We start from the raw sequence: 70,539 nt of genomic DNA on the forward strand, positions 1-70,539 counted from the left end.
GTGCCGGGAAATTCTAATATTGGCCGAAGATGTAAGATGGAATTCAGTCGTTGTCTTATTACCCATCACAATAAGTTAAAAGGAGTATTTGTGCTCTGGATCATATGGATTTGATGAGAGCTATTAATGCCTCTCTCTCTTTTATTGAATTTTTTGATCTGATCTATATTGGTTCAATCCGTATCTGATCCAATCTGATTCAATTATCGTTTCAAATCTATGACCATTTTTAAATATTTTGAAAGAGTTTTCTCTTTTAAATTTTTTTAGATGTATCCATATTAGTGTTATATAAGAACTCTTATCTTATTAAAAAAATAAATTTATAATTTATTTTAATAGTATATTGATTTGATGGATGATGAGATATGGGGATGCCATCGGTTGAATTTTTTTAATATTTTATTTTTAAATATATTCATATTAAATCATATGAATATTTATTTTAGTAAAAAAAAATTCATGATCCACTCTTAAAGTATTTTGATTTGACGGATGATGAAACGTGAGGATGAAACCAGCTGGAGCCAGCTGAAGGTGGGATCATCGGTTAATTTTCTGAGGTCTATAAATTTTTTCCGGGACAAGCCAAAACGATAACATGTCATCCTGTCCATCAATCAAAGTTTATATCTGATTTGACGCCAACTTAACTGTAATTTTCATTAATTTAAAATTTTATATCTATAAATATATTATTTTAAATAAATATATAATTAAAAATAATATTTTAGAGATTATATATTTTTAAATAAAAAATAATAATTTAGATGTACGTTTGTATATCAACGATTCTTTTTAATGATGAAGGAGATAAATAAAGATAAATAATATAAAATTTGATATATTATCTAAAAATAAGTATTATAATAGATTGGATAGTGGTATATACTGTAGTGTATTTTGATAATTAAATTTGAAGATGGGGCGAGGGTCGTTCGTTGGTCCCGTAGAATATTTTTATATTTTTATATTTCTTCCGCATCAGATTGATTAATGTTTGTAAAATTAAAAAAATAAAAAAACGCCCTTGAGAGCCGTCATGTAGGATCCAAGGACAAGACAGCGGGCAGGCCCGGGCAGCGGCACTATTTTACCTTCTAGACGAATTAAAAAGCGGAATACGAACGAATTAAAAAGCTGCACATGGCGCGTGGTTCGTCAGAATTGTCTCCATCGTCCCATTCGCCTTCATTCCTGCCCTAAAGTTCGGACAAAGAAATTTCATTGACTCGGCTGATTCGACAATTAGAAAATCACGTTTGGATTCACCATTTTTCTGTTGCTACCGAACCGCATGATATTTTTTTTCTCTGCTTTTATTAAATGTATTCACACGAGCACTCACAAAAAAAAGGTTTTACTACCTTTCGACCGTGTCGCAGTCGACTTGTCACGATATGGGTTCTGTCCCTCTAAAGTTTTGCATATGTAGTGTGTATAAACTAATTATAGTTAGATCTTTAAAATTACATGTTCAAAAGACCGTATTCAATTGTAGATCCTGATTAAAAGTAAACATTATAATATATATATATATATTATATATATAGAATCTTTTGAGAGTGACAAATACATATTTTAGTTTATGCATATATATATATAGAGAGAGAAACTGAGATTTGATTAAATCTAAGTAATGACCTAAATTATTGGATGTAATTTATTATCTTTCAAATATTTATATATAAAAAATTATATAATTTAAAGATTTTTTAATCTATATATTAAATGATTAAAAATATATATAAAATTCAATATCTGCTTGAGCTTTGCAATAAATTTTCTTTTTTCATAAGAAAAGATGAAATTATGGGACATGCATGATTATTTTCTCTCTCATCTTATTGGGCCTCCCATCTTAAAGTGTGTAATGTCATATGTCTATGCCAATTAAAGCAACTTTAAAACTTCAAAATGATGACATTCAAAGATTGACTGTTTAATTTTCTATATCGGGTTCATCATGTTTGCAGTATCAATACACAGTCTCTTCTTATTCTTCTTGTTTTAGTTAATTCCAAGTAGACAATTAAAGATAATATTTGTTATGACCTGATTCCAATGCTTTAGAATCAATTTCATGGTGCCCTAAAATCTGAAAGCTTTGGTTCAACACTTGTACTCCATTGTATTAATGGTTAATAATTCCACTAATAAGTCCGATAATTATGTTATATGAAGCTGTAGGTATAGTAACTTTCAAATTGTTCATCTTACTAAATTTATTGTCCTCGACAAGCAGGTATGGGAGGTTTGTTTGTGGAAGTTAGATCCGGTTACCTCTGAGAAGAAAATTCTACTATCCTCATCTAGAGTCACTCTTTTGACAAATTTACCTGTACCGGAGAACGCCAAAGACGCTGGAGATGCTCTAAAGAAATATGCAAAGTTATAAGCTGTACGCCATGAGCACACATACAAATGAGTATTCTCTAAGTTCAAACTAGTTATCTCTTGTTCATCTGGAGTTAATTAAAATTGTAGGTGGTTATTAGATCAAAGAAATTAAATGCTTTCCAAGCTAGTTAGAATCTGGAGGTGCATTTATTCCGTATGTAATAACTGAGCAGCGTTGCTACAATTTTTTTTTTTTTCCCCTCGAAAAAACAAAATTTGAATGCACCAGAACTTCAAAAGGAATTTTATCAGAAAAATGCTATTTTTTTATTTTTGCAAAATGGGCCGCAATGAACTAGTTTGCAAAAGTAATGCATCTCGGATTTATTGGAGTATTATAATACCACCTTTGTCACTGTTACAAAAGCATTTCCATACGGCAATACGTCTTATATGTGTGCACTTATTGGATATTCGTGATTAATGTGTGTATTTAAAATGGTGGACAAAGTCAAAACAAATAGACCATTTACAACCAAAAAAAAAAGAAAAAAATCCTGGTTTTGCAAACACTGAAATAGAATGGATACTTTTCAATAAAATCCCCAACTTCGAAGTGTTCAATATCAAGAAAACTGCTTGATAATAGATAAATTTTTAAATTTAAAAAAGTACAGAGTCGGATCACTGTTGGTACCAATGTTGCTGGCAACTAAAATATCGAACCGGTTTATATCGCACCAGGATCGCTGTATGTGGTGGACCATGGACGGTTGATTGGGGGCATTATATTTCCTCCAATGCCCCTTAAGTATCGGACTCTTCCACGGTATGGTTGGATAAAGTGTGACACATGTGGGTCGCTCCTCGAGATGTGGCACACCCTATCCAACATCCATTTAGAGCTTATCATAGACCAAGCCTTGGGCCAAAAAAAAATTATATTTATTTTTAATTGGACTTCCATCCAATCTATTTAAAATTTGATATTTTTTACTCTCAAACTTGACCTATAATCAGCTCTAATTGCATTTGACATGTACAATGATACCAATTATTTTCTAAAAACACGAACATAAATATTTTCCAATGACAGTCCTCAGGTAAGGCTTAAACGAGCTCTCCAATCATCATGCTTGCCCTCTTTACCAAAAAAAAAAAAAAAATCATCATCCTTGCCTTTGTCTATTTCCAAAATCCTGCCTTTTGAACCACCTACTCATGTTACTAAGCAAGTGCAAGAAGAATTTTTTTGAAAAATAAAGTTAAGGTGTGGAATTTCTTTGTGAGAAAATAATATTTTCTGTAGTCTATTAAATTTGCAAACTTTGTGGCTTCCACGTGGATAAGTTATACCCTCAAACACCAAGTTGTCTAGATTAGTTTTTACCTAAAAGGATGTTTAATGATCTCAATAGAATCATCATGATAATCTAAGATCATCAGTAATCCTCATCCAAAGATAATCTAATCCCTAATGATGTAAGATCACTATATTTGATAATATTATTATCTAATGATTAAAAATCTTTAGATATTTACAAATAACATGTTTGGTATACCATGAGAATCCAAAATCTCTAGCAACATAATACCAAAAATATCCTTGATATATATCAAAGAGTATTTTTTATGTCTTCTCAATTCTCATGACTTAAAAATTTAAGCAAATATATTGATTCTTATAATAATCCTATTATTTTATCATAGACTCTAATTTTAATGACCACTATTTTAAAAAATTAGACTTTTCTTTTTTCTTTTTTTTTTTAAATTCTAGATATGATGTATCTTAGATATAAAGTGCAGATGACAACATCCTCCTTTGAATTAAGGCGTCATTGCTTTTATTTTTCTTTGAAGTTATTTTCTATCCTATTATGCTCCATGACAACATCGGACACAACGGACACAATGGAAAGAGATTTGTGCTCAAAGAATTCCTACCAAACATCTTAGGAAGTAGACATATTTATAAGACAAAAAAAACCCTATACATCTTAGATCCTTCAAAAAAGAATATATCTTAGATATACAGACAGTTCATCATGATGAAAAGTTTGATTTTTTGCATAGATGTCAATATTCAAGAAAATAAGACAGACTCGATTAAATATAAAAAAAATAAAAGTTTAAAATATCTAAAAATCAAGAAATAAAGAAATCAATATCTCATCAAAGCAAAAAATTATTGCGGCCCAAAAAAAAGTGAAGAGGAAGAAAATAAGTTAAAAATCCAAATCCTTCACAGACTTTTTCCCGAATGGTATTTTCTTGAAGTCTTTCGCATCTAGCATGACAGGATTTAGCCAATGCTTAACCGCTAGATCAAGAGGTAAGATTGTCCTAAAATTTAATCTCAAGATTATCATATTGGGATGATTTTGGATATTGATCCTTAAGGATGAATTTTCCATCAATAGATTGGACAGTGATTTGAAAAATGAAGATCATCTTGGATGACCATCATATAGAATCACCCAAATACAATTAAATATGATGATCTTGCCATCTTCATTCACATCATCTTTTTTTTCTTGGTAAAACATCCATATCATCTTTGATCCTGTATGGATCACCCCATACCAAAAATCCCCTAAAAAGTGATCTAAGAATCCATGCTTGCTTGCCTAGGTGAGAACTAGTAAAATAACCCCATGAGATGAAAAAAAATAATACTAAATCATAAAATGATATATTTATCAAAAAAATAAAATGATAAAATAATATAAAACATAAAGATTGAAATAGAAATATATAAAATTATTAAACAATAATAAAAAAAATATATCATAAAAAGCACTAACTATTCTAGTACCTAAAAATATAATTCGATCAGTTTTCAAAGTTACAAGAAAAACTAAAAACATAATATGAAAGGTAATTGAAGGATTAGAATAAACAAACCTATGTCATATTTCTAAATTAATAAGATAGAAATAAAAAAATCTCTAATAAACATACGTTTCTAACTTTATTTACGTAAAGAAATTAGGGTGGGCTCTCAAACTCTGAAAACCGTCCCCCTTTTAATCAAAAATAATAAATATATAGTTTAATAACCATCAAAACTCCATTTGCTAATTGAGTGGGAACCAAAAGTGTTTTTTTTTTTTTTTTTTTTTTGATAAGAAAGGAAGCTGCAGCCTCATTAACATAAATCTTAAAAGGTTCTACAAAGTCTTTGAAGATACAAAAATGAGCAGTTACACCCTGTTCCAAAAACAAAGACAAACCAAGTAATTACAGCAACGCAGGTGAAGACCAAAATATAGCAAAATGCCAAATAGAGAGGGAAAAGCAGCCCACTTTGTAGCAATATGAAGCTTACATATTTGAGATCGGACAGAGCAGACACTAAACAAAAACAACCTTGAAAACTATCTACGTGCAAAGCAATCAACAAACCTTGAATAAACTCATTTCCCATCAGTAGGTGAAACATCATATGGGATATTAATTGATAAAAGGGAGGAAAGACGTTGTGAAATGGTACTTAAAATGAAGAACCAGTTACCATAATTCCCATCAGAAACCATGATTTTTGAAACATCATTCGGGAATGAGAATGACTGGGGCCAAGGAAATATAAGATCCTTCCCAGCAACTTCCACTGTAAAAGCCGCTTCAGAAACCTGGATTCCATCAGTACCTTCCAACTTTAGAATATCATACAAGATTAACAAGTGGCAACCATCTTGAGAAAAGAACTGTTTGTGATTCACACCCGTTGAAATTAGGCAAGCATCAATGTCCAATGACAATAAAATATCATGCTGAAACTCCCTGGTTGTAATAATCTGAAAAAAGAACATATGATCATATCCATCCTGCATTATAAATGGGAGACTGAACATGTGCCACATATAACAGTGAGTAGGACAGAAAACCAAAGAGTCCTTGATATGACTGTATATCATGACTTCGAGAAATCCATATAGCAGAGAGTTAAGAAGAATCAGCTTCGATTTCAAATTATTACCACATAATACTCATTAAGTAGGGAAAAGTATGTGTCACAGTTTTTGCAAGCAAGAAGACCAAAGAAGATTCAAAAAGAAAAATACTCCCTCTGGTAGAGCCCCATATTGCATTGACAAAGACAAAATAATTTATCACCCATTTGGTTTGTAATGTTCCAGGCTCTGAGTGGTTAAATTCATTCCCATCAGCAAGTATAACATCATATGGGATCAGCGTGACAAATAAAGAGCAGTAGCCTTGTAAGAAGTTGCAGAAAATAGAAGACAGAGCTACAAAATTCCCATTAGAATCAACCATTTTTAAAACATCATGTGGGAGACTGATTGAACGGGCACAAGGACCAATAAAGTCCTTCCCACCAGCGTCCAGATTAAAGGATTCCTCGGCAACAACCTGCAGGATTAAGAGTTGGCAACCATAATAACATGTGGAGTGGATTTCATTCTTACCCTTCCCGTCTGTAGCCATCGGGTCAAAAACATTATTCAAAAACTTAGACAGGCCAGCAGATAAACATTTGGTGTCGATCACATCAGGATTCATACTTCTTGTGCCAGTATTTAAGTGTAAGAGCCCGCCTTTATAAGACCTTGTACCATAGATCTCATCAGAACCTGTGAATTGTGAAGCATAATTTGGGAAAGTGCCCAGGCTTGGAAGAAAAAGATGGATGACTTTGCAAACACTAATGAAACACGGTAGATCAGATTGCCTAGAAAAACAAGTTAAAACTTGGAGCAGAGAACCGGGATAAGACAAAAGCAGAAACAGATAGGGAAAAGTTGAAGCAGTGATGCCAGATTCGAAGCATTGATGTCCAGTAGTGTCTCTGCTGTTTGACCAACACCGTTTTGACTCCATAGGACAAGTACTTGAAGAAGAATATATAGATAACCTGGGTCCTAGAAGATAAACACAACCAGCAGGTGCAATATAATAGACAAATGCAAGAACTGAAATCAGGGCTGAAGCAACTTAAAAGCCTCCACCACATCATTGTGCCAACAAAATTTGGCCACTGATCAAAGGAACCGTACTTAATTTTTAAGAGCTGATAGCTCATTAAGTATAAAATCAGCGACATCATCGTTCAAATAAGATGCCATAAAAGTCAGCCCACAGTATATCAGATAAGAAAGGGGGTATAGGATCTTGAGATTGTATATCAAAGGACCCTTGCCTCACCATAGATGCTAGAAAATCCGCAGCTCAATTGGCCTCTCGAAATATATGTGTAAAGCATATTGAATGAAAATTAGGCCTCCATGAGAGAATATCCTGTAAAAAAGGAGGCACCAATGATGAGTTGTTTGATTTCATATTCAACCACTTAATGACTGTTGAAGAGTCCCCTTCTACCAGTAAGTCCATGATTTTCATATCAACTAAGGCCACTTTCACCCCAGTCCAGGCAGCAATCAATTCAGCATAAGGAACAACAGTATGAGATATTCTTTTACCTCCTGCTCGGATTAGGAATCCGTGGCAATCTCGAATGATATAAGCAACTGATACATTTGTAGAAGTAACAGAGGCATCAAAATTTAATTTAAGAACACTCATGGGTGGGGGAAGCCAACAAACAAGCTTAGGTTGGTAAGTATGATGTTGAATAGGATTAGAGACCTCCCAGTTCCATGATCGGTTTTCAAATGCCTTTTCATTTGATGCCTGTCTGTTCAATGAATAATTGACAAACGCACATCTAACTAGATTTATAGGAGTCATGAATGTATGCTGAAATAACCTTTCATTTTGGGCCTTCCAAAGGAACCATGCTGTATAAACAAGGATTTGTTTGATACAGCCCTCAACAAGTGCATTAGACAATAATAACTGTAGCTCGGATAGAGAACAAAAGTGAATATTTTCAGGAAATTTGGACTGCATAAGTTGCCAACAATCCTTGGCGAAAGGACAATTAATTATAATATAGGCACAATCTTCAATTTGAGTATCACAGAGGTCACAAAACATTTGATCCGGTTGAAGCACTCGTCTGTTACAAAGAAGCTGTTTACTCGGCAGTCTACACCTCACAAGTTTCCACCAGAAAGTTTTTATTCTCATAGGAACTTGCATTTTCCAAAGCCAATTAAAAGAGCAATTTTGCAGTTGCAAGGGCTGCCTAATTCGGTACAGATCCTTCATAACAACTTTGTTATGTTTAGAAGAAGCCCAGCATAATTGATCAGACCAAGAGCCTATTGGCAAGGGAATGGGCAGAATAATGGCTTATCATTTCATTGGGGAACAGATCCTCTAATACATTAACATCCCAAGTTCTCTCTGCAGTAATTAAATTTTGAACTTTCCATTCATCTATATTAATGTTCATATTAATAAAAGTGGGCCAGGCAAGGAGAGGAAACTAAGAGAACCGAGGATCATTCAATACAGTGATCTTCTCACCAACCCCTATCGTCCACATAAATTGGAATTTCAGCATTTTACCTTGTGCCACAATTTTTGACCAAATATTTGAGCACTTAATAGGTTTTTTGTATTGAAATCAAGTACCAGTAAATCTATCCTTTGCATATATTATTTTTGCCCAAAGAGAATTAGGATTCAAAACTAGTTGAGCCGCCAATTTACCACATAATGCTTCTTTTCGGTCAAATAAGGAAATAATGCCAAGTCCCCCAATGTGCGTAGGAGTACAAATGTCCTTCCAAGAGACTAAATGCATGCCCCTTCTTTCCACAGGATGACCCCATAAGAAGGCTTTGTATTCTCTTTCTAGTTTTTCCAGAATGAAGTTGGGCAAACTAATAACAGACATACAATAATTAGGCACAGCTACCAAAACCAAATGAAGAGTCAATCGCCCAGCAAAAAACAATGCTTTCCATTTCCAACCATCTAGTTTAGCTGTCAATGCCTCCAGAAGATATGTAAAGTCATTCCTTTCCAACTTATTGCCAGACAAAGGTACCCCCAAATATTTCCAAGTTTCCCTTTTTTCCTGCAGATGAAGCACAGAACATATAGCTCGACGAATGGACTGTGGGATGGACGGGCTAAAGGTAACATAGGATTTTGAAGAGTTTATAGCCTGACCGGACAGATTACAAAAAGCATCAAGAATGGCTTGAAGACAAACCCCATCTCTAATTGTTACTCTAGCTATTAAAAGCAGATCATCTGCATAGAGAATATGTGAAACTTGAGGCCCATTCCTATCTGGCTGATATACTCTTAAGAGATGCTGCTGCACAGCAAAATTTATAAATTTAGAAAGGATATTAGAGCATAAAATAAATAGATAAGGGACAATGGACATCCTTGTCTAAGTCCTCTAGCAGGAGAGATCCAATCAGTTAGAGTACCATTGATTAGCAGAGCATATTGAAAATTAGATATACATAATGTCACCCAATCAATGAATTTCTGATGAAAACCAAGATGCTGTAAAACTCGCAATAGAAAATTCCAATGCCTTTTCCATATCAATCTTAATTGTCATTAAGCTTCTCTTCATCGGTGCAGACATAAGAGAATGCATAGCCTCTTGCCCAACTAAGATATTTTCTGCCATGCTTCTCCCTTGAACAAAAGCCCCTTGTTCGAATGAGACCAAATTAGGCAGCAACGGCTGTAATCAATTAGCTAAAATTTCTGCCACCACTTTATAACTAGTGTTACACAAACTGATAGATCAAAAATCAGTAACATTGGATGGATTAATTTTCCTAGGAATTAGAGCAATAAAGGTCCTCTTCCAACCAACCGGCATAGATCCTTGATTTAATACATACATAACAGCCTCCACCACCTCCTTGAGTACTATATACCAAAAATTCTGAAAGAATAAGGCTTGAAATCCATCGGGTCCCGGGGATTTATCTGAACTCATCTCTCTTACAACTGCTGTCACCTCTTCCTTAGTCATAGGTTTAATTAGATTATTATTTTGAGCTTCAGATACCATTAACATAGATCTAAGCAACAAATTTATCTCCTCAACCTCCTGACTTTGCCATCTTTGCTGAAAATGATTGAAAAGAATCTGCCTTATTTCATCCTCTTTGCAAACATCATTCCCAGCATGATCAGTAATATGATGAATTCTATTTTGTCTCCTTCGTAATATAGAAGAGCGGTGGAAAAACTTTGCATTTGCATCCCCGTCCTTAAGCCAAGTAATCCTGGATTTCTGCCTCCAAAATATTTCTTGAGAATGCAGATTTTTGTGATATTGCCTAAGCAAACTTAATAATTGATTATGTTCCTGTTCTGATAGCCCATCCGAGCTTCCCTCTTTCTTTTGAAGCTGGTAAATATCATCATTTAACTGCTGGCCTTTCAGAAAAATATTCCCAAGTGACTTTTTCCATTGCTTAATTGCTAATTTGGTTTTGAATAACAGTTGAGATAATTTATTAGGAGGTAAACTAGATACACTACTTTGCCAAGCCTTGAGAATGGTTAGCCGTATACCATCACGGCACAACCACATTTTTTCAAATCTGAAAGGGATTGGACCCTTCCTATGATAAGTAGATATAGTCAATAACAAAAGGCAATGATCAGAGGCAAACCTAGTCAGATGCTGAATTTTTGAATTTGGAAATAAATCAATCCAGCTTTGATTGGCAAATTTCCGATCCAAGCTTTCCCATACTCTTGCTCTCCAAGCCTATTATTGCACCAGGTAAAAGAAGCCCCATTGTACCCCAAATCCACAAGCCCAGACAATCGAATATAATTACGGAATTCTCTGATGTCTCGATTAACCTGAAAGTGCATACCCCCTTTTTTATCCTCCTTATTTAAGATACAGTTGAAATCCCCTATCACAATTAGAGGTAAACCTATTGAAAGTGCTGACATCAATTGATCCCAAAGAGTTTGTCTCTCTATGCCGCATGTACTAGCATAGACCACAGCTATCATCCAAGCTTGACCAGTGCCAGATGAAATAATTCCAAAGGCTACTTGCCTATTTGTGTGCAGAAAATCAACTTGCCCCAAGACAAGTTTCCATGCAATAACAATGTCTCCTGAGAGTCCATTAGAAGGAATCATATAAATCCCCCATAAAGGACCCATCATCCTCCTGACATGGTCAATAGCTTCTATAGACAAATGAGTTTCCAAAAAACAGCAAATGTCGGGTTGATACTGTCTCATCATATTTTTAAGATAATTAACAAAAGGTGGCTTCGCAGGCCCCCGACAATTCCATACAAGAACTTTCATTGGGGATTAGGTGGAGGAAAAGACCCTCCTGTATCATCCAGAGAAGGTCCTAAAGGCCCAATAGATTGACTAATTGGTAGTTCAACTAGAGATGCATGCTGTGGCTCTAGAGTAGAACTCCCTCCATGCATAGAATGCGTTAATACGTGTTTTAAATGAGATACATAAAGGTAATGTGTACCTGAATCCCCAACTTGATGCATCCCTCCTTTTGAAGAAGATGATTGAGAAACATCCAAATCCATTACCCCTTCTCGTTTTGCATCTGAACCCCCTACTGGTCTCCATACCTCCCATACATTCGGCACATTTTTTGCTTGCTTAAGATTATGGATAACAACTTGCAAGCCTGAATCCTTAATTTGAGGCCCTTCCTCATGAATTAGCACCTTTGATTGTGGAGGAGAGTCGATCCAGGAAAGCTTCCCTTGGAAGATGTTTTTGTTGGAGACCGTTTTCTCTTTTCCTTCATAGGACCAAAAACTACAGAATCAGCTTTTGCAGAAGATGAGCTATACTCCATTGGTGATGTTGATTCTTCTTCATGCTGCATAAGAGGGGTGAAACAAGATCCCGTTTCTTGTTTACCATTCCCAGTTGATTTTCCTTTAGGGGTGACTCTGAGTTTGATTGTTTCTTTTGTTGCCCCTGTTGCCGTTGACGTTGCCCTCCATGATTCATAGGAGTCAGTGATCTTCTAGAGTTGCCCTGTTGCTGGTTTTGAATAGGCACTCTAGTTGCTCTAATCCAGGGACTGTAAATTGGTTTTAATCAGAGATGTTCAGGAACTTTCAGACAACTACAGATCTCAGAGTCATGGATTATTCTGCCACAGATATAGCAGATCTCAGGTAATTCCTCGCAAATGAACTCCTGCCATAAAACATCTTCATCGACCATGATTTAGTCCCTGGACAGATAACTTGGGAGGCATCGATGAGCACATAGACCCGAGCAAATCCCATATGGGTGGTCTTTTCCATCCACTCATCAAGGAACAAAGGCTTGCCCGCGGTTGCTGCTATCTTGAGGATTTTACCTTTTTCCCAAAGTTCCACCGGCAGATCAAGCACGCACATCCCTATCCTAACCTGTCGAACACCATCCCGAACAGGCTTAAAATTCGGTGTCCACTCTTCTAGAGCCTGCAATTGACCAGCAAGTGACCATGGTCCATTGATTAAAACCCTCTCCTTCTCTTCCTCAAATTGCAAGCGGAACAACAAAATCCTCTCAGATAGGGAAGAGATTTGCAAATCCCCTTTTAAATTCCACCTAAGCTTAAGCTCTCTTTGGATAAACTCTAGGGAAAATCCCCTCCCCAAAAACCTGCCTAACAAAGCAGATTTAAGTTCAGATTGGGCATGACTAACCTCATCAGAGGAGAAAGCGATCACCCGGGAAAATCGCCCCTCCAAAGCAGCGATATCCACCTCTGTAGCTCTTGCCGTCTCCCAGCGAAAACGCCGAGCACCCTGCACCACCTGTGCCCAGGTTCGCCCAGAATCCACCATCAGTCCTCCTCCCACCGGACCTCCAATATCAGCTCACGTCGGCTCCTTCTCTGGTCCATGGGGTTGCCCAGATGAGTCGCCGTGAAGCCGAGGCCGCCCGGAAGCTTTCGCTTTTTCCCCAGGCCCCCCTTCTCCCCCACACGAGGGATCTGAGGAAACCCTAATAATATTTTTCCCCTTCTAACTCATCACTGATAGTTTCTCTCTCTAAACAAACGATTCCTAATTCACCAAACCAAAAGTGTTAAAGATGCCATGCCATCTCTATCCAGGATCCTAGGACGACACACCAGCATGGTAGCTCATGACAGCCAATCATGCACTTCCCTATGAACGCATCCTGTTGCACAGGAGTATCAACTCGTCTCCAAATAAAACATAAGCAGCTCCAAATCCTTGCTGGATGAAATTATTGCGATCACCCATTTCACAGTTGGAGCTAAACAAGTAACTTATTCATCTAACAAGTACTTTACCAGCTTGCTTGAGTTTTGGTAATTCACGTGCGCTCACATGGGGTTGTCAATTGATGAATAATAACCGACAATTAGTTTTTATATGCATCATGTTCAACAGGAAAAATTCAACTGATTACACATATCATGTAAAGGCACGTTTCTGATTTCCCATAAAATTCCTCAGAATTTATACACTTAATTTTACGAAAGCCTGCTCGAGGTCAAGGGTATCCTGTCACCACATCCTACCACCCCTTTCTAAGCTAAACATTCTAGTATCACCTCAAGATGCTGGCAGTGTGATAGCAACTTAATAATAATCCAAGACTCCTGATACAGTCAACGGGGGTATGATGTCTATCCTTGTTGCTTTACCTTCAGAAAAAAGATATAGCAATGTGTTGGCTTCCTTTGGTGGTCGTATGCCTGGTGCAGTCCAAAGAGTAGTATGGGCCACTCATTTTCAGAGTTTTTGTCTTTTCACCATTAACTGACCCTAGATGTGCTTCTGGAGCAGCCAACTTGTCAGAGAAAAGTAATGCAGTGAATTCTACAGGGACATTTTGTTGGAGAGAAACACCAATATTAGCAACAGCTGTGATGCCATGACTTCTTTTGTGAGCTAGGGTTACATGAACCTTCCTGAGGTTGTTCACCATGTTCTTGTCTTCAAGGAAAGCCCTTGCTTTGGGATTTTTCTTGGCAGACCGTTTTGATTAAAGCAACGTATTACAGATTTCATACAGATTGATGACCAAACTACATATTAACAAAAAGTATAAGCAGGGTTTAAGTATCATGTGCTGGTGGCATATCAGCTTACCACAAGCATGATATTTATTGTGCCATGCTAAAGCCGTGACAATGCTTCGCATGCACTAGCATGCTGGCGGTATCATCCCAGTGCTTTTTGCCGGTAAGCACCGGCACAGTAAATATCATGAAAGCTGTGCCACGCCATCTCGCACTTAAATCTGTGGGTAGAGGTACTAATGCACATATACGAGAATACTTGATGCTATTAACAGGAGACACAACTCAAATTCATCCAAGTGAAACTCAAAAACCAACTCCAGCAATTAGTTTGAGGGGACTCAAAGAGCTAAGAACAATATGAATAAGAGTATAAAATGTAGCATCACCTTATCTAACATGCTTGCAATCTCCACCACTGGCAAAGTAACAGCAGCTAAAAACTGTCATATATGAAATTAAGATTCAAAGATTTTTTTTTGACCGTTTCATATATCTAGTGTATACTAAATATTTTAATTGTCGTGATTTCTTGTTTAAGAATTTGACTCTCTTTTTTTTTGACCATGGAGAAAAGCAATTGGGCTGATTTTATTTGGGTGATAATGGATTTTAATGCACTTGTGTGGGGGTTACGCCTTTGAATGCTTATAAAAGGAGCCCCCCACTAGCCTATTGGAAATCACCCTCATCTTCTCCCATCTTAAGTAGCTCGAGAATAAGGAGCTACGTCATCCTCTAAATCTCTTTTCTGTATCTTCCTCTTTTCCTTCTTATCTAGAGGACTTCTGACCAACTATGAGCTCACTGAAGATCTGCCATAGTTACAGTACCTTTGGTAGATCGGATCCATTGTATATTATAGAGAAATCAAGCCTGAAGTCCGTGCTAAAAAGAAGATGGCCGGAATTTCTCTAAAGAATGTTAGAATCTTAAGGATAAAACAAAATGGCAAAATCTTGTTATTAGATCACTGCTAAACAATCCAATCACTGGCTTGATAGAATTTGAGATGTGCTAGACACTAATTTTTAGAAAAATTCCAGCTATCCTCTTTTTAGCATGGACTTCAGACTCGATTTCTCTTTGAGATACAACGGACATGATCTACTAGAGGTGCTATGACTTTGGCAAATCCTTAATAAACTCACAGTTGGTTAGAAGTCACCCAGATAAGAAGAAAAAAAGGAAGATACAGAAGAGAGATCTAGAGGATGAAGTAGATCCTTATGCTCGAGCTACTTAAGATGGGAAAAGGTGAGGATGATTTCCAATGGGTTAGTGAGGGTCTCCTTTTATAGACATCCAAAGATGTAACTCCCACAAAAGTACATTAAAACCCATTACCACCCAAAAAAATCAGCCCAATAACTCTCCTCCAACAGTCAAAAAATGATTAAATTTTTAAAAAAAATCATGACAATTAAAATATTTAATATATACTAAATATTTGAAATGATCAAAAATAGGGATGGTAATTCATCTTTAATGCTACTAGAGGATAGAGTAGATAAGTCTCTAGGTACTTGATTAATTTTATTTTTCAAAAGATAGATATTTTCAAAGAAAGTGACTTCTCTGGATTCAATTATAGTATTATTATCAAATTCACTTATTTCAGATTTTATTATTAAAAATCTATAAGCTATACTATATTATGCATAGCCTCTAAACATACAAGCAAGCGTTTTAGATCCTAACTTTCTTTTTTTAGTTGGTAGTACTATAGTTGTCAAATCGAGATTCGACTCGTGAATCACCCATGCCTTGACTTGAATCGCGACGTGAATCGTGACTCAAATCATAAGATTCAGCAACAAATTCAATTTTTTTATAAAATGATAGGAATCAGCATAAAATCAAATTTGTATAACAAAATAATTCAAGAAATATTAAAATAAAAGCACAATCAAAATATTTACCCATCTATTAATCAATGAACACTCAAAAAGCATATATAAGTTTCAATTTTAAAATACTAAGTCTAAAACATATGCAAATATCAAATATCCATATGAAGTGTGTAGGTTGTTGCTTAGTCAACTGGCCCAATCCCTATTAAAAAAATAAGAATTAAGATCTATTTAAAAATTAAAGAAATCCAAATAGAAGAAATAGGAAACGAGAGATCTGAACATTATTCAAATACCGACTATGGCTTTTGAGTTTGATTCAGCCTTAAGACTTCACAGACCACGGACCATGGTCCACTCGGACCACTCATCTCTCTTAGTTGAAGAGAGAGAAGTCCATAAAATAGGGCTTCAAGGCTTCTTAAAAGGGGTAAAAGAGAGAGAGTCCGATAGGCCGATGGCAAAGGAACGGGAAGAGAGATAGAGAGCAACGGGTGACTTGTGCGAAGAGGAAGATGTCTTCCTTTTATCGTCGAAGCCTTCAAAGCTCGAAAAAACAATCGCATGCACCGGCAAAGAGAGAAATTGAAGAACACAGGAGAGAGGAGAAATCAAAGTTGAAAAGGTTCGTATTTGGCTTCGATTTCCTTCTGCGAACCACTTTGAAAGCCTAATACCAAGAAATTTGGACTCTTCGACTTCTAAATATAACGAACAACATTTGGAAACTTACCTTTTTTGAGTTGAAGGTATCATCCAATCCATCGATTCTCATGATTCAGCCAACGATTCATTGATTTAGGTACGATTCTTCAACATTTCCGATTCACCGTCTCAGTTCGACTCGGCAAAGCCTTGAATCATCTTGAATCGCAAGACTCGACTTGCAACTCGTACGATTCTAACAACAGAAGGTAGTACCCTTACTTTGGCAAGACACCCCCACACTCTAAGAAAGTTAAGGTTACACTTTCGACCTTTCCACATCTCATAAGGAGATTTATCAAAATTCTTATAGAAAATTTGATTCAAAATTTTACAAACTATTAACAATGCTTCCCCCCACAAATTATTGAAAAGGCCAAAACTAGCCAACATAGCATTTTTCATGTCAAGAAAGATTCGGTTCTTCCTCTCTGCAATCTCATTAGATTGGAGAGCATAAGTAGTAGTTTCACGGATTATATCCATGTTTTCATAGAAGACATTGAACTCAATAGAGGTGTATTCTCCACCTCTATCAAACCTCAAGATTTTAATTTTCTTTTCTATTTGATTTTCTACCTCAGATTTATAATGTTTAAATTTATCCAAGGCTTCATCTTTTGTTTTAATCAAATAGACATGACAATATTTGGAAAAATCATCTATAAAAGTAATAAAATATCTTTTTCCACCTCTTGTCAAAATATTGTTCATATCACATATATCACTATGGATTAATTCTCATATTGATGTATTTCTTAGAACACGTTAAAAGATTTATGAGTTTGTTTAGCTTGCACACATACTTCACATTTATTTGAAAAATCAATATTAATTTTTGGAATCAAATCTAAATTCATCATGCGTTTTATGATATTTTTATTCACATGACCTAATCTATCATGCCAAATATTATCATGCATAACATTATCAGCAAAAAAAGAACTGTTTTTATTTAATGCATGAAAATCAGAAATTACATTAAATTTAAAGAGTTCACCTAATACATAACTCTTTCCAATAAATTCTTGTCCCTTTAGGAGCACAACTTTATTTGATTCAAAGACCAACTTATAACTTAACTGAACCAATAATGACCCACTAACAAGGTTCTTCCGCACATCCGGCACGTGTTGTACATTGTGCAGAGAAATTATTTTTTCCAAAGTAAATTTGAGGTCCACTCTTCCTTCTCTCAGCACTTTTGCGACTGTACCATTGCCCATAGTTACACTCCCAAATTATGTCCTGATAGGCCACAAAAAGAGAGCATTCAGAACTTATGTGCATATTTGCATCTGTATCAATCCATCAATTGGTGGAAGAAATATCCACATTAATTTTAGGGTACAAAGTTATGAACCCATCATCGATCTGGCTCGGACTAGATGTCATAACATTGGCTTGAGCTTGTTAAGCGATAGGTGCTTGGGTATAACCCTTCACCTTATCCTTCCTGTGACGGCACTGTTTTGCAAAGTATCATGGTTTGTCACAAACATAACATACCCTTTTTTCTTTATGGATCTTAGGTTTAGACGGATTTTGGTTCTTCTTTTTATTTTTATATTTATTTTGTTTCTCAATGATATTGGCATCAGCAACCATGTCGTCCTTAAAAAATTTTATATCTAGAGACCGATGTTTTTTCTCTATTTGAATAGAGACCATTAGATCATTTAGACTCAGACTTTCTCTCTTATGTTTGAGAGAGTTGAAAATTCTTTCATTAAGGGGGAAGCTTATCTTCTATATGAGCCATAGAATAAAAAGAAATCTTAAAAAATTTCTCTAAAGAATGTTGGGATCTTGAGGGTAAAAAAAAATGGCAAAATCTTGTTACCAGATCACTGCTAAATAGTTTGGGCACTGACTTAATAGGATCCGAGGCGTACTAGGCACTGATTTTTAGAGAAATTCTGGCCATCCTCTTTTTAGCATGGATTTCAGGCTCGATTTCTCCAATAGTAGACTCTTTAACCATTTGGCATCTTTAGTAGCTTTCTCAAGGACTACTAGCTTCGCTTCCATACTTGAGTTATCAATGTCTGCTTGGATGATCTCCAAGTGACTGCAGCTCCATCCAATGTAAAGATATAACCATTCGTTGCTTTAGTTTGATCATTGTCAGAAATCAAATTTGCATCACTGTATCCTTCTAGGACAGCAGGATACCCAATATAATGGAGACCATAGTCAATGGTTTCTTTCAGATATCTAAGTACTGTGATAAGTGCACTCCAATGAGTTTGGTTAGGACAATTGGTATATCTACCAAGTCTTCTTATGGCATATGCTATCAAATCTAGAATTATCTGCTAGATGTCTTAAATAGCCAATTATTTGAGCATATTTTAATTATGAGATTCTATTTTTTTTATTTTTTTCTCAAATTTATACTAGGATTATAGTGAGTACTAACAGGTTTGCAATCAAGATGACCAAACCTTTCCAAAACTTTCTTAATATAATGTGATTGAGATCTCAAGATTATTAGAGGATTTATTAATTTTGATCCCTAGTATAACATTTGTAACACCTAAGTCTTTTATGTCAAAATGCTTAAATAAAAATTGTTTGGTTTTAATTGTAATTTCAATGTTAGAGCCAATTATTAGGATATCATCTATATAAAAGCAAAGAATTATTGTTTGTTATTATGGATTTCACAATACATACATTTATCTGTTTCACTAACACTGCAATCAAAGATTGTTATAGTTTTATCAAATTTCCCATGCCATTGTTTAGGGACTTGTTTAAGGCCATAGAGTAATTTAACTAGTTTACACACCTTTTTCTCTTGCCCAGGAACCACAAATCCAACCCTCTAGAGCCCAGGAGAAGTAAAAGAGGTAAAATTGAAAAGAACTTTGGTGATGATTTCATTACTTTTCTTGTGAAAGATGGTCTATTAACCTATAGAGATGCTCTATCCTCTATCGATGCTAAACTTTGGCTCAAAGCCATAGAGAGTGAAATGGACTCAATAATTAAGAATAAAACTTGGATTCTAATAGAATTACCTCCTAGAAATAATCCTATAGGATGCAAATGGATTTTTAAAAATAAAATAAATTTAGATGACACAGTAGATAAGTATAAGGCTAGATTTGTAGCTAAAGAATATACACAAAATGAAGGATTGACTATTTTGACACATATGCCTCTGTTGCTAGAATTACCACTATCTGAGTGCTACTAGCACTAGCATCCATATATAATCTTGATATAATACATCAGATGGATGTTAAAACCGTCTTCTTAAATGACGAGTTAGAAGAAGAAATATATATAGATCGGCCTGAAGGATATGTGGTTCCTAGGCAAGAGAAAAAGATGTATAAATTAGTTAAATTACTCTATGGCTTTAAACAAGCCTTTAAGCAATGGCATGAGAAATTTGATAAAACTATAACAACCTTTAATTTTAGTGTTAGTGAAACAGATAAATATATATTGTAAAACCCATGATAACCAAACAATAATTCTTTGCTTGTATGTAGATGATGTCCTAATATTTGGCTCTAACACTGAGATTATAATTCAAACCAAACAATTTTTATCTAAGCACTTTGACAAAAAGACTTAGGTGTTATAAATGTTATATTAGGGATCAAGATTAATAAATCCTCTAATAATCTTAAGATCTCTCAATCACACTATATTAAGAAAGTTCTAGAAAGATTTGGTCACCTTGATTGCAAATCTATTAGTACTCCCTATAATCCTAGTATAAATTTGAAAAAAAATGAAAAAGATGGAATTTTATAATTAAAATATGCTTAAATAATTGGCTATTTGAGATATTTAACAAATAATTCTAGACTTGACATAGTATATGCTGTAAGAAGATTTGGTAGATATACCAGTTGTCTTGACCAAACTCATTGGAGTGCATTTGTTAGAGTACTTAAATATTTAAAAGGAATCATTGACTATGGTCTCCATTATACTGGGTATTCTGCTGTCCTAGAAAGATATAGTAATGCAAATTGGATTTCTGACAGTGATCAAACTAAAGCAGTGAGTGGTTATATCTTTACCTTCGATGGAGCTATAGTCACTTGAAGATCATCTAAGCAGACATTGATAAGTTGTTCAACAATGGAAGTGGAGCTCGCAGCCCTCAAGGAAGCTACACAGTAAGAAGCACAATGCTAAAACATAAGGTTCATACAAATCACGATTAAAATGATCAAAGATCATGAAAAGAATAGCGTTGTGTCACTCAACTTTATTAAGTCTACGAAAAACCATGTTGACCCATTCATTAAAAGCCTCTTTAGAGCTTTAGTGATAAACACATCGAGGGGGATGGGGTTTAAGCCTATAGATTAGATGATCTTCAATGACAATCCAATCTATATGAGTGGAGATCCCATGAAATAGATTCAATAGGTAAAAATAAGCTGATTGAGTAATCAGGAGGAGCAGTTGAGAAGATATCTCTCTATGTCTATCTCTATTGATATTAGTGCTCGTTAAAATTGTTGAGATTGAGTATAATTCTTAATGAGATCAAAGTCATAAATATGGTAGGATATGTTGTTGTAGATACCCTTGGAGACTCACCTGCATGAGTGTGACTATGAGATCGTAGTCTATAAAAATTAAGACTTATTCTCTAGAGCACTCATAAAACCAAAATATAAGTGCATGGCCATAATGCGCATCCCTGATTGAACTCTCACAATGTCTGTGCAATGTGTGCTTCAAGTTAAGCTTATGACATAAAAATCTTGAGTTCAAAGCTTCGACTATTCTAGAATTATTATAAGCAAAATTTGATGTCACTAAGTGAAGGTTTAAGTCCAAAAAGTACCTTTGCCTATTACATTGAACAAGTTGCGTAGATAAAAATTTATCTCTATATTTTTTATTTTTAAAAATCTTTGAATCTTGTGGGAGATTGTTATATATAAAATTAAAATTCAAAGATTTTTGACCATTTCAAATATTTAGTGTATATTAAATATTTTAATTGTCATGATTCCTTGTTTAAAAATTTTGACCCTTTTTTTGACCGTTGGAAGAGAGTTATTCAGTTGATTTTATTTGGATGGTAATAGGTTTTAATGGACTTGTATAGGAGTTACACCTTTGGATGCCTACAAAAGGAGGCCCCCACTAGCCCATTGAAAATCATCCTCACCTTCTTCTATCTTAAGTAGCTCGAGAATAAAGAGCTACTTCATCCTCTAAATCTCTCTTCTATATCTTCCTCTTTTTCCTCTTATCTGGACGACTTCTGATCAACTATGAGTTCATCGAGGATCTGCTAGAGTCACAGCACCTTTAGTAGATCAGGTCTATTGTATCTCGAAGAGACCGAATCTGAAGCCCATGCTGAAAAGAGGATAGCCAGAATTTCTTTAAAGGCCAGTGCCTAGCATGCCTCGAATCCTATCAAGCCAGTGATCGGACTGTTTAGTAGTGATCTAGTAATAAGATTTTACCATTTTCTTTTAACCTTAAAATTCCAACAAAAACATGCTGCCCAACTTTTCCTTTTCCATATCTGGCATTCTAAACTGACCCTTCGCAACATCTTTCAATCGCCCAAGGACTTTTTTCACTACAAAGTCAAAAAGAACATATAATATACAGAATGTGTTAAACACAAAAAAATGGCTCATCTGGGTGCACGTTAAACTAACAATATACTTATTGAGCTTAGGCCTTTAATCAGAAGCTTCAAGAAAATAAAATAAAATATAAATCCTAGCAAACATGTTCATTTCTAGTTACAAAAGGAATGTACAACTTCAATAGATGCAGTTTGTACTACTCAATACTGCTTAATTACTTGTTCATGATATGAAATTTACTTGGGAATTAGCTTATCCAAAATAAAAAAGGCAACCAACCTCCCAAAAGGAAAACAAAAGTAAGGGAGGTCACTCTAATGTTGCTTACATGGATCTTAAATCATCAATTTGTTTCATGCCTGAGACCACCTTCACTGAAATAAAAAGTAGCTTCAAGCCATTTTTCAATGCCTGTATCCTTTGGTTTTTCCCATCTTTGTTCATTCAGCTCATATAAGGGGTTCTGCAGTGGTTCTACCTCTAGCCTACACTGCAGTTACCCAATTTGTCATGAGCTATTTCTCTTTTTTTTTGGTACAGAAGATGGGGTGAGGGGGGGCTAAACCGACGCAGCAACCCCCTCTGAGTGTGACCATGAGGACCCCCACCCTGCTGAGTGAATATTCGATGCGAGGAGCAATAAGCACAATCCCCTCCTCACCACGCCTAAGGAGAGACCCCGAGTGGGGTGAGTACGTCACCCCCAGTCCCACCTCAGCACACAGCGGATCAGATGCCGCATCTGCCCACACGACGAAGCTATTTTTCTTTAACCACCACTCTGTCCCATAAACTACTCATTCTATAGCAATCCTGCTAACACAAGGACAATCATCTCAGCAAGCTTCACATCCCTGCGGAACTAACGCAATGCCCACAAGCCCGCCTCACTGCCAAATAGTTTGATACATGCAATAAGAAGCAGGACCTTGTTCCATATATCAGAATTGCATCATAACGATAAGGTGCTCGCAGATCTTCAGATCTCATTATATATTTAAATTATAGCAAAACCAGAACCAAGAAAAGGAAAAAAAAAAAGGAAAATTAATCTTTAATTTCAGATTAGTTTGAGAATATGGGAAAACCAGACTGAATATTAATTACATGTATCAATTTATATCGTCCATCACTTTATAAGGACTTGATATGATAATGGTCTTTTCCTTAGAAACATAAACAATGTGAAGGATAACGAATTTGGATCATTAGATTATCTTGGGTTAAAAGTTCAATTAAGGGAATCGGGTGAGGAATAGCCACATACCCGAATAGAACTGAGGTAGTTAGCATTTCCAAGCAAAAATTCACACAATCTTTTCTCCCATCGAGCCCATTCTTTTGCATGAGCCTTTTGCAGGTTCCAATCTATGTTCCATTAATTTTGTTAGTTGATATTTAATAAGTGAAGTATGACAAAAAATAAATAAGGAAATACATTAAAATTAAAAATCTAAGTGTAGTTGCACTGTAACATGAATTATTAGATCTATATTCCAATAGCAACCAGGTAACGTATATAGAGATAAGCATTGCACCACTACATGTCCAAAGTAAAAACAGTCAATGGACATGAAAGTAAAACATTTTTTTCTAAAAATTCAATCATAAGGTATGATATATTCAACAATTCCTTGATTGATGTGTTTTCATTTATCAGTAAAAAGTCACAATGACGTTCTTGTATAAGTGTGGCCCAAAATTCCTATCAATAAATGGGTGGGCAATATTTTCTTGTCAACTGAAACTACTGAGGATGGAAAATGATCACAGAAGCATCAAGCCACGGACCTAACAGGAAGCATCAAGCTAATAGTTCTTGCAAAGTGAATCTGCTGAACACAGCTTACAGTATATTTGTTACACATAATAATCTAGAAGTGAATCTGCTGAACACAGGTTACATCATACTGTTTTCTACATAATGAGCTATGTGAAATGCAAAATTGGCAGTAAAGGATAGTTATTGCTGGGAAACAAAGAGAAAGATTTTTCCATGATAACCCGTTCTTATTGTCGCTTAACCAATTCACCACTGCTCGTTCACACTGCTTGTCTTCATGCTAAAAATTTTGATGTATAAATGGTCTCCTATCAAACTCTATGCCGCATTAAATAACTTCATTATTATGGGAAGTAAACCTTAACTCTGATGTTTTTAGCTGCTCAAAGAACTAATTAATTGATCTTTAACCTCGAGCCTTCATTCTTTAATTTCCAAAGGAGGGTCACCTACCTCAATGAATAGGACCTTAATACGTGTCAGTCTATTAATCCAGAGATATTAATATGATCTGTCAAGGAGTTCTATAAACAGAGGGTACTGAGCTTCTCTCAAATTATCTTCTTTACTCCTTCCTTAGCCATGGATTATCGCCCTAAAATTCTTTGCAGCTTGCTCAAAGTTTCAATACCGGATGCTGAGTTCTGCCAAAGAATGGTGAAGCTAGAAGCTGAATTAAAGGGAGCTCAAAACAGAGCCAAGGAAGCTGAGCTTAAAGCTTCTGCCTTGGAGAAAGAGCTGCAAATGGTTATGCAACAACTCATAGAAGCTTAAGAAAGGCATGACTTAAGACTGTTGATAATCAGATTTGATTGTATATCTTTCATATTATAAGAGGCTCTATATATAAAGCAATAAAGATCTAAGTACAATGGACCTATTGATCTCCTAATGATATATTTCCTAAACAGAATTTGATATATTTTCTATTTAGGATCATACAGATTTCTCGAATCAATTACAATAGAAAACAAAATAATGACAAATATCTCCTACTCTAGATATGAAAATACATAAATTACACAAATCAAGGGATATAGGGATTTATAGACACAAATCAAGGGATATAGGGATATCAATTAACACTCCTGAAGCTGGTGCATATATGTCATATGCATCAAGCTTGTTACATATGTATGTTACCCTTGGACCTCGAAGTGATTTGGTGAAGATATCTGCTAGTTAATCATTAGAATTCATAAATGAGGTAGTGATTTTTTCAGAGATGATCTTTTCTCGGATGAAATGGCAGTCAATCTCTATATGTTTAGTCCACTCATGGAATACTGGATTGGAAGTAATGTGCAAGGCTCCTTGATTATCACAAATGAGTTTCATAGAGCCTACCTTACAAAACTTCAATTCTTGAAGCAGTTGTCTCAATCATATAAGTTCACATGTAGTAAGGGCCATAGCTCGATATTCTGCTTCTGCACTTGATCTGATAACCATATTCTGCTTCTTGCTTTTCCATGAGATGAGATTGCCCCTAATAAGAACACAGTACTCAGAAATCGATCTTCTATCACTACGGGATCCTGTCCAGTCTGCATTTGTATATGCAACAATGTCTTTGTGGCCTCTATTTTCATAAATCAACCCTCTTCCGGGAGAACCCTTAATATATCTCAAGATCCAAACCACTGCATCCCAATGACTGTCACAAGGAGAGTTAAGAAACTGACTTACAACACTAACAGTGAAGGGTATGTCTGCTCTGGTCATGATGAGATAATTTAATTTTTCCATCAGTCTCTGATACCTGCCTGGATCTGAATAGGGCTTCCCTTGATCTGGTAGAAGTTTTACGTTTGGATCCATAGGAATATCGATTGGTTTACAATCTAGCATCCTGGTCTCTTTCAGAATGTCAAGGGCATACTTCCTTTGAGAGATGGTGATGCCTGTTTTTGATTGGGCTACTTCAATCCCAAGGAAGTACCGCAATCGGTCCAAATCTTTAGTTTGGAAGTGTTGAAACAAATGCTGCTTTAGGGCTTTGATACCGTCATGATCATCACCTGTAACGACAATATCATCCACTTAGACCACAAGATAGATGCATAGATTAGAGGATGAATGTTTATAAAATACAAAGTGATCTACCTCACTATAGACTATGCCAAATTGTTGTATGACTTTACTAAATCTTCCAAATCATATCCGAAGAGATTGCTTAAGGCCATATAGCGATTTGTGTAAGTTGCAAATCAGACTCGTCTCTTTTTGAGCAACAAACCTAGGTGGTTGCTGCATATAAACTTCCTCCTCCAAGGCACCATGTAGAGAGGCATTTTTGATGCTCGGTTGATATAGAGGCCAATGGTTCATGACAGCCATAGATAAGAAGAGCTGGACAGATGCCATCTTAGCAATAGGGGAGAATGTGTCTCCATAATCAAAATCAAAAATTTGAGTATAGCCCTTAATCATAAGACGTGCTTTCAAATGATCCACCTGTCCATTAGAGCCCACTTTAATAGTAAAAATCCATCGACAACCAATTGTAGATTTTTCAAGACGGAAAGGAACAAGAGTCCATGTGTTATTGGATTCCAAAGCTGCCATCTCATCAATTATCGCCTGATGCTATTCTGGATGGGAAAGTGCTTGGATGGTTTTAGGAATAGAAACAGAAGACAAGACAGAAACAAAGGCATAATGGGATGAAGATAAACGATGATAGCTTAAAAAAATTATAAATAGGATGAGGATTACGAGCAGAGCATGTACCTTTACGGAGAGCTACAGACCAGTCAGTGGAATGCTCGAGTAGGCCCAAGGCAGGTAGAGACACTGGAGCAGAAAATAAATCACCTGAATCTTGAGTGGAAATAGTCTCCAAAATCTTAGGTTGTGGTGGACGCTGATAAGTGATAGTAGGCATGGTGAGGAATGTATTGGCTGAGCAGACAAAGTAGGAGGTTCGAGAAAAACAGAGACTAGCAGACCAAAGTAGAAAATCGGTAAGAGCTGAGAGATGAATTCAAGCTCCATCGGTGAGCTGAAATAAGGTGTCCTCAAAGAAGGTGACATCTGTAGACATATAAAATCGATGTGTGGAAGGATAATAACACTGATATCCCTTCTGAATCTGAGAGTAACCAAGAAAAATATATTTAATAACATGGGCAGACAGTTTATCAAGATCTGGAGAAAAATCATGCACAAAATAGGTAGAACCAAAAACACGAAGGAGAACAATGTAAAGAGGATCCTTAGGAAACAAAAGAGAATGAGGTACATGGTTATTTAAGATAGATGATGGCATTCGATTTATCAAGTAACCAGCAGTGAGGACAGCATCACCCCAAAACTTTAAGGGTGCATTAGATTGTAACAAAAGAGTACAAACTGTCTCAATAATATGATGATGTTTTTTTTTCGCTATGTCATTTTGTTGTAGAGTATGTAGACAGCTGGATTGATGAATCATGCCATGAGATGCCATGAAAGAATTGAAAGGAGCAGAAAAATATTCTTTTGCATTATCACTGCAAAATGCGAATAAGATGCCCAAACTGAGTTTGAATTTTATTACAAAAGTTTTGAAAAATAGTAAACAACTCTGAACGATCCTTCATTAAGAATATCTAAATACATCTTGAAAAATCATCAATGAAAGTAACAAAATATCTATATCCTAAGATAGAACTGACACGACTAGGACCCCAAACATCAGAATGAACGATGTCAAAAGGAGACTCTGCTCGATTATTTATCTTGCCTGGAAAGGATACCCGAACATATTTTCCAAGCTGACATGACTCACTCTAAAAACTGCAAATGAGAGAGATGAGGGATCATCTTTTCTAACTTATTTAGACTCGGATGACCCAGACGATGGTGAAGAAAACTAGGAGACTCTGTGATAGCACATATGGTAAAGGATGGAGGCGGGAGACAATAAAGTCCTTGAGATTCAGATCCTACACCAATCACCTATCCCGTGCTCCGATCCTGTATAAGAAAAGAATCAGCAGCAAAAGTTATAGAGCAATCAAGAGTGCGAGTAAGTTGACTAATAGAAATTAAATTAAAGAGATAACTTGGTATAAAAAAACAGAATTTAAAGATAAAGACGGGAGAGGTGTAGCTTAACCAATACCAGTGGCTTTAGTTTTAGAGTCATTGGCGAGGGTGATGTAATATGGTGTCTTGAGAAATGATAATTTTGAAAAAAGAAAAGAATTACCAGCTATGTGATCAGAAGCATCAGAATCCAAAATCCAGCATCCACCAGACGAAGAATGAAAGAAGCAAACCGTAGAATTACCAGTATGGGCAATAGTAGCTGAAGCTTGTTGGGTTGCTTTAAACTAAAGATACTCCTTGTATTCACTGTCTGATAAAATATTCTGATTGTCACTCTCAATATCCGATGCTTGAGATTGTATCGCATTAGTTGATTTTTCTGGAAAACCATGCAAAAAATAGCACCAATCTCGAGTATGGCCCAAGCAATTACAAAAGAAATATTGAGGACGATTTATCAGATCCACGACCCTCTCTACCACCACCATGACCATGGCCTCGACCTCCACGGTCGGCCGTGTTAGAGACAAAGGCCAAAGAAACAAGGCTCTTCTTCAAATCTGATGCGGAAGCCATAAGAGAATGATTTTACTGAATAGATCTGATGATGAGATGATGACCAAAAAATAGGGACAAAATGGCAAAAACTAAAACAAGGACAGGAATGTAAGGAGGGGATAGAGAATGTTACCGGGGCTTGCCGAAAAAATACACAGTAAGGAGATCTGGCTGACTAGAAGCTTTTCAACGGAGGATAGTGGGTCCATCGAATTTTGACAAAGGCTCTGATACCAACTTAAGACTGTTGATAATCTGAATTACTTGTATATCTTTCATATTACAAGAGGCTCTATATATAGAGCAATAAAGATCTAGGTACAATGAATCTATTGATCTCCTAATGATATATTTTCTAAACAAGATTTGATATATTTTCTATTTAGGATTATACAGATTTCTCGAATCAATTACAATAGGAAACAAAACAATGACAAATATCTCCTACTCTAGATATGAAAATACATAAATTATAATCCCTGATTTGTTGATACAAATCAAGGAATATAGAGATATCAATCAATAGCATGTTCAAGCAATAGAAAAACCATTCCTCCGAGGCTTCTAGGAGTGCAAGGAGGGTACTGCAAAGCTTCAACCTGCCCTTTCTCACTTCATTCAGAGCTTGAAGCAAATCAGTAGACACTCAGCAAATGAATCATCTCATATGTGGATATCTTTAATTCGCCCATTCTTGTAGGGCTTATCTTGTACTTGAAGTGAAGGAATATATTTATCTTTAGCTTGATAATAATTTTATCAAGATTTTCAAGTTTCTAGCTTTTATTCAATCAACTAGATAAGTTGGATGCATCTTTTAACCGGATGGGTCTTTGATCAACTTTGAGCTCAGTCATTCAGGCCGAGCAAGTGTTTCCCATCCAAGCCTAGCTCCAACTAGGACTTGGTTGATTGAGTGAAGACCCCAATTCCTATTTGGTTATCTTTGAAGAATGAACATGTTCTTTTATTGAGTTCATTTCCTTGGTCTTGTAGGCACTTATGCTGGGATCCTAGGCATTTCTAGGTTGTCCCTCATATCAATGAAAGTCTCTTTAAACTTGAAATCAATTCCAAGAAAGAGATCAAAAGGAAAAGCAACCTTCTTTATTAGTTAACAAAGTTACAAGGTACAACTTGCAACTTACTAGTAATATATTCAGAGATTATTTGAATTCTAGGTCCGAGGCATAGGCTTGCCATTAAAATGCTCTAATCAGTAGGTGCTTGATTGGACAACTTGAGCTATCTTGTATGGTCCGGATCTGATCAGAAATAAGGAAGATTTTTCTCAACCCATTCAACTCGAATCTCATAAAAGAAAACTAAAAAAGATGCAAGAATTGTGAAAGTAGGGCTTAAATCTCCTTCTATTTAATTGATTGATTTAAAAACCAAGGTACACAGTATCTACTTATAATAGCGAGGTTTGTCCTCATACAATTCGAGTCGGATTCCTCTTCCTAGTTTCTAGAAAGACTCTTTTACCTAAAATAGACATGTCTTGTCAAAATAAACTCGAAAAAATTAAAATTCTTTAGGAGATAGATCTAGACTTTTACATTAACTATGCATTTTGTAGCTCCGCCAAATTTTTCTTGGATTGGGAGATATGCCGGATCAAAGTCTCACTTGAAAAGCAAATTTTCAATTTGATTGGTTTGTTTGAGGTTCCAAATGAAGGAACTTGAGCCTGGTTGCATTCAGAACAATGATAGCTAGTAAGGTTAATTCAGCCAAATGATGCACATGGACCCTTTTCAAAACTGTTATAGTCAATTCCAAAAGGCATCAACTTATCCAAAGGACAGTAGCAAAAATTTTGATTGCCATCAAAGAGAATGCATAATATTTAAAATTAATATGGAATTTAGAAAATAGTTTACCTTGAACCAGAGTGTATAGGAAGTAAATAATAGTTGGGTTATTCCTCCCAGGTTGCTTGGCCATGAGACACCATCTCTATCATCCGTGTTCCAACCTGCAGTTGGAAGTAACCAGTTATTTAATTCTTGAGGGTGCAAAGTGGATGCATCATCACAAACTGTATAAAATAATCAAATATGATAAATATGAAACGGGAAAAAGATGAAGGGATTCAAAAAATAAGAAAAATATAATACTTCAGAAGATGCTCCAGATATTATACCAAAATTATACTGTTGGGGAGGCTCTTGTCACTTAAAATTAGCACATTTTGTTGTATTTGAATTACACGAGGGGCAGGATGGTGTCTAGAGTTGTACTTGGACCACAATATCCATATCAAGGTTATCTGCAGTTGGGAGAAAACTCACCTGAAGATTGCCGAGAGTTAGTAGTTACAGAATAGCAAGAAATCACCAACAAGGATTCTGAGGACTGAAAACATATAAGTTGATAGATGGTTTGATTAACAAGAATCATAAGCACAACTGTTTCTCAGGTTTGGTCAATGTTTGGGGCTAAATTTGGTTAAGATTACTCAAAATCAAGAATTTGCCGATCTTGGTTCTGAACCACCAATAAGCCTCTTTTAGAGTCCATAAAGGCCCCAAAGACCAACAATACATGTAACTCTTCTTTGTTATATATAAAAAAATAACATTGCAGAAGATGATGAAAGCAGGAAATAAACGTGGTAGCATTTTGGTCTGCTAAAACAGTGGAATGGATTAAAGAGAGTAGACGTTGCAAAGCATGAGAATATTTAAATTGAATCCCTAAATTGCATGTTCAGCATGTTCACAAGCAGCACTCCTAGACACTCTTCACTCTCACTCCGTGCCTCTTTAAATTTTAAGCAACATTGAATTACCATTCTCTTTATCAGCTTCCCTTCCTAGTTTATATAATCTGATCTTACCTGTTGCCAGATTCGTATTTGGAGTCCTAATGGAATTCACCACTTAGCACTGGATTGAGAGACTCATAAGGAAGCAAATCAATGACTCTTATAACAACTTGGCACTGTAGTTATATATATATATATATATATGTTAAAAAAGCAATCTATTGTACCAGACAAACCACAATCTACTTTTATGCCTCTCTTTGGCACTAATTAACTTGGTTCTGTCAATTAAAGGAACACAAAGATAAAAAGTGGAGGAGGTGCTTCAGATCTGTTATGCAATCAATCACTCATGCCTTCATAAAATTATTAGAGAAAAAAAATCAACAAGCCCATGATGCAGCAATTTCAAGTACGTTCAGAAATAGAGCATCCAAGCACAATAATGGGCCTGGCATATATGTTCAGCCATTTCAAGTAGTCTCATGAATAATAGGCTTGTCATAATTAGAAAACTGAAGTGGATATGTGGTGTAGTCAGGAAGGTCAGGGTGAGAACAATTGCATTAGAGGGGACATAAGAATTGGATTGATTCACTAATCAGGCCAAGGTAATGGACAAGTGCAACGGAAATCCAAGGACGTCATGAGAGAAGTGATTCTCAGATTTATATGTTTTACCTTGGGCGAAAAACTACAAGGACCAATTGTTAGTATAAGTTACATAATTACCAATGTCTAAAATTGTACATCACTGTCCCCAGTTGCAACAAGCACCTTAATATGAAATAATGCCCCATGCTAGATTCTAGAACATTGCTAAATCGAACAAAGATGCATTGCTCAATTAGAAAGCAATGTTCGGTTTCCTTTCACAAAACTCATTTAGGAAACAGTGCCAGTCCATCAAGTCTATAAAATGAGAAATGGATGACAGAAGCCCTTTGTTGTTCATAAAACCTAAAATTAGGTTTTATCAGCATTTGTTTCTGCTAAAACATATAGATAACCTAGTGTCAGGTGATGAGTGGCTTTATGGACAACCAAGATCAGTATCTTAACACTAGATCGTTGTCAAAGTTGACATATATTATTGCCCTTTCCCCTTACATGTGATAATGCTAAATGGCACATTTCTCCTACATTTCCAAGCACCTGGGATCTTTAAGCTCACGCAACTAGTGTACTGAACTCCTACAACTTCCATGACTGGCCATAGTATACCTAAGCCCTGTTGCATGCATAGTATTGAATGTAAGAACAAATTACCTTGTTTCCTAAGATTTCATAATTCATTTTCAATATTCTGACTTATCAAAGTTCTCTTTCTAAGTGATGAAGCTTTTCTTCTTCCCTTTGACTCCACTTTAATATCTTTTGAAAATTAGACCTTACGCCAGTAAAATTTTCTATATACTTTGTGGGATATTGTTGCAATTAATTATTTGGCATTTATTAGCTCATTCTGGTTGTCAGTGCCTATATTTAATCTTTAAAAAAACCTTGCCTCACATGGCCTCCCCTAAGTGATATGATTCTAATTATTTCACCTTATGCTCCATCCTTTTGCTTCCTAGAAGATAGATTTGCCCTCATTAGGTCACCAAGTGCCCAATACTTGGGAATTAAGCCATATTGTGCTATGACCTAAATCATAACTATCTATTCTCCGGAAGCTAATGCACCACTACATTCAAACTAAAATATCTTAACCTTTAAAACAGTACCATAGAACAACAATATGTTGAACTTTTATGCCTAGAAATTAATCTTGTAGGCCAATCCAAGGCCAGCAATATCATATGAATTGGAACATTAGGTGAAGACCAAGGTGCAAATTCATAAATTGAGATAAAAAAGCCCAATATATTGGGATAATTTTTAGCTGACAAAGAAACATGTATTTCAACTAGATTTACTTGAGGAAACCTAAGAGTTGTACTGACAGAGGACAAAGTGACATAAAAAAAAAAAAAATCGGATAGCATGTCCATATGTAACAAAAATCTAAGGAGATTCCACGGAGGGTCTCACATTTACGTGAAACTTTTAGGAGGAGGAGGTAAAATTGAATCAAACTTACAAGGATTGATTTTACTAGCTTTGTGAAAGAATTATCCTTTATCAACCAGAATATTATTAGGGTTCAGATTTAGACATCACCAAAACAGTGGACTCTCTTTGTCCAGAGATGACCTACACCATATGGCTACCCATATTAGTAGCCAAACAAATCGACGCTCTGGAATTCTGCAGCAAAAGGTGGCATCAGAAGATCTAACAACGTTGTCCTACAAATTCAACTCACATAATTCAGGGAAAGAAAAAGAATATCAAATGCTTTTCTTGAGAAACCCCCGGAGAAAACCATCAGTGCCATAACGTTCAATCCTTTTAAACAGAGTGCAAGAAAATAAAGATTCAAAGCACCAGATGATCAGCACAATACCTCTTGGTCAGACTTCTCGTTCTCGAACTTCGCATAGAACGTAGCTCTTATCTGAGCCTTGGAGAACGTGTTGTTATCCACATTGAAATCCTCCCCTTGTGGACCCTTGAACAGCTTCGTCAAGCCACCGACACCGCTATTCTCCTTCTCCACCGCCAAAGAGTTCCTATCAGTCTCCGCAGCGGCAACCTCCATCGGAACAGCCGGATGGGCACGGCCTGCGTTCTCTACGAGACTCAGCCTGCCAATTCCATCTGCGACGGCGGAAGCGGCAGTGGCAGCGGAGGACAACGATGACCAGCCGTCTACGACACCGGTGAGCAGCTGGCCGGCACGTGGCTTCTACTTCCATTGCCCCTCTCTCGGAGCGGACTTCCCCTGCACCAAGAATCAAGAATTCAAGAATTCAAGAAATGCGGCTCTGAGAGATAATCGGAGCCAAAGAAAGATCAGAGATATAGAGAGGGGAGGAATCGCGGTACGCGGTGGTTGTACGGCATGGGAGGCGGCGATCTGCCGGAGCGGTTACGAAGAATCGGAGGGAGGGGGCGGCAGGCGGCGCAGGAGGAGGAGGGAGGGGGAGGAAGGGGAGGGTTTGGGAGAGGAGGGAAGGCTGAGAGCCAGGACGCAGAGGAGTCTCTTCTGCGGAAATACCGGTATCCAAGGTGAGGGTTGAAGGAACAAGAGCGCGGATCCTCTGAGGGGCACCGCAGCGTGCGATGCATCGCACGCACCGCAGAGGAGCCGGTTCCAACGAAGAAACGGAGGTTTTAGCGGCCGTGGCGCGGGTCGACTGCTGAAAGTTGGCTGGGCTTTATCCCCTATTTGGTACATTTGGTATGAAGAGTGGATTCAAAGATGGATGGATTAAAAAAAAAAAAAAAATTAATGATAAAAAAGATAAAGATAAATTTTAAAAAAAAAATTATCTATCTTTCTATATGTTTGATGTAATATAAAAAAATAGATAAAAATATTTTTTTATTTGATATAAAAAATGAAAAAAAAATAAATAATATTTATATAATATTTTTATTAAATTATTTTTTTATAAAAATATTATGATTATCAATTTATAATACTTATTTATATTAAAAAAATAAATAATAAATAATTTTATAATTTTATAATCTATAATTATATAAAAAATTATATAAATATTTAATTAATACATGATTTTATAAATTAATTATATAAATAATTAATTTATTTATAATTTAATTTAAATAGTTAATTAATATTATATAAATAATTAATTAAAAATAATAAATATAAATAGAAAAATAGGAGATAATCAAGATTAAAATAATGACTAATTAAATTTAATAGTATATGATAAATAGTATATATAAAAATATATATAAATAATATGAATAAAAAAATAAAAAAAATATTATAGTTTTATCAAAAAATTAATGTGAGGTATTTTTGTCAATACAAAAGTCTATCCTTCAATACTCTATCCATCCTTCCTTCGTTTTTCTAATTTGAAAAGATACAAATTGATGGGCCAGGATGGATGGATAATTTTTTCTTTTTCATCCATCCTCCCTGTAAATTTTTAAATCAAGTGATAAATAGAGGCTATTCACCTTTCTAATTCTAGTCTTCTATCTTCTTATGACTTCAATTAAATACAGGGTTACTCTGATTCGGCCCTTCTCTGTGAAGTTCTGATCACACTGCCACCACACTTTGCTCATTTTTAGAAGAAGTTTTTGGGTCGAATAGGTTGTGCTTATTAGCAAATTATGGCTTCCCAATTTTATGATGGTCTTGTCCCTTGCCCACTTCATGTTCGTCTTGCTTTAGTTGGTATCTTAAAGATCATTATAGATCTCCATGGAAAAAAAAGCTGTCCATAGATGGGTTGGTTTAGGGGTGGCTATAGGTTGGGTTGAGTCTGGTTGGAGGGCAGGGGCAGTAAATTTTACATGAAAGAAGGATTCACCTTCACACCAATCCACCGTTGGATTGCACAACAATTGCTTCAAGATCTATGCAAATAGATGAATAAATAAATTTAGTACTTTGAGATATGTGCAAGATGCAATCCAATAATCAACATTACAAAAGAAGATCAATCATTCTTTTGTACGAAAGATGCAACTTGAACTCTTGATTGGAAAGATGGTGAAATCAAAATTGACATATAGGGATAGGGATGCAAATAGGTTGGGTCAGATCAAGTCGTAAGTGATTTTGACCTAATCTAATTTTTTGATCAGGTTTTAATGTTGGACCAAACTCAACCCAATAAAAGATCGAGTTCGGTTGGATCAGATCCATGGTCAAAAACTTTATCTTATTGGATTATTTGGACGGGGTCAGGTTCATATATAATCTGAGTCCAATCCAAAAAAATTTAGGCCCGATCTGAACCTAGATTTAGATCGGGTCTGGTTCATATAATAGGCCCATAACTGTGCTTTTGTGTGTAGTACAAACCTTTTTTTTTTTTGTAAGGAGAGTATGTATTCATTAAGATGGAGAACAATTATAGATAAAATTGCCTGAGTGAGCATCGTATCTACTGTGTATGAAGAGCAAATGAAAATTATAGTATACTATATGCCAGCACCCGCAAACCGGTAGAGAGAGCCAACCATATAAAGTGTCAAAATTAGTCAATTAAATGAAGAAACTGGATGAAGAACACCGAACAATTACTTGTTTGAAAGCTGTAAAATGTGAAAAAGTTAAGTTGGATTTGTAAATACATGTAGTCAAGAACCTATATAACCAAAAAGTGCTGAACGTCCGAAACTTAGGGACTGGAAATAGAATTGGATCGGCAAACTTCTAGCATGGATCTAATCCTGTTCTCAAACAAATTCTTTCCCAATAGATATGTGGATGCATGTTGCAAGCTATCACTGTCATCCAAGTAAGGAGCAAACGAATCGAGGACATGAGGAGGAGGACATGGTGGTGAGGAAAGAAGAGGGTGGTGGAGAACAAGGTTGGTAAAGATCTAGGGTTTCAAAGGGAGGATGTGTGAGAATAGTGTAGGCCAAGACGTAGAGTTTCAAATGAAGGATAGAGGAGAATAAGGGAGGATGGAGGAGTAGTTATCAACCGAAACATAAGATCTATCATCTAGGATTTTGGAGAAGGGCATATCTTTAGACAAAGTACTGAGCATGCCAAAGTCACCATCTCGTCGAATGCCAAAGTCGCCGAGTCAAAGAGAATGATTCACTAGCTATTGTAGGATCGAGGGTTTTGTAGGAGAGAACTGGAGAAGAGAGACCAATCAAGATAGAGTCTGGGTGGTTGGGAGAGAGGGATTTTAGTTTGAAAATTGAGAGAGAACTTGGGGGTCGGGGCTTATAAGTGAATAAGCAAATACAATTTGGCATCACTACATTGGGTTTCAGTTGTCTGGGTGATAGGTTAGACTCAGGGCTTGGGAGTTGGGACTCATAGGTTTGCTCATTCAGGTCCTATACTAGATTCGGATCGGGTCAAATCGGGTTATTTAGCATAAGATCCAAATAAATATAGAAACTGAAATGAGTCGGATTGGGTTAGAATTTAGTAAATCCAGACTTGATCCTGAACATGAAATGGATCCAATTTTAGAATCCAACTCAGTCCCATGGGTCCTTTAAACAGACCGGATTGGATCTAAGCAGATCGAGTCACGAGTCAATCCAATCCATTTGCAGTCTTATATAGGGATGGCAAATAATGAAGTAACCTCTATATCAAGACTCAAAAGTTCCAATCCAAACCCAACCTAGCTTGGTGCTCAGACACATTCAAATTAACTAAGTTGGATTGGGTTAATTGATTGGATGCAGAATTGCTAAACCTGGATGCCACAAACAAAAATTATGTGACATTTAGTTGATCTTAATCGATCTTTTCATCTTTACGTGGACAAAATATATCATTAAATTTTTACATGCGAACATCATATTCTTCAACTCCTCACATCAAGGGGGTGAATGAACAAAAGGAAAGAAAACAAATATACAACTGCAACAACAAACAACACTTGCAGATAAGCCCTCAAAGTCTGACTTAAAAGAAGCTTACCACTTAGGCATGATGGTATTATTATTTACATCTAATCTTCTTTTATAGTTGCTCTCTATCGGGGTTTTCAATCTTTTAGCATCATTCTTTTTAAATTCTACGAGAAAACAATATGTAGCATCTCATGAGAACACATTACCGCTTAACTACTTGACTCAGCCAGTCTCTTGACTCATGTGCTATTGATCTTTGGTTGAGGCAACGTACGCCCGCTCGGCACAAAATATAGGGTTACATAGTATCATTATCGACATCAGAAAAAACGGAAACACATAGCAACGTCATTCTTATGCTAAAAGTTTTGAAGTCCTCATATACTGTGCTACTTATATGCTTGTCTACTTGGGGCAAGCCTCGTACATATGCATGCACACACAACAAAAAGTGTATTAAAGAATGCACCAATGATAATTGAAATGGGTGACTCTTATTTTAATTATTTAATTAAAAAAAATTATTTTCATTCTAATTTCAAAGAAGAATAGGATTGTCCTAATCCTAAAAATCTAATTTGAACTCTTCTCTAGTATTCAAATTTATTTTGACTCTGGTTTCGACACCAATCACAAATCAAATATATCATAAAATATAGCTATTCAGATTTTTATTCTAATCCATTCTGATTCCAATTTCGATCGTAAATTAAACACACTCTTAGAATGTTCTTGGTGTCACGCCCCGAACCTAACACCCAGGTCGGATACGTGATGGCCGCACACTCCTTAGAGCAAGTCCTAAAGAATATGCAAGGCCAAAATAAATATTACAACCTTAACATCCATAATAATTAATTTCAAATATAATTCATAAAACCTTGCATGATTACAATTTAAATTTCTTCAATTCTCTGATCAGATACTATGACACTCTATTTATCCTTCTGCTCACCCGTAAATCCAAGCCATAGCCAATCTAAGTCATCCTGTAACTCTGAGAAGAAAAAGAAAGATGAAGGGGTGTGAGCTTTACAGCCTAGTAAGAATTCCCATATCACACTGATATAGTAATATAGTCTGAAAATAAAGATAAGCAGTAAGATATAAAATCTCATGTTCAATGTCCAGAATAATGCAAATATTCATAAATTTTCTGTCTTGTTAAAATAGATGCACCATCATATGTTAACAGGTAAAACACTTTTGTTCAACAATTATTTCATGTCTTATCTTTCATTTCTCCTTTCATAATCATATGATTTTTAACCTTTTCTTTCTGGTTCTGGACTATCAAATTCTATACCTCAGTCATCATCCGGATCGAATCCATTTAAAAAGTCTTTCAAGACTGTCCCAGGATGAGCTCCTGGCCGGCTGTCCCACGTACCAAAGCCCGTGAGAGGCTGTCCCAGGCATAAGCTCCTGGCGGGCTGTCCCAGGCATGAGCTCCTGGCCGGCTGATCCACCTGTAAGCCAGTGGGGGCTGTCCCAGGCATAAGCTCCTGGCGGGCTGTTCCACATGACAAGGCTAGTCCATACCATACATCTCTTTCTTTTTCATTTAATCATTATGTATTGATTTCATCAAATCAATTCTGTCTTGCATTATGATCAATTCAGATATGTCATATCCATATAATCATGCCATCAATCTCTGATACATATATATTGATATAATATACTTATGCTCAAATCAAATAACAGTATCTCAGGTATAATAAATTCATCGATCTCAAATCCGATGATGCAAAACCAATGATGCAAAACCAACAGTAAAATAGCATATATATAATAGTGATCATGTATAGGGATTCTTATCTTTATCGGTGACTGATCCAAGCACAGAAATCAATGTTCTTCTTTGATTTATGAATTTTTCTAACAAGATATTCCACTCGATATCATTTGCAGACAATCATCTCTTCGTAACCCTGATCAAATATAAAGATCATATATGGAGAAAATTATCGATAATCGATCCTAATAATACAGATCGAGGACCTCTCTTAGGATTAACCAAAATTAGGACTTGTCTATGTATCTGAATCCTCCACTGATCCATAAGACTTCTAGAGAGAGAAAATTCATGAAGAGAGAGAAAATTTTAAAGAGAGAAAATGGAGAGAGAATCTTCGTATCCTTTCGATGAGGCAATCATGGTCGAGATCATCAGAGATCCTATCAGGGTGAATCAATATGAATCAAATATTATAAATTTCGAATAGTATCGGACTGAGATCAGATCTACTGCACGAATTTCGGAGCAATCTCAGATCATCTTATTTTTATCTTCAAGTTTATCCTAGGGTCCATGATGCAATCAGAGAGGAAGAAAAGATCCTAGAGAGATAAAATCCGTAAAGAGAGAGAAAAGTCTAGAGAGAGAAAATATAGAGAGAGAAGGTAGAGAGAGGAGAGAAAGAAAATTTTTCTCTCTTCTTCTTCTTTTTATTTTATTTTATTTTATTTTTATTTTTATTTTTCTCTTTTTCTTTTTCCTTTTTCTTTTCTTCTTCTTCTTCTTCCTTCTTCTTTTCTTCCCGCGGCCTCCCTTGGCTGAAACAGGGGAGGACCGTGAGGTCCCCCCCCTCGGTGGCTCGGGCTCCAGCGGGGTGGCGGCCTGGCCGGAGATCCAACAACGGCCGGCGATGGGGTTCGACCGGCGGTTCTTTTTTTTTTTCAAAAAACAGGAGATCCGTCCCCTTTCTTCATTCCCCTTTCTTCATGAACTCCGACCATTGACTGGTCGCCGACGGCCAAGGCTTTCAGGGAAGGAAGAGAGATATATGGGAGTCCGGTCTCGGGGATGGGACGCCGCAACCGGCAGCGCCGGTGGCCGGAAAAGAGAAGAGAGGATCCGGCCGAAACAGAGCAAAACAGGGGTTTACCTTGTTCATGGATTTTCCGGCGATCCTGGCAGCCGGCGAGGGTGCACGAGGCCATGGAAAGGAGGGGAAGGAAGAAAGGAAGGAGAAGACGGGTTTACCTCCGACTCCGGTGAGGTCTCCGGCGAGTATTTGAGATGAACACGATGAGGACATCCGCGGCTTCGACGAAAAAAATCGAAAAAAATAAAAGAAGAAATCTGGTGCTCGTCATGGCTAGCTTTAGAAGAGAGAAAGAGGATTTTATAGAGGTGATTTCCTACCCCTAATCAGACTCTATCGATCCGATTTTGCCGGAGATGGGAAGGAAGAAGACTCCGGCTAGGAGTCTTCCTCCTCCTCGGTTATATATATATATATTTTTATTTTTAAAAAAACTGGGTTATTACATTTGGTTAGGGCAATTGAGATCTGAAATGAAAATCAAAATGGATGACTCCCATTCTAACTGTTTGGTTGGGGGAAGTCCAGGAATAAGAATGGCCTAATTCTCCTGTAACTGAATCCGAATTATCCCCAGTAGAGTAAAAATCTCATTCCACCGAAATGAGATAAAATTAAAAAAAAAAACACCTATCGTCCATCCAACTCTCATAGTCGATGGTCGGAAGAGAGGAGGCGGGTAAGGATGCTGAGGGGGTTGCCATTGATGTCGATGAGGACATTGCCATCGAGGTTGGCAGCGGTGACGATGGCATCGTTGGGAGATTGCATCTTGTGGGTGAAGATGCAGCCACCGGGACGGTGGCGGCCCTTGAGGATGGCGACCTTGAATTTTTGGGTGAGGATCTAGCAGGTGACAGCAAGGCCCCGCGAGGCCAGCATCGACGACGACGACAGTAGACGGGGGAAGGGAGGGGGGGTGGCGAGGGGCAGTGGAGAGAACGGCATTGGCCTCAATCTCCTCCTTTGTGAGGGAGTCAATAGGGAAGCCGACAGAGATGGCGATGAGGGCCTCGACGTCGAGCTCGTGGGGGTTCAGGGGAGGGTTGATAGTGGTTCCTTTATTTTGATTTTAGCCATTTGACGTGCGCGTGATAGGGCTCAAGTAAATTCGATGTAACAGCATAACCAAATAGTTATTATTGTTGTGTTAACTCTTACTTAATATTAATTTTTAAAATAATTAATTTTTAAAAATTTTTAAATAAAAATAAAAATAAAAATTTAAGTTAACTCCGTTTCCTATCTTTTATATGAACCAAATAACAATAATGAGAATTACTGATTCTGATTTCGATTTCGGTCACAAACTAAATGCTTTGGGAGATTTGGCCATTTCGATTTCGATTTCAATCCATTCCGATTCTAATTCCAGTTATGAACCAAGCATATCCTTAATTCTTGTGTGCTATAATTTTAGCTTTTGATCAAGATTTAATGAATCCTGATTTTCTTTCCCATCAATGAGCCAATGGTTTGGCAAACAAAGCTCACAGGCCCCAGCCAATCCAATCATCTGCATTAACTTCCAGACACTGCCAAGAATTCTGTATACCATTTTCAATATTCGAGTAATTTAGAGTGAGACAACTTCAAAGATGCCTGTCGATGTTTACCAAAAAAAAAAAAGCCTGTCAATGAAACTCTCCTTGACAAGAATGTAACTTATTATTTACTTATCCAAGTGTTTTAGAACAGATTCGTATAAGATTATTTAAAAGAATTTCAAAAGCCAAAAATATATTACAGACCAAATGGACAGCAGTGCCAATACAAAATTAAAAGGATACATATGGTGGGGAGGAGGGTCCTTTCCCATATTATCTTCCGAATCAAACATTTTCCAGCAGGGTTGGGGGCTTATAGTCACACCCAGAGGAGGTAACCATGCTAGGACACCCCCCACCCAACCCTTTTCTTTTATCAAAAAAAAAAAAAAAGGGATACATATTGTCATGCCCTGTTTCATGCAGCAGGGTTTCATATTTTTCATTCATATTCATATTAAGGGAAACAAAATATATATATATATATAAGAATGCACTGACGAAGTTCCAGCAAACTAGGGAACCAGAGGAAATGAAACATGCGGAGTGAGTTCTTTACACCAATGGACTGATATGGACATAGTATTGAAACATGATGCTCGTAAATTTTTTCTTTTTAGTAAAAATGCTCATAAAATTGTTGATTGCACTATCACATTATATATGCTATTCACTCCAAGTCGGATAAGGGTTATATCATTCACCTGAAAGAACGATTGATTTTCTTTCATGACATCCACCATTAGATCATACTTTGCATAGATCTTCAAAACAATTCAAGCTCCTGCTTTCATTATTTGTACATGTTGTTGCTGGCGGCTAACTTGGTGCTGGAGTAGGCAGATCTGTAATGGCCGAAGTTTGACACAGACCTTATCAAATAAGAGAAAATCTGCAAATCAAGTCCTTTAAAAAAATTGTTTTAGGTAGGAACCTTCGTTGCTCAAATTAGTCATCAAAGAACAGTAGAAAGAAATGAGAGAGTGGAGCTTGAAAGCTTATCTTGGAGGTCTTTTATTCTCTCCTATTTATAGATGGGCCGGTTGGCCAGTTTTGGAAAGAAGGGCGGGACTAGTGGATAGAATTACTTTGTCTTGTGGAGCCGATGCGGGACACTATATGTTGGATTTGGAGCGTATTTAAAATATGGAGCGGATAAGACAAGTACTCGATGCGTAGCTACCGCCATAAATTTCAATCTCCTAACTTAGCTCGGCAAGGCTCAAGCCGATCAGATCGGCACATAACTAAGGTTCAGATAACAGCTGAGATAAACTATTATCAGCCCCTGTTCCTCACCGACTGTAACATCCATCCGACTAGGATTGGTGAGGTGCACATGGAGTCTTTCTCCATAAATCCAAGTGATGACGACCTCGGATTTGGCAGATTCTCTTGGACTACTCTTTGCATGCTTTTCCCCACTTCTTCAGTCCATCCTACATCTGTAAGAAACCCATCCTTGACTTGGATTCTCTAGATGAATTGATCCGTCCATTTACCGTAGCCTTATCCACTGCAAGAATATCTTTAGGTTCCCAATCAATGTGTGCATCGACATCACCTTTCGCCCACATAAAAAGGAAATGTAACATCATACTTATGATCTCAAGAGTAAATTTTATTTTATCTTTCTTGAACAAAATAAAATTAGAAAAGAACTATGTATTTTACCCATTAAAAGTCAGTTTAGGTTATTGGATCCAAAATTTTATAAAATTCATGGATTGCATCAATACAACCATCAAAATCAGATCCAACTAGACTTATATTTATAAATACTCAGAGTATTTTTAGAGTTAGCCAGCTTGAATTCCATGAGGAAAGAAAAAAAAAAAAAAGGGATGACCTGAGGCCTCCTAAATACATATACTCTGCTATTAGATTTGGTGGAGAAAAAGCATACCATTTGATGGTGTTACCTCCATGCAAATGCTGTCAGCAGAGACGCCATATTCCTTCACTGTTGACACGTCTGGCAAAATTTAGAAAACTAATAATTTTAGTTATCAACCTACAATCCAGGGACATGTCTTAGTAATGGGAGTCATCTCAGTTGAAATGACTGCCATACAAGGTGGGCGGCATTATGATGATGCTATCTGGGTAGCAAGAAAAGAAAACAAAAATATTATATCAAGCTGCTTTAATCATCACTCAATTAGAAGAAAGTAAGTGCAACCTCAACTCATAACCGAGTCCAAGGGAGCAAGGTTCTTAGCTCTGACATACCCTACATTAGCTTGTTGCAAGCCCAGCACCCAAACATTTCGAAAGTAGCTTCCTCAATGCATCATTGCACTATACTGTTAGATTTTTCACAGCTATATGCATTCATAATTGATGAATCAATTTTTATAACATGTTGAATGCTCGTATTCATATTCATATCATTAGCCTTCTTCAGCAATTTTTTTTTCAAAAAAAAAAAAAAATAGCTTCGAGTCTTTTTCTCAGCAAGGTTTCGAGAGAATGGTCATGGTCATCTCATAAAAACAATTTGTATGAAAGCAAAGTCAATCCAATTTAGAAGTCACACACACAATTAGGACATAGTATGGTGCGAATAACATAGGATGTATACATCATATGAATAAACGATTGCATGATGAGACAATTTCTACAAGATTAACACAGTCATTATCTCAAGTTTTCCAGTTTTGACTTATTTCATTATAATGTTTTGATTATAATATAGGAAATAAACAAAGAAATTCTGTCTGAAGACCATATCCATAAAATATACATTCCAAAGCCACATATATATACTTTATCTAAAAGTTGTCACCCCAGTCCTAGGATCAGGAGATCAGGGACGATTCCAACCCCTTGATCTCCACAAGCCGTGCCTTCTCTCACTGATAAATCTTTCCAGCGTATGGATAAAATCACAAAAAAATAGTTGGTGGTGACAATCGAAAGGCAAAAATTAGAGATTACCTTAATGGTCACACTTCTTTGCTTAGCAACCAAAAATCCTAGTTCAAACTTCACATAATCCATCCCAAAATATTTAAACCAGAGTAATTATGATGTGAGAAACTCTCTTTCTCACTCATGACAATAACAATAATAAAACCAGTTATCTTTTATAAAAAACATTGAACTATCTCTGACCTTTTTTCCCATACGATTTTGTAATTTCTAATTCATTTTTGAATAAAAGAAATTAGGCTGGCCCCATCCTATCTTTAGAAAGAGAAATAGTGTGGTATTGGATTCTAAAGTTGCTGCTAGGAAGGCAATTCAGAGGCCATGTTTATGAATAATTAGTCGCAAGCCTATCGGCAATACGGTCATCCCATAAATTAAAGTCATCACTTGATTAGCTTGCGAACCATGAACAAAAAAAATATTGTCATGAGTTGTCATTGAGAGCCTCCAGAGTAAAAAAATTATTGATCTAGAGCTTAACCCCTTAAGAGAGGAAGCCAGCGGCGATGCAATATTCTACAGGCACTAAACAAAATTCTTTTTTCTTACCAAAAAACACAAAAAAAAAAAAAAACAAAATTCTCTTTCAATCTAAAAGAGAGCTTCAGCCTTCCCCCTATTACAAAGTAAAAAAAATTCCTCAAAAACTTTAAGAAAAACAAAGAAAATAAAATAAAAGTAGAAAATTTTTAAAAATAAAAAAAGTTAAGCTCCTGACATAAGTGTCTAACTCCAGTCGAATCCATGCCACCCTCACCTCTTTCTTGATCCTCCCCTCCTCCAACGCACCCTCACTCTACCCACCACCTTAAACATTTATCAAACATCCAATATTTGAAATTATATTGCTTCCATCCAGAAGAATTATAGAAAAACAAGAAGGTTTAATCATCTAATCTTAGTTCCAACACAATATGGAAGGCCAAAAACATAATTTGGAAGGGTGCAAGTATTTGTTTACATACGACATTACTCGTTTTCATGGACAAATATCATTAATCTAGCACCATACATAAGGGATAAATTTATATAAAAGAAACATTATTAAGGCCCATATCAGTGGTGAACGGAGATCATCAAGTGACAAATATGACGGACGGATCGCAGCAGCACTCGTCAAGGAGGCAGCAGCAGCACAGAGCAGCAAGGCTGCACAGAACCAAAGAAAGAAGCTTAGCCAAATCTTCCTCAGAAAAATTAGCCGTTTTATATATGACTTCTACTTATATATAAAATAAGGAGTTATGGGTCAAAAAAAAGAGAGAGAGGCTAATATGAAAGCAGAGGAGAAGATTGGATGAGATAACCCACCATCCCTCAAGAAAACCAGGCTCTCTTCTTGGTGGTGGAGCTGCATACTGAGGTGGTGCCATCACAGGGGGTCCTTGGTAATACCCTTATACCCAGAACAAAGGAAAAAGAAAGAGTTAGCTTGCGGCAAGATATAGAAGAAACAAAAGAGGCAAAAAGCTTCTATAATTAACCAAAGAAAGCATCCACAATTTTTTGAATATAATTAGCAACTGCACATCTAGTCATTTAACATTTTGATTTTTGAATGACGAGAGCCCCATAGTTTATATTAGATATAGATATCAAAACATAAAAAGGAACGATCAAGCTACTGAACCATGGTTTTCTTTGAAAAGAGAAAAGGGTGTGCTATGGAACTCAAGACTTGGATTTGTGAAGCTAGAAAGATGAAGGAAGACAAACAAGCTGAGAAGGTGATAAGAGAAAACAAAATAAAACCAGGTCGAAATTACCCTCCCCTCTAACCATTAAATTTTAGCCCAAAAGGGTTTGAGAGGAACAAGCTGTAGCTTGCTTCAGAAATCAGTGTGACACGAGATGGGATAGATGATGGTGCTGTACCTTGAGCAGGATAAGCATAGCCATACTTGGGATTACTCATCTTCGAAGCAGGAGTATTAAATCGTAATCAGACTTGATAGAGAGCTCAAGAGAAGAGGAGTGGTAAAGGTCGGGAAACAGGAGGAGGATAGATACGGTGATGGGCTTGTGGTATTGAGGGTGGGTACATATATTATTTATATAGAAGCACTCGGGGCGCAAAAGGAGGAGGAAGAAGATCGCGAAAGGGGAACCGACAGGAATATAGAAGCTTGTGAAGGCGCCGCGGAAGACTTGCTTTCGGTGGAGGCAATCCACGTGGGGAAGAGAGCAGGGCGGCTTGGACCGCTCGGTGACGGGGGACAGAAGAATGCTTTATTCTTTACTTTCCGGCTTTATCTTTATCTTTCTTCTTCTTTTCCCTTTCTTTTTCTTCTTCTTCTTCTGCTTCTTCTTCTTCTTCTTCTTCTTTTTTTAAGGCAGATAATCACACAACTCTGATAAAAATTCTTCATTTTCCTTTGCTGCTTCTTTTCTTTAATTATTGTGAGAAGGAGGACAGGAATCGGAGGGGGAAAAAAAAAAAATCTTCGAGGAGAGCCATTTTATTTGATTAGAGTTTTGAAAAAAAAAAAAAAATTTTATAAAAATATATTTTTCATATTTCATGAGAAATAAAAAATTATAGAGAATATGAATTTTGAGACTTCTCATGATATTGCAGAAGGAGGAGATCTTTTATCCAACATCGGTTGTGAGTTAAAGAAAACTCTAACTTATATGGAATAAGATATTTTCTCCTCATAAAGTATTTTTTAAAAAATAAAACTATAAGGCTCCAAATGATCAAGACTCAATGAAGCCATCAGGACTCACTGGAGCCCGAGATGGCCCGAGTTGAAGCGAACAAAATCTCATACATGTGAAAGCGAAGACTAACTCAATTATCTGAGCCATTTGACCCTTGATTATTTACTGGGCTGTCTAGCTTATTATATTTCTTTTTACTTTTCAGATTCAGATAATTAATTACGAGCGTGGAAAATAATTGGGGCAGAGCTTTTAAAGGCGAGATTTAGCATTGTTAACTTTATTGAAGTTAGATCTATTGTTTTATTTTTAGTGAAACTTTATTGGATGTAAAATAGTTGATTTAATTATTTGAATTAAAGTTGAATAATAATTATTTAAATTTTATTCCACTGTGATATATTGATACTGTGATGAGATGTCTTGCATGCTTGTAGAGAGAATTCTTCATAAGTATGCGGCAGTTGCCGCGATCTCTGGCTCGCGATCTCGGATCGGAGACGTGACAATTAAAGTGGGGGTTACTGTTACGGTATGCCTTATATAAAATGGGATTTTCTCTCAGAATGATGGTCTTTTTTTTTTTCAAAAATATTCTTTTAAAATCCACGACTAAAATTCTACAAAATATTAATATTTATATCAATATTTATGCTAACATAATATTTATATATATATATACTAATATTATTAATACATATATTTTAGTATTATATTAATATTATGCTCTAATATTATACAATATTATATTAATATTAATATAACTATAATATTAATATTTATATAATATTTGGGAGTAAAAAATATGGTCTTATATTTATTAAAAGTATAATGGATATTTTATATAATTTTTCTAGGAAAGTGGATGCTCAACCAAACATAAGCCACTTTGTAATAAGTCATTATCTTATGGTCAACTAAACATATAAAAATTATATTTTCAGATATCGTATTCTTAGAAAGTAACTTCTCAGAAATAGTATTTCTTATAATAAAGTTTTTCTCGCAATCCAAACAAGTTCTTTAATTATTGTGGGAAGGAGAAGGAAAAGGAGAAGAGGATATGCTGCCAGTTAGATGGAAAATTATTAGCCAGATCTATCGTTGAGCTGGTAGACCAAGCCAACTATAAATGAACATAATCAAAATATAGCTAAAGAAAAAAAAAAGAGTCGAGGCACCTCTTTCCTGTGGTTGGACCGGTCTGCTTGATCCAACTAAAACTTTCTGGATAGCTATTAAGCACCTGCACTTGTACTAGGATCAATGTTCCATTTGATGACAAACCGTATTTGATATTTTCCTTTTTCTCGCTCGTTATCATGCAGAGAGGCCAATGGCATTTCACCCTTTTCGTCACTCAAATCACTAGTTTCACGTAAAAGTCAATAATGATTGGTTGAATAATTTCTAGTCTACCAACTTAATTAATATTATCCATTTCTCATATACTACACTAATTTTTCAGTTGTCTTGTACGACTAGCAAGGTTCTTAATAAACGCCCAACTCAATGAGTCATCACGATTGAGATAAATCAACATCTTAATTTATCTTGATTAAAAAGGATAATTAAAATTTTAAAGAATAAAATCAAAATCTTATCTATATTTGAAAATCACAGTATGCCGAAAGATGGCCTATATAATAAATTCTAATTTGATAATTTCTTTAAAAAAAAAATTAAATTCAAAATTGGTCAGTCAATAAATCAAATTTGTGAATGAAATATGAGATTAGAAAATATTGATTTATATCTATATTGTATTGATTGATATATTAAGTGATCAACGATACTTTCTATTATATATATATATATATATATATATATATATATATATATATATATATATATATATATATATATATATATATGGTAAGATCTATTTCTTATATTTGGAGCTATCCAATATCAATACAAACTGTGATCTCGTCGGTGACAAGAATTTAAAACACTAATGATGGGTGAACTTGGTGATGGCTAAAACAATTGATTTATGGTAGATACTCTAGACAATGGTGAAACATTAATACCTACAAGTGCTTGCTTGGTTCCTTTCATCATTTGCCACCTGAATGAAGGTGGGGATGGGGAGGGTCAAAGCTAGAAAAGATGGGACTTAGCAGCATGTGAGAGTTTTACTTGGAAAACAAGAATATCATGACCGATTAAAACCTACATATATCTTTTGTATAAATAAACATAATATTTTGTGAAAAAAATAAATTCTTTGCGATGCATTGTCAAGAAAGAGAATTTTCCACCTAAGAGTTTCATGTTATAATATACAGAGATAATATCTACTTTTACTAATTTCAGAATCTCCTGATACTATCGAATGATGTGTTGTTATTTAATTGTATTTAGAAGCAGTAGCTATCCATTACCGTATAATCTCTTCATGGCATAAAAAACGAAAGAGTATAATTTAGACGTGTAAATGTCTGAAGCCAAAAGAATAGTTTTTCTTGATGAAACAAAAATAGTATAATATAAATATGCATAAAAATACAAAGGTATGAAGTTAAAAGAATAGTTTCTTGACGAATAGTATAATTTAAATATGCGTAAAGGTACAGATATACGAAGCCAAAAGAATAATCTTTTGATGAATAGCTAAAACAGCGCATTTATTAAGTGACTGTGATGAGAGGACAGGTCGAAAAGAGTGACAGTTCTGGACCTATTGAATTATTAAATATTTGCTACAGGTTTTTTTTTTCCTTTTTCCTGCATAAGATTTAAGAATTTCTCATTGGACATAATGCTGGTTCCTAGGGAAACTTTAGTGCTTGACACATGAATCGGGCATCCAAATCTGACAGAAAAAAAAAAGAAAAAGAAAAAAAAGAACATCAGGATTTTATTTTTTGGTAAAGAGAAACAGAAGGATTGATTCTAGAGATCGTCCCTAGCTTTTGATTAAATTATAATAATATATGCAAAATCCAACTTGTATTCAAACTTCCCAATCAAACGGATAATTAAGACCTGACTGGTTTGGATGGCACCGGTCCTGCTTGGTGTAGAAGGTGACCGCCGTGCGTCCCCTAATGTCAAAGAACATAAAACGTGAATCGGTGCCAGAATAATGTATAAAAGATCGTATTGTTATTATTTTAATTAAAAAAAAATAGAATGAGAATGAGAATCGAAATAATTTAAAATTAGAATAAAAATGATCAAATTCTCTGAAGCGTTTGGTTCGTAACAAGAATCGAAATCGGAATCAGAATTAGAATGAAAAATTGAATCCATAGAGGAGAGTAGGGATTGGGTTCTATATAGATTGATCCATTCCCATTCTATCTCGAAATCAGAATTGGAATGGGACTCTTTCCAATCAGATGGTTAAAATGAAAGTCACTCATTCCGATTTCGATTCCAGACCGCTACTCCCTCTAACCAAACACCCTCTTAGTCCCATCTATCTATCTTTTGATGCGTTAATTCAGGACAACCCTAGCCAATTCTTTAGTTGATTAATATTATAAAAAATATATAATAATTTTTCATTTGTTGACTTACACATATTATTATGCTTTTCTAGCTGGGTAAGCTATTTTTTCATAAATAATATTTTTTATAAAATTAAAAATATTTAAAAAAATAATATTTTTATTTTATTAATAATAATATAATATATAATATTATGTTATAAATATAATATATAATAAATACTATATAATATATTATTATAATAGAACATAATATTATTATAAATTAATGTTTACATAATAATAAAAATATGAGTAATAATTTTTGACACTATTTTTTAATACATAAAAAATATAAATAAATTATTTTTATCTAAATATTATCTAATAAATATTTATTTAAAAAATATAAATTTTTGTGCAAGTTTTTTACTGCTCATAGAAGAAGCCCATATCCTCCAATTTCCATCAGATGGAGGAGGTGACGCCAATGGAAAATGGGCATCGAAGTGAAGTGGTTGGAGTGTACGGACTAGGTTGCGGCCGTCTAAATCAATAGGTATTATTTTATAATTTTATTTACTATTTCTTGACTTCAGATATTATTTTATGAGTTTTGATAATATTTTATAATTTACTATATTATTAAATTTTTAAAAAAATATATATCAAATTTTGAACAAAAGTATTATTAAGATAATATTTAAATAAGTGTAAGAGTGAATTCTTTATTAAATCTTCAAAAAATTTCATAAAAGTATAATAAAAGAAAATAAATTTAAAAAATTTTCAAGTAAATCTATAGTAAATTCTGCAGTAAATAAAATTTACAGCAAAATTCGTATGTAAATTTCAGAAAAAAAAATTCCCAGGTAAATCTCTAAGAAACATATCTACAGGTAAATTCTCAGGAAAAATAATTCGCAGGTAAATCTCCAGAAAATAAATCCCCAAGTAAACCACAGCATATATTCACAGAAAAATCTGCAGAAAATATTTTTTGTAGATTTTCTCTGCGATTTTTCTTGTGGGTAGAAAATCTCTAGGAAAAACAGCAGGTACTGCTTTATCTGTCAAAATAAAAAAAATTTCCACCGTATGGCGGGAATATTTTCTGCAGATTTTTTTAAGGAATAAAAATTCATCGATAATTATCTGTATTTTCTTTTGCGAATTTGGTTTTCGCAGGAAATGTTTAGCTAAACTCAATCTACAAGCATATCCGTAAGAAAATCTGCAGATAATTTTTGGAGAAAAAATCTGCAGAAAATCGTGGCTTCTCTTGTAGTGCTGGTTGTGGCCGGGCTTAGCGGCGAGAGAATGTACGGAGATTGCTGGAGACTGCCGGCGCCGTTGCCGCTCCGATTTGGTGGAGTGCACTGTGTGAAAAGAGGTGTCGAGTGTTTTCTGCTGCCGAGGATAATTGTGGAGTGATTCATAGACAGGAGCGACGTGACTTCCACTCGGCGCTGTAGACGGCGTACCGGAACTGGAGGTAGCGGAAAAGTCTGAAAAACGCCCGTAGTTCTCATATTTGTAGGTCGGGGATGACAGGGGAGCCTTTCGTTGCTGATCCCCATTCCCCAGTCGAGAAGACCACCGTCCGAGGGGTGACACAACCCAATGGTATGGCGTTTGCACCCGCTGCTGGAGTGCGGGCCGCCAGGTGGGAGATGGGAATTTTAACCTCGTTAGCCAGTTGCTGATGGCTCAATGAATAGCTCTTAGTGCATCGACGGGTGGCAGATAGTCCCTCCGCATGACAAGCATTCGGCTTCCCCACCGCTGGTCTCGCATATTGCACCAGGCGTATATGTCTACTGTCTAGCGATAGTGGGTTTGTAAAGGGAGAACTGGGGGAGACTGGAGGAAAATGTGTTACAATGTTGTGGAGGACCATGATGAGTGCGTTTCCCAGTTTGGCCAGAGTTCTTCATCGCCTGATCCGAAGATCTTCCATGTCGCCCTATGTCGTTGCCAGAGGTTCTCGGTCTCGAGCCCAACGTTCCGAAATGAGAGGGTTTGTCCAGAGAAGACTGTAGGTAAGAGCATTGGTGAGAAGGATGGTTGGAATGGCCAGAGAATCGGTGGAAGGGGGTCAGTGAGAATCGGTGGAAGAACAATGGGAGATTTCTTTCTCTGAAACTCCCAGAGTTTCTCTCTCTTGACATATTGAATTATTAAATATTTGCTACAGGTTTTTTCTTTTTTTCTTTTTCCTGCATGAGATCTAAGAACTTCTCATTGGACATAATGCTGGTTCCTAGGGAAACTTTAGTGCTTGATACATGAATCGGGCATCCAAATCTGAAAGAAAAAAACAGAAAAAAAAAAAAAAAAAAAAGAACATCAGGATTTTATTTTTTGGTAAAGAGAAACAGAACGATTGATTCTACTTTTGATTAAATTATAATAATATATGCAAAGTCCAAGTTGTATTCAAGCTTCCCAATCAAACGGATAATTAAGACCTGACTGGTTTGGATGGCACCGGTCCTGCTTGGTGTAGAAGGTGACCGCGATGCGTCCCCGAAGGTCAAAGGACATGAAACGTGAACTGGTGCCGGAATAATAATGTATAAAAGATCGTATAGTTATTGTTCTAATTAGAAAAAGGCTCAGTCCCATCTCTTCGTCTTTTGATGCTTAAATTGAGGACGACCCCAGCCAATCCTTTAGTTGATAAATATTATAAAATATATATGTCAATGAAAACATTGGCTAACTTACTCATATTATTATGCTTTTCTAGCTGGATAAATTATTTTTTCATAAATAATATTTACTTATAAAATTAAAGATATCTAAAAAAATAATATTTTTATTTTATTAATAATAATATAACATATAATATTATGTTATGAATATAATATATAATAAATATTATATAAGATATTATTACAAAGAAATATAATATTATTATAAATTAATATTTACATAATAATAAAAAACATGAGAAACAATTTTTGATACTATTTTTTAATACATAAAAATATAAATAAATTATTTTTTATCTAAATATATTTAAAAATATTTATTTAAAAAATATAAATTTTTGTGCAAGTTTTTTACTACCCATAGAAGAAGTCCATGCCTTCCATCCAATGGAGGAGGTGATGTCGGTGGAAAACATGCATCAAAGTGAAGTGGTTGGAGTACGCGGACCAGGTTGCAGCTACCTAAACCAACAGTAAGAATTGGTCGGATTGGTGGACAGCGTTGCCTACCAAATATATATATATATATATATATATATTTGAGATAGACCCATTCTATCGTAGATAAAATTAATTAAAAATTTATATTATTAATTAATTAATTATTAATTATTATTCTTGATGAATCATGATTGGCTGTGCGATGAAAAGGATCGATTAAAATCCATAAAGCTGCTTACGGTAGAATGAATCTATCTAATAATTTCTCACTCCATTAGTAGCCTGCTGCTGACGTAATTGTGATTTGGATGGAGCTATCATGATGACACGTGTGTTTGAAAATTTTACTATTACAATGCGGACTATAAAAAAAAAATACAAAAAACATGCCATTTTCGTTTCACACGGCGAATATCGCTTTCAAGGTGCTTTGTTCTCAAACTGGCGTGGAATCTGTTCAATTGCTGTTATTATATAGCTTATATGAGGATATAAGCTAATGCCGATGCAAAGCTGACGGCGATGATCGACATGCAAAAGGGGAAACAAAATACGTAAACGAAGTCCAGAAACAAGAACATAAAAAAAGGGAGATAAGAGGGAGTAGCCTTCCATGTGAAGAATGGAATAGGATTCCATTGAAACATACGCACGCTACTTCGTCAATGTTTATACTTCCTTCGACGAAGATAGCTTATGACTTTTTTCTTCTCATTCTTCGAGCATCAATGTGACCAAACTTAAGGACATGCAAATGCGCACCGTGGCGTATAACAAATGGTCAGAATCTGCTTTCACTTTAATGCTTTTGGGTGTTCAAGAAATTTCAAGATGCCTGAGATCTTCTCGCAGTCCCATTAATTTGGCATCTGGAATGGCCTTTTAACAAATACCAGGAAAGTGGCTGGGCTCGGATAAAGCCTTATCGGATAACCACGTATATTGGCTCGGTACTCCGGTATCACACGCGGACTTGAAGCAGCTTTACGATCAGGTAGTGCTACGCGGCTCCCATTACGTGCGCGCGCATGTGAATAATTTTCTCAGCTACACGATGAAGAAAAAAATATTAGTTACAACGTTGACATCGTATCAAATTTATAATAAATCAATAAAAATTTTTATATTTTATTGATTATCATATATTATATTGATTTTCATAAATATTACCCCACATTATCTTCATGTATTTCACCCATTTCCAATTTTTCATTGATTTGTTACAACGGTGACATGATATCACCGTTGGAATGAATATTTTCTCATGACAAGTGGGGATAGGTGCAAATCTGGATATTGATGCAATTTAGTGGGAGGTGACTGAATGAGAGCTTTAATAGATTAGACATGTTTTAGCATGCACAAAGCATCCATTATTTGAGGGTAAATAATTTATTTGAAGTCTCTATTTTTTGGATAAGTATTTTTTAGATAATACGTAGATAGAAAAATAATTTATTTATATTTTTTAATATATTAAAAAATAGCTCCGAAATCTATTATCTATGTTCTTTTATATTACTGCTTTTCTAAATAAGTTGTCAAGATATCCCTGTTTTTCATAATACCATTTATAATCCAAAATTTTCATAATACCTTTTATAATCCATTATATATATTCTAATTTATATTATATTAAATTTAATTCAATATATCATAATATATAATATAATATAATAATTTATATTTTATTGTACTATAGTATTATATATTATATTATAATATAATATGATTATATTATATTATTATTATTATTTTATTACTATATTATTATATTATTTATCTAATATTATTATATTATTATTATATGAATAGAGGTATTTTAAGAAGAAAATAAAAAGCTTAAGAGAAATGATTTATGACTTGCTTCCTATTTTAAAGATAAAATGCTATCCATAGCAAAATAAGTTATCCATCTAGAAAAGTATAAAAATATGGATAAGTTGCTCAATGAAAAAATTGACCTAAGTTTTCTGTGATATTTACTTCCTAAAAAATGGACCCTTGACTCAAAATATTTTTCTTTTAAATTAAGGTCAAAATCCAACTTGAAAATTGGACGAGCTCGGGGAATGACAAGCAGTCAACCAGATTGCTATATTCGGACAGGTTTGGTTGGAGTAAGAAATCTACTTAGAGATAGAAGTTCAACCCGAAAACAAAAGAAAGAAAATGCCGGAGGTTTATCGGACTTCATCTTGCTGGAAATCCTCTGATGCCCAAGTAAAACAAGAATTGGGGGGAATAATGGACATTTGAGAGGGTAAGAGTTGCATAGTGTCAATCTAAAGAGGAGCATACCTCAAAGTCCCTCTTGATCTATTTACAAGGATGAGGGCATAGAGCTATTAGCTGAAAAGCTCGAGCACGTTATAGCCACCTCATATGCAATAACTGTATGATCGTGCGATAATAGCTTAACGTGCAGAATGAGCTTTGTATATGTCCATAGCGGTCTCTTCAATGAATTTTAACTGCCTTAAATGAGTTTTAAATTAAAAACACATAGCTCGTTGCTAATGGTTGGTCGGTCAGATTGGCCAGTATGGTCAGATGTGTTTGATTGGCTTTGCAGCCACTTCAACCTGGCCCGAGGATGCAAGCAGGAGCCTTTCATGCTTTTCGACTGGGCCATTCAATTTGAGCCATCTTGCTTGGAACTGTTGGTGTAGCTCAAACTGATTCACGTACAAATATCTGTGATGGACGGGCGTTCGAGGACGAAAAATCGAGCCTAGACAGAGTTTTTTGATCCACCTCTTTGGGCGCTCCCAGCTAGCCCAGCCTGTTAGGAACAATTCAATTCCCCACTATTGTAAATAGTGGATATATATATATATAAGTATGTAAAACAGCAAACAATTGATCTAGTTGGTAAAGCCACTCCACGTTGACATCAGTGATTTTGATTTGACGATCGACCACGTTTAATTTTGGCTGGGCTTCTCCTATCCTAGTTCTCAAAAATATTTGTTCGCCTACCTTGCGCCATCAGGATTCGGTACCACAAGATACAACAAAAAATAAAATAAAATAAAATAAAAATATAATATAAATATGTGGATTGGCTTCAAGCCTATTTTCACAGGGCGTGCAAGCTTCACTATAAGAGAATAAAATAAAATCAATATAAGAGAAACTCACCACTCAATCCTTGTATAAGAGTCTCTCACAAAAAAATTTCAAAACTCTCACAAAAGCTCTCTAAAATCTCTGTTGAAGCCTTTCTACACCTCCAAGACGTCACCAGCTCTCCAACGCAACAAACGGTTCGTCAATCGGAGCTATATAGGCTCCAGAATCATAAAAATACCGTTTTAGTAGGAAACAAAGTCCCAATTAAGCCTAGAATCACCCGTGGCCGTCCGATCATAATCGGCTCGCACTAAAACCATCCGATCATGCAAAACAGCCTTTAATCACGCCCGATCAAACTCAGAATCAATCTCAACCGTCCGATTATGAACGACTCACTCCAGAGCCGTTAGATCGTGCAAAAACGGCCCTGAACCGCGCGTGGATTGCATGTTCTATCCACATGATTCCCATAGACCGCCAGCACCCCGTGGTCCATGGTGGACCGTGCTGGGCCCACCCGGGTGCTAGGCTGCATGTGCCTACATGCGCGTGTCTCCGTCGAGCCCGACGGTGCTCTGCCGGTCCCCGCCGGCCGTCGCTATCTCGTGCACCATGCCATCCTCTTTCACGTGTATCTCCTTCGTTTGGACTCCGATTGGACTGTTCTTGGACTCTTTGAACTCCGTTTTTCATCCTGAACCTTGTTGTGGACTCAATATGGATCGAATCTCAAGATATATTCTCTAACAATCTCTACTTCGACTCGATATTCGGCATCCATCCGTCTCTGAGAATATGTGATCTATCTCACCCCCACGCCCTAGGGTGTGCCTACTGTCTCATGGATGAGCAAATGTGGGAGTTAAGCTAGGCCATTCAATCCCACCTCCATCATGGGTTGTGTCCACTCTGATCAAAGATCTGCTCGGGGAAGTCTCCTGCGGTAATAAAAATCACACCTTGCGACGTCGCCTCTCGTCCTCTCGAGTCTCCCATCTCGTGCCCGATCCATCTCCACTTAGAGCTCCACCTCACTCTTGGCTCCTCCTGGCTCCTGAAGCTCCACCCCACACTGAACTCCCCACCAGATAGTAATATCTTCTCATCCTTTTCTTCTCCTCCAGAATAATTCTATCGCCGCGCAACATCTTCAAGATTCCTCCATCAACTACCTTCCTATAGCCTCTCGAATCTAGTCTGCTCAGTGAGATAAGATTATGTCTGAAATCGAATATGTATTAGACCTCCCTCAATCTCCTCACTATACCATCATGTGTCCTCCAGCTGATCGTCCCGATGCTTCTGATTATACAGCTCGATCCATCCGGCAGATAAATAGTGCCCTGACTATTCTCCAAAAAGTCAAATTGCTCCTTTCTGTAGTATACATGATAGGTGTATGCAGAATCTAAAATTCACCGCTGGAAAGAAGTAGATACCTTATCAGATATCTTTAGGACATCTCCCTCTAAATTGCTACTGGCCATCACTGTAGTAGCTCTCGTCCGATCCCTGAGTTGAGAGTAATCTCTAGCTAGATGCTTCAACTCATCACACCGGTAATATCTGATCTTGCTCAGATCTCTCATCTTGGACTTGAACCGTCCTTGTCGTGATCTCTTGTCACCCTGTCTGCTGCCTCCTACTCCTCTAGAAACCACCAAAGCTGAGCTGTCGCCATCTGAGCTCGAAGCTGGATTCTCCCTTCTGAGAAACTCATTCTGGAGAATCATCATGGTGATCTCATCCATCTTGATGGTCTCTTCCCCACTAGAAGAGCAGTCACCAAGGACTCATACAAAGGGAGAAGCGATGCTAGCAAGACCAGCTCCCTGATCTTCTCCTTAACTTTTTCGTCAATGCTGAGGAGGTTGGTGAGGATCTTTTGGAAGTGGCTGAGATGTTCTTGCATATTCTGTCCCTCAGTCATCCGTAGCTGGTAGAACTGCCTCCAGAGGAAGAGAGTGTTGGTGAGAGACTTCGCCATATACAACTCTTCGAGCTTCGACTACAGCACCATCGGAAATGTCTTGCCAAGCACATGGATCACCACCTCATCCACTGGGTACAATCGATCATACTCACCGTCTGCATCTAGAGCCGCCTCCAATCCTGCACCTCCGTGGTAGTCGACTTCTCTTCGTATAAGAGAGTATCGATCAACCCTTACTGGATGAGCATATCTTTCACCCTCACCTGCCACAAGAAAAAATTTCTCTTTCCATCAAACCTATTGATCTCCATTTTGATTGTGCTTATCTTCTCCATATTCTATTTCGATCACTATCGCTGCAACCTACGCTTTGGCACCATCTTTCTCTGATACCAATTGTTGCACCATTAGAATCCGATACCATAAGGTGTAGTAGGAAGAAAGAAGAAATAAAACAAGAACACAATATAAATACGTGGATTGACCTCAAGCCTACCTCTACAGGGCGTGCAAACTTCACTATAAGAGAATAAAATAAAATCAATATAAGAGAAACTCATCACTCAATCTTTGTACAAGAGTCTCTAACAAAAAAACTTCAAAACCTTCATAAAAGCTCTCTGAAATCTTTGTTGAAGCCTTTCTACACTTCCAAGATGTCACCAGCTCTCTAACGCAATAAACGGTTCGTCAATCGTAGCTATATAGGCTTCAGAATCATAAAAATACTGTTTCAGTAGGAAACAGAGTCCCAATCAAGCCTAGAATCACCCGTAGTCATCCGATCGTGACCGGCTCGTACTAGAGCCGTCTGATCGTGCAAAACAGTCTCCGATCATTCCTGATCAAACTCAAAATCAATCTCAACTATCCGATCGCAAACGGCTCGCTCCAGAGCTGTTAGATCGTGCAAGAACGGCCTTGAATCGTGCGTGGACTGCGTGTTTGGTCCACGTGGTTCCAATGGACCATCGTGCCCCGCAGTCCACAGTGGACAGTGCAGGGGCGCTGGGCTTGGGCGCCCCACGCACGCTGGGCCGGCCCGCACATGTGCCTATGCTGGGCCCGCTCAAGCATTGGGATGTGCGCGCCTGCAAATGCGTGTCTCCACCAGGCCCGGTGGTGCTTCGCTGGTCCCCACCGGCATGCCGCCGGCCGCTGCCGCCTCGTATACCATGCCACCCTCTTTCACGTGTGTCTCTTCCGTTTGAACTCTGATTAGACCGTTCTTGGGTTCTTTGGACTCCATTTTTAGTCCTGGATCTCGCTGTAGGCTCAATATTGATCGAATCTCGAGGTATATTTTCTAACAGTCTACAATAAGAATAAAATCAAATCAACTAAAGAGAATTTTTTTTTTTTTCAAATTTGGGTCAACCATATGCAGGCTTTTTTTTTTTTTTTTGGTAGAGACTCTCGCAGGCTACTTACTAAGCATTAAGATCATCACATCTGAAAGTGAGATTCGTATTTAAATTGGATACCTGGAAGTGGTTGAGAGAGGTTAGGGAATGGTGACGACAAGAAGAGAACATAAAGATGAAAATGAACCATTTAACTAGAATAGCAAGCTTTGAGACTTTCGCTTTTGGGCAAAACAATGGCTACAACAAAGTGTAGCCGTATGTATAATGCACATTTTAACTAGCTTAGAATAGAAGGCTTTCAGGCTTCACTCTTGCTTTAATGGGTAAATCAATGGCTACATTAAAATGCTTATGTAGCTAGAAAATGAAATAATGTATCTAAGCAAATACCACATGGATGATGCTTTAATGAGTTTTTGAGGTTTGATTTTTCCTCCTAGAAAGCCTTTTCTTAATCTAACTACACCCCTTCAACTTAGTAGTTTCTTCCTTAGATGAGAGTTCGTGACAACGAAATAGGAAGTGGATCAATCCAATTGCTGGGAAAGATGAACATAAGTGTTATGTTGCAGCTCCCTCTCTTGAATTTCTAATTTAAAAAAAAAAAAACATCAGCCCCGGAGCTGAAGGAGTAATTGGAAATTTGAAAATTTCAGAGAAGGCAACTGCACCCCGCCGCCCCCCCTGCCCCCATCCCTCCACCTGTAACATACATTGAGTTCACGTTCAACGTATATAATGTCATGCTTGTCGGCTGTGGCAGTAATATTCATTCTGTACAGGTGGCTATACGGAAAAAAAAAGTGCGCAGACATCTTGAACTAGTCTAGTCCCCAACGGCATGCCGCGTAGAGCTGAGTAAATAATTAAAACTCGGAGAAACTCATCCAATTCGATTCGATAAATATCAGTTTTGATTGGATGAAAGATATAAATCAAATAGAATCAGATTGAAGTTTATAAAAAATCAAATATTTACGGTCAAATTCGGTTCCTATACTTTTAATCCATATGAAACTGAACTTAACCGATATAATATTTCATAAACTCACTTTCATTTTGGGACAGCATTGTTTATACTTCAATATTTTATTCTAAAAAATACCGCATCACCTATTTGGATTCATAAAAATATTAATATTGAATTGTTGATGGAAGTACATCAATTTGAGATAATTCTAAAGTGAAAGCTTTCGGATGTAGTTGTTTTCAGATAAGTAATTTTTTTTGTTTTATTTTATACATATTCAAAAATAAGCTTAAAATTTATATAAAATTTAATTTTTTTATTAAATTAATTAAAAAATAAATAAATTTAGGTGGATTAATATTGGACTTAAAATCAATATTGGATCAACATTGAAGCCCAAACTGATACAACCCATCCGAACATGCTACATACTGTTCACTTCGGTTTCAAATGGTTTATACATGATAAATGATCGGCAGTGAATTAAATTTTCTTCAATCCCATTGGATTCAGTCGAGTGAAAATTTTCTCTCAATTCGATCAAACTCGACCCGTGCTCAACCCTAATGTCGGGTAGCAAGAAATGCATTATGACACATACTTGTGAATAGGATTGGCAACAAATCGGATATTGGTCAATTGATCTGTATCCTCCCTATGAGAAAAAAATTCATATCCATATCCATCTCATACCTATCTTGGGTTAGATCAGACTACAAAGATGGATCAGGTCGGGCCGGATACACTCGAATTCCTCTTCCTCTTTTGATCAAAAATCCCAAGCCCCTCCCCTCCGATCTCCAATCAAGCAAAAAGCAAAAAGGAAAAAAAAAAAAAAACACCATGGCACCACCACTGGTTGGCTGAAATCCCTCCGATCTCCTAGGGTTCTCTCCTTCCCCACAGATCTCTGAAAAAGAGAATGAAATGAAAAAAAAAAAAAGCAAGTCAAAAGTAAAAAAAAAAAACTAGGGGTGAAGAAGCCTTACCCGCGGCACTATCAGGGTGCCATCAACGTCGATAGTGATGGGTGGCGAAGTCGCATTCGCAAACGCAATGAAAGAGGAGAACAATGAGGATGAGGAGACCTTCTGGTTCCAAATCTGGTCCTGGTTGTTCTAGAAGCAGAGTGGGTCAAAGCGGTTTCACCTCAAGGACCACCAGTGGCATCGGATGATGGAGTTCTCATGGCACTTGACATGGGCATGATTTCCCATAGATGGTGGCCTGAAGCCATCTACCCAGTACTTCATCACCATGGTAGTGGATGGTGAGATAATTCGTGTCACTGGTGATCTCATTGACGAGCCATGGAGAATGACCAAAGCCATAAGGAGAAAGAGCCATGTAACTTGATCCTGATCTCGAGAAGGGAGCATGTAGCCTGGGGGACTCCGACGGTGGCATAATGCACAAGATGAGGGCGCAATTTGGGGGGAAAAGAGAGAGATCTCAATCAATTTGGAAAAGAACGAAAAGGAGAGGGATATGGGGATGTGGTTCGTTGTCGATGGCAGGAGTGTCCTCCACGTGCGGTGGCTCAAGTTGAAGATGAGTTCGTCCTTGCCATCGTGCATTGTCGGTGAGCAGCTTTTTGCCAGCAATTGTGAGTCAGAGGAGAAGCTCGGGTAAAGAGATTCGCTTAGCGCATTTTTGAAATAGATTTTCTCTAATCAAATCTCTTCGAATTGATAGGCGGGGTCAAAAAGAGAAAAATTGCCATGGAGGACACTCATAGGCATAATGCACAAGACCTTCATAGGTGGGGTCAAAAAGAGTCTCTCTTTTTTATCATTTTGATTACATACACCGCTACGCTCGTTTGGCCCGAAAGGGGACTAGCTTTAACTAAGAGAATAGAAAATCATGGAGAGGAGGTTTACTCCCCGAAAGTGTAGAAAGAAAGGACCGATCTTCCAAAAAAAAGGGAGTGTATTTCTTCCCAATATTCAAGAGAATGCGTAATTTCCATTCCACATGGGAACGCAGAGGTTCTAGTGCCGGCAGATTGTCTGGGAGAGAGAGAGTCGATGGATGGCTAGAGTTTTGTATTGGGTTTGGGTACCTAATTTGAACCTATTTTGATTTTTTTTTTGAAATCTATACATGCCCCAAATTTGAATCGGGTCGAGTAAAACATGCCCTATTTGGGTCGGTTTGGATCGAATATTCAACAGATTGAGAAAAATTGCCATGCCTACCCGTGAATAATAATTATCACAATTAAGTCCCTATCTTACATAATCCTTGCTTTGCCACAAAGTTAGCAATAATACTTCATTCTCTATGGAGAAATTATATCCTATACGCCATCCATTATGTGGCAATGCACACCGTCAATCACAACTATCATTTCTATAGGCCCTATTCATCAAACACTCATCTTGATGCATTGCAATAGAAATGAGTGATTATGATTGGTGGCACACTATTGCCTAGAGTTAGTAATCCAAGAAGGGGGGAGGGGATGAATTGGGTTCTTTGAAAATTTTAATCAAATTAAGCTCTAAGGCAATTATGTGTTTCTAGTTAAATCAATTCAAATGGTTGTGAAGTGTATAATTAAAGAAGCAGCGGAATCAAGATACATGATATGCTATACAAGAGATAAATCAAAATTAAGTAAATAATAAAACAAGTAAAGCAAAAAGCAAAGGAGCAACACAAACACATAAAAAATTATAGTGGTTCGGTGCAACCACAGACCTACGTCCAATCTTCGAGCTCTCCTAAAAAATTTCACTATAATCAGCCCGATTATAGTGCGTTTATTTTTCAAGCTCACAAACAAATCTAGCGATTTTTTTGGAATCACCAATCAAAATCTTACACCGATTATTTTTCGAACTCGCAATCAATTCAGTTGATTTTACGGACTCACCAGTCAAAATCTATAATATCCAATTTTGGACTTAGATGGGCCTTAACCCCAAATTTTTTTTCCTTAAAGAAACTTATAAAAAAAATCAAAATATAAGATACAATTTTAACATAAAAATAGAAAATAAAAACTCTTTTGAAGCATGGAGAAGGAGCTGAATGATTGATCTTTTGAAACTTTATCTTCTCTTTTTTAAAGCTTGAGAGGATGTGTTAGATATTGGAAAAGATATCTTTTGAAGGCCCTTTAAAATCAAAGCTTAGTTCTTCTCTTTTTCATCTCTTTTTGATGTGCAATGAAATTCACTCAAATTTTAAATGATTTCTCTTAATTTAAACTCTCTTAATCTTCTTTTTCAAATAATTCTCTAGCCTTAAATACTCTTGGAGATGGCTAGAGAAGGAGTTCTAACCATTGGAAGGATTGAAATAGCCGTTAGAAGTAAAAACTGGCCATTGGAAAAGTGTAGAAAAACTAGCCGTTAATGCAGTCCTGGGCTATGAGTCAACTCGATTGTCATTTGGAGTCAACTCGATTTTCGAGTTGACTCGATTTTCATTTTGAGTTAGTTCGATCTCAAACATGCAGAATTCAGCTTTCTATCCTGCGAATGGAGTCGGCTCATCTCAGAAAGAAGTCAACTCGTCTACGTGCCAGAACTACTCCAATGTGCCAAAGTCGACTCCTTTTGGTCAAACATGAGAAAATATGTTTTTTGAAGTACTTTGGCTTGCCAACTTGAGAGAATCTTTTTCATTGATGAATTCTTCAATTTAAGTTTTTGAAAAGATCTACATTCATTCTTGAAACATATGGTTAGATTGATAATTACTTAAAGTTTGACGATCATCAAAATCAATTATGGAGTCAACACACACCATGCAGATATCTCTTCTTTGTGCTCAATGCTCCTAATGCTTTGGACAATCAAATGGTCTTACAATAAACTCCAAGTTCAACCCCCACCCCCCACTCTCTCTCTCAAACAAGAGAGGATTTGAAGAGGCTTCCTAATCTCAGTAATTTGCAATGATCAATGGCTATAAAAACAATCAAGAAGTGGCCTTTATCATATTCAAAAATGCCGTCTATGCACTGTTAATGGACCAAGTGAAACTCTCTTAGGGGGCATTTGGTATGAGGTGATCTAATCAAGATCAAGAATGATGTGGATGGAGATGATGAGATCACTGCATTTGGTTGCACTATGATGATCCAATGTGGTAATGATTTTAAATCACCTCCACTCTTTAAATCACATTTCGATCCAATAATGGGATACCCATCTTTGAGGTCGAAAATCCACGATCATCCCCAGGCGTTGATCTTGAGCTAAAATATAAAGACAGAAATATCCCTCGATCAGCAAACAAAAATGGTACATCAATATACTATTAATATATTATATCAATATTATATATATGATATTATATATCATATTTATGATATATATTATATTATAATATATTATTAATCATATTATTATCATATTATGATTCAATGATAATTTTAAATTAGAGTAAAAATATCTTATTATACTTTATATTTATATAATAATAAATATTTAATACATTACTTTTATTTACCTCATTTTTAAATTAGAATAAATATTCATATTAACAAATAATATATTATAAGTATAAATAAATATATTAATTCTATAATAACAATTAATATATTTTTATAGGATTAATAATTTATAGTACTAGTAAATATATTTTTATAAAAAATATTAATTATTAATATATTAATAAATATAATAATATTTTATTTATAGTATATTATATATGATTAATAGATATATTTTTATAAAATATATTATGGATAGTTTTGGTATTATATAATCAGTGATCTTGGATTTCTATAGAATACAAAATAGATTACTCGTGGATATCCAAAAATTTTTAATCACTAGACCATGGTCTATCAAATACAGTGATCTTAGATTATCGATGATTAAATTACCATAGAATTTAGATCACCAGTGATCTTAAATCACCATGGTGATCCTATTTGGATCACCAAACACTATCTTATGTCGTTGCTTAAGGAAATGGTTTTTTGATTTAACCTAGCTGTACTTTACAATAAGGTCACGTTAGGGCATCCTCCTATCAATTTGAAGATTGTGTAATGCTCTTAGCTTAAATAAAATTTTCAATGGATGCATGGTCCTAGCATTTCAATGATACTCATTATCTAGTATCATATAAGAAATAATAGTTGTCCACCTAATAAAACCTGAGATTATTTTTATTTTTTAAGTAAATAAAACTAATGTTACACACATGCTATAAACATGACATATTTAAGATGTAAGAGCATTTAGTGAATGGATGTGCTACTTAATAAAAATTTAAAAAAATTATAGGAATATTCTCTCAACTTTGGTTCATTTCACTTACACCTCTTGTACTTTAAAAAGTATCAAACTATCCCTTTAGTTATCGATATATTTCAATATGGTTTAGTCGTTTACTTATCAATAAATAGTATTATCTTTCCCTCCAATGGATATAAATGCCCCTCACTGATGGATGGACTTGGAGGAGGAAGAGGATGAGAAGGAGGAGAAAAGGACCACCGTGGAGGGGGATGGCTTATGGACGACTTGGAGAAGGAGGAGAAGGATGAGGAGAAAGGAGAGATAATGAAAGAATGGATAAAGATGGAGGGAGCAGCCATAAAGGAGGAGAAATGGGTGAGAAAAAAATAGGAGGAAGAAAGAGGAACACTAGTAATGAAGAAGGAGGAGATCAATCGGAGAAGAAATAGGAGGAAGATGAGAATGAGAAGAAAGAGGAGGAGAAGGAAGGGGCAATGGTGGAGGAATAGATGAAGATGGAGAGAGCCATCATGGAGGAAAAATGAGTGAAAAGAAAGAAGAGGAGGAAAGAGGAGAGAGAAAGAGGAACATCGGTGATGGAGGAGGAGGGAATCAAAGAGAGAGGAGGAAGGAGGAGGATGAGGATGAGAAGAAGGAAAGGGAGGCAGTGGAGAAATAGATGGAGATGGAGGAAGCCGCCATAGAAGAGGAAAAATGGATGAGAAAGAGGGGAGAGGAGGAAGGAGGAGAGAGAAAGAAGGATGCTAGCGACAGAGGATGAGAGAAGAGGAAAAAGGAAGAAGGTGGAGATAAAAATATTTTTATCATTTCAAAAATAATAGTATGATGTGATGGTCATATGACATCTTTTCATTAACAGAGATACATAGTTTGATCATATTGAAATATATCGATAACTAGAAGGACTAGTTTGATATTTTTTAAAATATATGAGATATAAGTGAAATTGGGCTAAAATTGAGGAGGTGTTCTTGTAATTTTTTCTAAAAACTTTAGAGCCTTAATGTGAGTGATTTTTTTTCAATAATATAAGAGAAATTATTTTCTTTCGTTTTGCTCTCTAATATTTATAGGACATGACCTTTGTGAGACTCGACATCTCAGTTGGATCGGCCCAATAGCAGGCCAATGAAAATAAAATAAAAAACCACATAAAAAAAAGATTGGAAGATGATCAAAGTTATAGTCTTAGAGGTCGTTGGAGGTTAGTAAACCCCTAGCCTCTACCTCTATTTAAGGGATCTTAATGTCTCTTCAAGTCATTGTCGATCATTGTTGATTTAGTCATCAATAATAAAATTTATGGGTTTCACTATCGATCTACTCTCTGATCCATCCTCATTGAAGCCTCGCTAGAATTAAGTTTTGGCTTCTCTCTCCTTTAATTCCTCTTCCGTCCATGGCCTAAAACCATCGCCACTGTTCGTTGGGTCCAAAAACCCACTAAAAAGAATCTCTTGTTTTTCCAATCCTTCTTTTCCTTTGTTTGACCACCAATGTTGTCGTCTCCTGATGCTAGACCCATGGTTGAGTTGTTTGGCCTCTGTATGATCTTTCATTGATGGAGTCATGGCCGCCAGCGAGCATCCAGTGGCCAAAAGGAAGAAAGAGGCTGAATCCCATATTTTCTTAGCTTCTTTTCCATATTTTCTCATCCACTAGTCACCATCATCAGCTTTCCATTGCCATCTGTCATCGGCCATGTCCCGTAGCCACTGTTAAACCTCTGGCTATGCTATCGGACCATGGCCATAGCCAAAAACTAATAAAATCCCCTTCCCCTATTTTCTCAGCCTATTTTCCTTGATTCTCGTTAGTTAGTTATCGCTGTTGGCTGTCTACTGCCACTTACTATCGGTTAAGCCTCACCACCCATTGCCTGACCTTCGGCTGTCGCCATCTCATTGGATTATGGACCAGCCACCCCTTCCTCCCATGTTAGGCCAAAGAAGAAAGAAAGAAAGAAGAAAAAAAAAAGAAAATTGAGAAAGAAGAGTTGTCTCCTTTTTTTCAGGATTTCTCTCTCGACTCCCTCTTTCTCTCTCTATCTAATCCATGGATCCTAATCGAGGGTTCAGTACTTCTCTACTATGAATCTAAGATGATCTTTTTGAAAAGAGATCTAAAATTGCTTTGATATCTATGTAATATGTCAACAACCCTATCTTGGCCCTTGTCGGATACATCTAGATACCAATCACCACTGATCCTTGTTGAATTATCTAAGCTGTAATTAATCATGACCAATTGAGTTCACCTTCTTCGAACTGACCTAATGAGTCGAGCATCACCGTTTAGTTGACCTTCTCTTTCCTCGACCTTGGTTTGGGCATGAAGCCATACATGCTACAGTGCTCTAAATTAAATCAACTTGCCCGATTTTAATATGTTCTTAGTTCTCTTGGATTTCAAAGTTATTGATGATAGATTTTAATGGCTTTGAATAGATTTGGATAAATTGAATATAGTTGAACTTTGAAGGTTCAGAGTAGAAGAGGTAAGTAATCCCAACAGTACTTCTTGCTCTGTTTCAAATTATTATATGCTTTCAATGCTTAAGACTTTATGAAATATAAAAAGAATATTTAACATTGATGATTCTATATTTTTTTAAATTAAGGATCAAATATATGATATTATGTGAATCATGTATTATCATAAAAAAATATAATTTTATGGATATTCTAATATTAATAGCTTATTTATGAACTATGAATTCCATATTTATGAAAATTTATATAGTTATTATGAAAATATTGATTTCATGATTATTTCACTTTATGGACTATGAACTCTATAAAGTCATTAAATAATTTTTAACTTATTTATTTATGATGTAGGAACGTATGTTTTAAGAAAATATGATTTAAGAAATATGACTATAGACTCTTAGATAGTTATGTACGGTTCTACAAGCATGTTACAATAGTTCAGCATACAGTCTTTGTCAGTAGATTATAGTAGTTGGCGTACAGCTCTCACCAATGAATTATAATAGTTGGTATACGGCTCTTGCCATCGGATTATAGTAGTTTGGCATATGATCCTTTCTAGTGGATTATAATAGTTGGCATGATATTGATTATAAGGTGATCTTAATATTTAGTCTAAAAGAATTATTAATAATTATGATATGTGAAGATAATAAATGATTTATAACCTTATTTATAAAATCAGCATGATCTATGATCTTGCATTGAAAAATCTATTTATATAATTTGCATGATTTATGCATGATCAATTTATATATGATTATACTATTATCATGAAATATTTTATCTTTTAATGATAATCATCTTCTGCAAATGATTTATCAATACATGTACAAGCTTATGCTTGATTTGATCATATATAAATTTTACTTACTGAACCAGTATAGTTTTTTTCTCGTTTATTTTTTTTAAGAGGAATAAG

General features: G+C 36.0%; 1 protein-coding gene and 1 long non-coding RNA gene across 34 annotated transcripts; both read right to left on the reverse strand.

Moving 5' to 3' along the window:
• Positions 1 to 5,523: 5,523 nt before the first annotated feature.
• Positions 5,524 to 34,814, reverse strand: LOC105054162 (tRNA ligase 1). Of its 33 annotated transcripts, XR_012138671.1 has the most exons (11): positions 34,484 to 34,814; positions 34,002 to 34,379; positions 30,929 to 31,076; positions 30,666 to 30,760; positions 28,382 to 28,600; positions 26,293 to 28,146; positions 25,534 to 26,207; positions 23,671 to 23,771; positions 6,774 to 7,602; positions 6,068 to 6,140; positions 5,524 to 5,975 (listed from the first exon to the last, which is right to left on the reverse strand). XR_012138671.1 is itself a non-coding variant. In XM_073252119.1 (8 exons), exons 6-8 carry the CDS (start codon positions 27,071 to 27,073, stop codon positions 5,760 to 5,762), a joined length of 636 nt encoding a protein of 211 aa, XP_073108220.1. In that variant the 5' UTR covers positions 27,074 to 28,146; positions 28,382 to 28,600; positions 30,666 to 30,760; positions 30,929 to 31,076; positions 34,002 to 34,379; positions 34,484 to 34,814; the 3' UTR covers positions 5,524 to 5,759. The 33 variants fall into 33 exon arrangements, 7 of the variants coding, with proteins under 7 accessions (XP_073108220.1, XP_073108221.1, XP_073108222.1 ...); XR_012138660.1 differs by having other exon boundaries at positions 5,524 to 7,602; positions 26,293 to 26,780; positions 26,920 to 28,146; XR_012138661.1 differs by having other exon boundaries at positions 5,524 to 7,602; positions 26,293 to 26,795; positions 26,920 to 28,146.
• A 7,644-nt stretch (positions 34,815 to 42,458) lies between these two features.
• LOC114914695 (uncharacterized) lies at positions 42,459 to 47,510 on the reverse strand. The gene is made up of 4 exons (XR_003802279.2): positions 47,166 to 47,510; positions 46,602 to 46,686; positions 44,263 to 46,439; positions 42,459 to 43,920 (listed from the first exon to the last, which is right to left on the reverse strand). It is a non-coding gene; the product is annotated as an uncharacterized lncRNA (long non-coding RNA).
• Positions 47,511 to 70,539: the final 23,029 nt, after the last annotated feature.

This window comes from Elaeis guineensis, chromosome 2 (assembly GCF_000442705.2).
Source record: "Elaeis guineensis isolate ETL-2024a chromosome 2, EG11, whole genome shotgun sequence".
In the NCBI taxonomy this organism is placed as follows: domain Eukaryota; kingdom Viridiplantae; phylum Streptophyta; class Magnoliopsida; order Arecales; family Arecaceae; genus Elaeis; species Elaeis guineensis.

Excerpts from the sequence above, each read along its gene's own strand:
- LOC105054162 (XM_073252118.1), bottom strand. The coding sequence starts at position 11,774 with ATGGATTTGGATGTTTCTCAATCATCTTCTTCAAAAGGAGGGATGCAT. Across the intron at positions 6,939-11,710 it reads GCATCAAGTTGGGGATTCAG|GTTCTGATGAGATCTATGGT; the intron begins GTACACATTACC and ends CACAATTCACAG.